Source organism: Schistocerca cancellata, chromosome 7, assembly GCF_023864275.1.
Source record: "Schistocerca cancellata isolate TAMUIC-IGC-003103 chromosome 7, iqSchCanc2.1, whole genome shotgun sequence".
NCBI lineage: Eukaryota > Metazoa > Arthropoda > Insecta > Orthoptera > Acrididae > Schistocerca > Schistocerca cancellata.
The window spans coordinates 95,719,903-95,791,991 of NC_064632.1; positions in this window are offsets into that span (position 1 = coordinate 95,719,903).

Sequence of the window (72,089 nt, forward strand, 5' to 3'; positions counted from 1 at the left end):
AACTGTTTAATTACTACTGGTGAATTTTATGGGACTGCTGTCTGCACCTGCTCGCCATTGCTGAGTGCCACTGTTGGAGCTGATCAAATACTGCTGATAAAATGCAATGAAACTGCTATTTGCACCAGTTGACCATTGCTGGGGGCTACTGTTGGAACTGTCAAGTACTCTGTGGAGTGCTGCTTGTTTATTGAACTATTTAGAAGATTTTATGTGAATATTTGTGTAAACTGATTTGTTGTGTATTTACTGTTTATGAAATGTTATGAGAGTCTTATCTGCACCTATTCGTCATTGCTGGAGCCATTGATTCAACTCTTTAACTACTCTGTGAAGTGATACTTGCGTAAACTATTATGTAAAATCATATGCATGTAAGCATTTGTATTCCTTACTGTATTTTTATATACTAGGCTATTGAACGGTCAGCCAAAATTTATTTAGTTATGTGATATTTACTTATTAATATCATCTTTTATTTTTGTCTATGTTTTTCGGACGAATTTGGTGGTATTTTCACCACCAGTGCTGACAAAAATACCATCAAATTCTAGCCCGTGGAGGAGGGGCATGTGAAAGGTGGCTACACTGAGTCACAGCGCCAGAGATTGCGCCAAAGATTATTATTCCGCCGCCTCCACTGGGCGCAGTAGTAGTTCAGAGGAAGTCGAGGGCAGTCGTTGTTCTATTGGGCGAGAGAGTAGACGATCTGACTGTTGACTGAAATGTTGTGGTGTCCGGTTGGTGTAATGTATAGATGGAAGAAGATGCAATTCTCAGAATATATTTCAGAAAGGAGATGGGCTTTTGATTTATGATGCTGGTGTAATGGAATATTTTCGTCAACATAATAATGAGGTAAAAAGGTATTACAGTTTTCTTTAATAACAATCCCTCTCGCTCACATGTCCAGTCAACAAAACATCTGGCTCGTGTTCAGTTATTAGACTTGTAATTCTGGTTTCTATGTGCAATTATAGTATTTACGGTTTTTCAATCAGTTCATTGTACATGGTGTTTAAAATATTTTGTCGTATTGAGAAAGAACCGAACCAGATACATGTACGTTGAGTCACACTGCCACACAGAGAACGGTTACACTTGTACTTTGTTGTTTCTTAGCTTTTATAGTTGCAGGGGACTTAATTAATTAATTGTGTTAATGGAAATCCTTTGTCATTCTTTATTTTTATTTTATGGAGTCAGATTGCGTGCTAATAATAGTCAGGGCCAACCGGTTACGAGACTTCGTAACCGATCACACAGCTAAAAAAAATAATAGTGCACTAAGCGAGTCGGAACAGACAAGAAACCTTCTACGGTTACGTTGAAAGCTGGACATTCATACTTCTTTGTAAAGTGGACCAATGGTTCTACTATGGTGTGCATACACAAACTCTGAGTCGGAGATATTACTACCGCGAGTAGTTGTGAGCGAACAGTCGTTGAGAGGAGTCGGAAGTGGTCGGACGCAGTCTGAGACGGTGGCAAGCCGCGCGACATGAAAGGTCGCAGCCTGCTGTGATCGTGCTAGTAGCGCCGGAGGAAACTTTGGTTTTAATTGATGGTTTTTGGTAATTTTCCTTTTTGTTGCACGTAGTTGTTGCTTGCGCACTGGAGGGATCTTGTCAGATTTGTGTATGCATACATTGAGAGGAATATTCGTACCTTTGTTGGGGCCAAAGGCGTGTTTATTGCGTATAGACATTGTGGAATAATTAAGTTCTGTGTAAAGTTTGTCACTGTTTCAATAATCTATTTCGCGAATATAGTGAATTAAAGTCTTTATTGATTACTTTAATTTTTTTATCTCTTTTAAGGCTAGTTGACCAAACCGCTCCTGATCATTCAGTTTCTCCATTAAAAAAATGGCAGTAGTTGTTGCAATTATTATGACCATGTATTGCACTCTGCATGAGTCGCAGTATAGCTTCTGAAATATTTCTAGTATGTTGCTGATCACGCAGCAGCAGCTGCGAGACGAGGTAAGTTTTCCGTTGCGTATAGGAGCATTGCAGAACAGCTGCTGGGAGCTATTAGAGGATATTTTAAAACTCGCAGTCAGGTACTTGGGAATTGGTCTGTTTATGATTTGTAGAAACAGTAACTAATCTGTGTTTCTTATTGTGCTCATGCTCAATTCTGTCACTGTCGGAGATGCTGTGTCACATATTTCCGTAAGGCTTACAGCAGGACAAATAATAATTGCAAATATACACGTGTTTAAACATTAATTACATATACATACAATTTGTAATTTGTTCCGGGAGACGCTCTTCCAAAACCCTATCGAGCAGCGGAACAGCGGAACAGCGGAAGAACAAAGGACATTCTCTTGCTGGTATCCATCGGTATAATAAATGATGAAACTGTGTTATGTAGTTAAAATGGAAGAAAACAAAGTTGTAAAAACGTAATCTGGAGTAATAGTTTTCTTATACAGAGTCAAGCTTAAAATCACTTCGGGCCTCTGAAGACACCAAGGTGGCAACGTTTTCCATCCCTGGCTGTGTGTTTGAATGAAAATTCTGTGAAGTACGTCTGTCACTTTCGCTAGTAGACCTCGTGCAACAAAAGCAAATGTCTGAAGAATTTTGCTTTAATGTATCTTATAGCTCTACACTAAACGCTTTACGAACTGTATGAACGAATTCGCGCAACGGGTAAGTCTGTTTCACTACCAAGTCCTGAAGAACATTTTTTGACATTTTTAAGTACTCTACGTGCGAGAACTATAATTTTTACTTGTCAGCTGCCTGATTTATAGCGGAAAAAACAAACGGTGGCTGCGACAGGGGAAAACGTGGCTGTCGTTCCCGCTCCTCATAAATCGGTGCCCGTGATACGGCCTGCACGTTCATTTATCTTCGCTGTTCATTATTTATTCAGAACGTGGTCTGCTGCTTCGCTCGTCAGGTCCAGCGAAACCTCAAATATTCTGCGGTGACTGCGAAAGAGGAATTCTAAAACGTAATACATAGTTTAGAGTCAACCTTAGCGTTATAGTTTACGTTAAGTTAAACTAAATATTTAATTCCTAATGAGTCTAGAAAGTCATTGCTAATCCTGCGCTGAATTCTAAAACAACGTAATTCTAAAACAACGTAACAATCAAGCTCATTTTACTTTTAGCTAACCGATGCTTCTTCTGTCTGTTAACCTCAGTCCCTTGTACTACTGAAAAAGATAGGATAAACCACGCATAAATCTGACGTAGGAACTTATTAGGTGCACCTACAGCAAGAATATAGTATCAGTCTATTATATAAAAAGAGACTAGAGACGTGAATTTTTTGAAGTACTTGAAATTAAAAAAGGAAAAATACCTATTTTTATTTTCCAGTTGATATCCTTATTTTCAAAAAGTTTAATGAAAAACGTATGAAATCCTCTGATAACGTCTAGTGATCACAAAAGGATATGAAGGAAGCAGGGAGAGAAATCAGTATAACTGTTTTGTGTGATTACGAGTTTACTTACAGGCCACACTTAGTTCACTCAGTGTGACTGTGACAGCTCACAATTGTAACCAGTGTCTACAAATGTGGAGTACTTGAAAAGCTGCTTTTTGTCAGTATCATTACTACCTACAGTTTTTATCGGCCGTCGACAATTTCCATACTATTGTTGTACTAACTATGTTTATCCAACACCACGTTGTAAGCACAGACAACGATTTTACCGTGGTGATGGTTTCCAAAGCGATACCATGTCACCTGTATAAATTGTAGAAAATAACCCTTTAAGACTCTTATTGAAGGTACACAACAATTTTCTGTCCCAGCAAAAATTGTGTGCCAGATAACATATAATAACAGTTGCAAAGTACACAGAATATGGAGAGAATACAAAAGCAACTTTGGAAAAAGTTGATTTAGTATGGACCACTGCTAAAATTCGTTCATCATCCAAGAGAACCTATATGGGTGTAGCGGCTCATTGGATTGATCGTGAAACATTTGAACAAAAAAGTTTACCTCAAGCTTGTTGTAAGTTTAAGGGAACACACATTTACGATAAAGTAGCTGAAAAAATTGTGGACACTTGCTCTAAATTTGATTTGAAGCTGACAAAAATCATGGAAAGATCACTGACAATGGATCAAACATGATCAAAGCTTTTAAAATATATGAAAAAGATTCAGATATATGAACAACTGAAAAAGATTCAGCTCGTATTCAAAATATTTAAGTTGTGCATGATAATGATGTTGTTGTTGAAGATGCTAACGCTGACGATGATTATGATTGATTATGAGTGAAGACTCGGGCGACGTCTGAAAATTTTGTAGAGTTGCAACTGCCTAGTCATGTGATGGGTGCCACACACAGACAAAGTTAATATAACAATTAATATGGAAGGGCACGATCTCAAATTAACTTAATGATGGCCCGCATCTCGTGGTCGTGCGGTAGCGTTCTCGCTTCCCACGCTCGGATTCCCGGGTTCGATTCCCGGCGGGGTCAGGGATTTTCTCTGTCTCGTGATGGCTGGGTGTTGTGTGCTGTCCTTAGGTTAGTTAGGTTTAAGTAGTTCTAAGTTCTAGGGGACTGATGACCGTAGCAGTTAAGTCCCATAGTGCTCAGAGCCATTTGAACCATTTGAACTTAATGATGTAGCCACGTCAAAATGTCAAGCATTTGGGAATCTGCATTCAAGGTCTCCTAAAGCTTGTGAAATCCATTTAGAATCAGCTTGAAAATCCCCATCCAACACGATGGAATTCACACTACAGTTCTATTCAAGATCTGTTTGAGTGTAGCGCCTTCGCATCGCTCCTGTCACTTGTTAGGACGATATCGTTATAGGCATGAGTCATCGACAGATGTCACCAGCTGACATGGACCTGAGTTACAGAGCTGCACGTAGTTGTACTAGTAGGCGGCAGAGGTCAGCAGTTGACGGACAGTGCTAGCAGTCGTAGTCAAAACAATGTTGTAAAGTTATGTTTGATTAATATTTAATGTATTTGCATAATTATAATTGTTTTATATGTGTAGTAATTAGCAGTGTGAGTGTTGTATGAGTGAAGAAGAACAGAAGTAAATGAAAATTGTTTTGTTTATTCATGAAGTACCAGTTAAACTATACTGGGGATTTACTATAATCAAATGTGCAGTCAGTTTATGGTACTAATAAATCGTGAGTAGAACACAAATTAATCAGTAATTTCAGAAGAAGTAATTTTATGTTTGACACTTTTCTAAATTTATTTATTTACCAATTGCCATAGAAAGAAATGTTTTACTATGATTGGTCATTGAAGTACATCGCGGGTTAGCGCGTGATAATACTGCAACCTGATTTGCTGTTTTTGATATTAGCCAATCAGAAAAATGCAGGCTCGCGCCAATCTATGCTGGGAACAAAGCCTTTTGTGTGATCTAGGTCAGTCGGGGATGAGGGTTCGAACTAGTGACATCTCACTGAAAGCAGCTCCGACAAAAGTACTGTAAAATCGCGGAAAAATGCTAATCACGAGTTTACGAAGTAGTACAAAGCGTATTTAAGTGAACGGTATAGTGAAAGTCGTGTGGAATTTCGGATGGAATATCAAAATTATTCCTTTTGACTATTAGTTACACCCGCGTGGCGTGTTGTGCGATCTAAGACTGGAACAGGTATTACGTGTAGAGCAGAGTGCACAACATTTGAGCGAGCATTATCATAACTAAACGATCCAGTGAACTCTATTAATTTCGGTAACGGGTGTAAATACCATAAACTGGCTACGTATGTGATTGTGGTGTGTGTGTATGTGTGAACTTTACATTGTGTTGCCACTTAGTACGGACTTGGCAGTATTAACTGTGATCTTTATCGTAAAAATACACCTGAAAATTTACATTGCCAAGTTAAAACTTTTATTTCAGTACTAGCCGTTTACCAGACAATTCTATGTATGTTCCGACCTGCAATAGACAGTAGTGGTCTAATATTTTCTACTGCAGCTTTTAGCTAGACAAATAAACATTGCCGGACATTGGCAGGGCGGTAAAAAGAAACGTGCCGCGTCGCATTTTCACAGTCAAGGATACTGTAAATGAACCTTAAAGGAATCGTGGATCAGTATCTTTTAAAGAAATTGAAAAAACAATGTCTTAATGAATAAGTAAGCTGTTCCGAACCTATTCCTGAGAGCATCAGAAGAGGATAAAATCACCTACTAAGGATGTCTATTGCCAGAACTAATGTGAATGCAAAAAATGTTAAGTAGCTTACACATTGAGAAGGAGATGTACTGTGATGTTCTGGCAGAAGTCATTTAAGGAAGTCTTAAACGTCGTTTTGAGAGATTCTATAATACGGAGGAACCAAAAGTAAGGGATGGTATATTAGCATCCATATCTTATCCTTTTTTCTAAATTAAATGGTTACCAAAGGCTATCAGAGAATACCTCAAGAAATGTTTATTTCAGAAGTGCAGAAGATGTAACAAGAAGAAAATGGTAAAAACTTGCAAAATTCTGATAAAAGACAAGCCTGAATATTATTACATGTTTGCTGAAGAATCTAATAATGCCCACATTTCACTGAAAAAACTTTTCCTTAAATAAGATACTTGTTTACCAAGTTCTGCTACAGTTGAACAACTACTTTCTTTTGCTGGAATGATAATGAGGCCACAGAGGAAAGGCATGGGAGATTTGAACAATTATTGGTATTAAAATCAGTGAAATAAATGGCACCTAATATATTCACAAACCAGAGACATTTTATTTCAATAAAATTATTTTGAAAATACATATTTTGAATTTTGTATTTAAATATTTTTATTTAAAACCATTTTGTATTTTCATTTGGAATGGAAAGCTAACCCAGTATCTACATTCTGAATTTAAAAACTGTCAATAAACGGTTTTTGACATCTCTGGAAATGAAAAATTTCTAACGAACAAGTAACACAAATTGAGAATAGAATACTATTAAAGAAATTGTGATACAAACAGCTGCTGGAGCATTGGGTGCAGAGGAAAAATAAATATTCTAAAAGGGGAGTAACGATCTGAAATGACCATATTAGAAAACTAATAAAAGATTAAAATAAGTCGTTTCTGTCACTACATAATAATAAGATATACACAGAAGATTATAAAAGTAAATCCCCTCTAATAAAGAAATAAATAGGAAAAATTAAACTGTAAAGTTGGGATCGATATATGAGTGAAATGGAGCATTATAGTCTTGGAAGACAAATTAAGCATGCAAAATTATCAACTACTTGAATAAACAAGAATGAGATACTTCGCATCCAAAGATGCGAAAAGGAATCATTAACACATTTTATACATTTATGGACTGATAATGAGGAAGAACTAGAAATAATCAACAATGTGACGCGGTAACAATTGAATACTGCAAAAAGTGACCCAAGAAACAAAAAAACAAATAGTCGTCGCGCACTGACGATATAAACATGGCGTCAATTAAGTATGTGTCTAATTAAAGCACAGAGTACTAAATTTTTCGACTGTTTGCTGGCTGAGCGAACATGTGCCAGACGAATGTAATGACGCTTTGTTATGCGCTATTTACAAGAAAAGAGATAAATTACAAAGCGCAAATTACCAAGAAACAAGTCTGCTAAAATCCTACTACAATTGTATGCTTAACTCATAACTGAGAGTTCAATACCACTATAGTGAAAACACATATGTTACAGTTACAACATGATCTTAGAAAAGGTAGATCATGTTCTGATTCTCTTTTCACTACGGCACAAGCAACTCATAAAAGATGAGAGGGCCGAATACTACAACAGCCATGTGAACGCCATCACGAGAGCATCGTGCAGCAATATTTACAGTTTCGGAACGGGTCATACCTCATAAACATACACACCTACACTCCTGGAAATTGAAATAAGAACACCGTGAATTCATTGTCCCAGGAAGGGGAAACTTTATTGACACATTCCTGGGGTCAGATACATCACATGATCACACTGACAGAACCACAGGCACATAGACACAGGCAACAGAGCATGCACAATGTCGGCACTAGTACAGTGTATATCCACCATTCGCAGCAATGCAGGCTGCTATTCTCCCATGGAGACGATCGTAGAGATGCTGGATGTAGTCCTGTGGAACGGCTTGCCATGCCATTTCCACCTGGCGCCTCAGTTGGACCAGCGTTCGTGCTGGACGTGCAGACCGCGTGAGACGACGCTTCATCCAGTCCCAAACATGCTCAATGGGGGACAGATCCGGAGATCTTGCTGGCCAGGGTAGTTGACTTACACCTTCTAGAGCACGTTGGGTGGCACGGGATACATGAGGACGTGCATTGTCCTGTTGGAACAGCAAGTTCCCTTGCCGGTCTAGGAATGGTAGAACGATGGGTTCGATGACGGTTTGTATGTACCGTGCACTATTCAGTGTCCCCTCGACGATCACCAGTGGTGTACGGCCAGTGTAGGAGATCGCTCCCCACACCATGATGCCGGGTGTTGGCCCTGTGTGCCTCGGTCGTATGCAGTCCTGATTGTGGCGCTCACCTGCACGGCGCCAAACACGCATACGACCATCACTGGCACCAAGGCAGAAGCGACTCTCATCGCTGAAGACGACACGTCTCCATTCGTCCCTCCATTCACGCCTGTCGCGACACCACTGGAGGCGGGCTGCACGATGTTGGGGCGTGAGCGGAAGACGGCCTAACGGTGTGCGGGACCGTAGCCCAGCTTCATGGAGACGGTTGCGAATGGTCCTCGCCGATACCCCAGGAGTAACAGTGTCCCTAATTTGCTGGGAAGTGGCGGTGCGGTCCCCTACGGCACTGCGTAGGATCCTACGGTCTTGGCGTGCATCCGTGCGTCGCTGCTGTCCGGTCCCAGGTCGACGGGCACGTGCACCTTCCGCCGACCACTGGCGACGACATCGATGTACTGTGGAGACCTCACGCCCCACGTGTTGAGCAATTCGGCGGTACGTCCACCCGGCCTCCCGCATGCCCACTATACGCCCTCGCTCAAAGTCCGTCAACTGCACATACGGTTCACGTCCACGCTGTCGCGGCATGCTACCAGTGTTAAAGACTGCGATGGAGCTCAGTATGCCACGGCAAACTGGCTGACACTGACGGCGGCGGTGCACAAATGCTGCGCAGCTAGCGCCATTCGACGGCCAACACCGCGGTTCCTGGTGTGTCCGCTGTGCCGTGCGTGTGATCATTGCTTGTACAGCCCTCTCGCAGTGTCCGGAGCAAGTATGGTGGGTCTGACACACCGGTGTCAATGTGTTCTTTTTTCCATTTCCAGGTGTGTATATTCTGGAAGTGTGTGACAAGGCTACTCTTATTGTACTTTATGTTTAAGTGTCTTCCGGTTCCTTTCACGGACTAAATGGAAGGAGTGACTGTACCCATCTGTGTGAGATGTCATTTGCCTCATTTCATCTGCACGGCGTCCACGGGGTCGATTCCTAGGGTGCCGTTCTGCAGGATTAAAGTGCATGGCGCCGATGAATATTTGCATTTTCTGGCCCGGAAGGCAGTTGTTGAAGTTTTCGAAGCAGGCTCCCAAGAGATGTACAGCACTTTTCTTTCACTGTAAATATGACTGGACAGTAAAATACTGAGCTGTTTTTGGGAGAGCTCAGTATTGCGACACAGTTCGCTTAGAAGCTTTCTAATTGCCTGATTCCAAAAACAGCTTGGCAGTGGGAATGGATGGGGCGGCGAAAGGGCGGCTTAGGAATGGGAAAGGGGATGGATCAGAGGGGGGCGGGCGGGGCTATGGGCGGAGCATAGCTTGGAAGGAGGGTGAAGCATTGCCACTGCCCATGCATGTAGGTAACCAGACAAAGGCTAAATTTGATCCAAAGATTACGTTGCTCTCCTTGTTGTCCAAAGTCACTATTGCCCTCCTATCCACTCTCTCGCAAATCAAGAAAATCTGTCACCATTCACACCGCCCTTCAATGCATTCGCTCTATGTCCCCTGACAGTCTGTTAGGGTATGGGTCCCACACTCTTGAACAGATTTCAGATGTAGATCGTACAAGTGTTTCATATGTAGTCTCTTTCGATGATAAATGTTTTTCCACAGATCATACAAATGAATATTTGGTTTGCCCCACTTTACATACAGGTGAGTCCTGTGGTTGGTCCACTTCAGATCTTTAGATATTGCTACTTCCAAATATTTGTGTCACTTGACTGAATCAAGTTTTGACTCAATTTTCAAACCAAAGTGCACTATACTTCCAAGTTTCGAGTACTTGTCTATATGTTAACACATAGTTACCAGTCTTTACATCAGATAGATAATTGGATACTGAAATGGGTAAATTACGACCCAAGGAATTTCTAGAAAAACACTCATATGGAAGTACTTGACCCCAAATTATTCAACTGCATTCACTGCTCAGTTTCAAACACAAATATATAAATATCGTAACCATTTAGGAAATAACAGTTTAATTAAACAATTAGTCAATTACAAGAAGGTTAATTTAAATCAACAATTACTCTAGAACTTGCTTTACCAATCCGAAAACTATGTAATGTGACTAATTAATAACATTGGATCAAGGGTCACATGTTGGCTAATTCTCAGAATAACACTATTTTTAGCCTCTTAAGCACAACTAGCTGAATAAAAAATTGCACCCTTAAAGAACATTAACTGGATATAAATTACAAGAATAATTTCAATTTTATCAATAATATTGCCTTACAGAAATAAGAGTTAGAACAAAATATAGATAAAGAAATACTAGGCTCTTTGAGTTCTTAATACAGTAACAGACCACATGCAAGAACATCAGACAGTTCACAAAGCATGTTGCAACACGAAAAAAAAATTAATTTCAGTTATTACAACTTCAGTTTCCAATTATGATGAACAATAACTTAACTTTGTCAGTTGCTTGCATGGACTAGTTGGAAAAGGCACAATATACAACCAGAGTTTCTCTGGAATGGTTATACATAAGATTTGTCACCCTATACCTAGGTGTCCCTTCCGGATTGCAGAAGTGCGGACTGGCCAGAGCGACCCTCTTGGTGACCCAAGTGTGGACGATTAATGAAAGCAGGGTAGCCCCGCACAAGCAAATACCTAAATAACTGGGATGGCAGGAAGACCTAGGACACGAAAACCGATTAATTAAAGAAATTGTGATACAAACAGCTGCTGGAGCATTGGGTGCAGAGGAAAAATAAATATTCTAAAAGGGGAGTAACGATCTGAAATGACCATATTAGAAAACTAATAAAAGATTAAAATAAGTCGTTTCTGTCACTACATAATAATAAGATATACACAGAAGATTATAAAAGTAAATCCCCTCTAATAAAGAAATAAATAGGAAAAATTAAACTGTAAAGTTGGGATCGATATATGAGTGAAATGGAGCATTATAGTCTTGGAAGACTAATTAAGCATGCAAAATTATCAACTACTTGAATAAACAAGAATGAGATACTTCGCATCCAAAGATGCGAAAAGGAATCATTAACACATTTTATACATTTATGGACTGATAATGAGGAAGAACTAGAAATAATCAACAATGTGACGCGGTAACAATTGAATACTGCAAAAAGTGACCCAAGAAACAAAAAAACAAATAGTCGTCGCGCACTGACTATATAAACATGGCGTCAATTAAGTATGTGTCTAATTAAAGCACAGAGTACTAAATTTTTCGACTGTTTGCTGGCTGAGCGAACATGTGCCAGACGAATGTAATGACGCTTTGTTATGCGCTATTTACAAGAAAAGAGATAAATTACAAAGCGCAAATTACCAAGGAACAAGTCTGCTAAAATCCTACTACAATTGTATGCTTAACTCATAACTGAGAGTTCAATACCACTATAGTGAAAACACATATGTTACAGTTACAACATGATCTTAGAAAAGGTAGATCATGTTCTGATTCTCTTTTCACTACGGCACAAGCAACTCATAAAAGATGAGAGGGCCGAATACTACAACAGCCATGTGAACGCCATCACGAGAGCATCGTGCAGCAATATTTACAGTTTCGGAACGGGTCATACCTCATAAACATACACACCTACACTCCTGGAAATTGAAATAAGAGCACCGTGAATTCATTGTCCCAGGAAGGGGAAACTTTATTGACACATTCCTGGGGTCAGATACATCACATGATCACACTGACAGAACCACAGGCACATAGACACAGGCAACAGAGCATGCACAATGTCGGCACTAGTACAGTGTATATCCACCATTCGCAGCAATGCAGGCTGCTATTCTCCCATGGAGACGATCGTAGAGATGCTGGATGTAGTCCTGTGGAACGGCTTGCCATGCCATTTCCACCTGGCGCCTCAGTTGGACCAGCGTTCGTACTGGACGTGCAGACCGCGTGAGACGACGCTTCATCCAGTCCCAAACATGCTCAATGGGGGACAGATCCGGAGATCTTGCTGGCCAGGGTAGTTGACTTACACCTTCTAGAGCACGTTGGGTGGCACGGGATACATGAGGACGTGCATTGTCCTGTTGGAACAGCAAGTTCCCTTGCCGGTCTAGGAATGGTAGAACGATGGGTTCGATGACGGTTTGGATGTACCGTGCACTATTCAGTGTCCCCTCGACGATCACCAGTGGTGTACGGCCAGTGTAGGAGATCGCTCCCCACACCATGATGCCGGGTGTTGGCCCTGTGTGCCTCGGTCGTATGCAGTCCTGATTGTGGCGCTCACCTGCAAGGCGCCAAACACGCATACGACCATCACTGGCACCAAGGCAGAAGCGACTCTCATCGCTGAAGACGACACGTCTCCATTCGTCCCTCCATTCACGCCTGTCGCGACACCACTGGAGGCGGGCTGCACGATGTTGGGGCGTGAGCGGAAGACGGCCTAACGGTGTGCGGGACCGTAGCCCAGCTTCATGGAGACGGTTGCGAATGGTCCTCGCCGATACCCCAGGAGTAACAGTGTCCCTAATTTGCTGGGAAGTGGCGGTGCGGTCCCCTACGGCACTGCGTAGGATCCTACGGTCTTGGCGTGCATCCGTGCGTCGCTGCTGTCCGGTCCCAGGTCGACGGGCACGTGCACCTTCCGCCGACCACTGGCGACGACATCGATGTACTGTGGAGACCTCACGCCCCACGTGTTGAGCAATTCGGCGGTACGTCCACCCGGCCTCCCGCATGCCCACTATACGCCCTCGCTCAAAGTCCGTCAACTGCACATACGGTTCACGTCCACGCTGTCGCGGCATGCTACCAGTGTTAAAGACTGCGATGGAGCTCAGTATGCCACGGCAAACTGGCTGACACTGACGGCGGCGGTGCACAAATGCTGCGCAGCTAGCGCCATTCGACGGCCAACACCGCGGTTCCTGGTGTGTCCGCTGTGCCGTGCGTGTGATCATTGCTTGTACAGCCCTCTCGCAGTGTCCGGAGCAAGTATGGTGGGTCTGACACACCGGTGTCAATGTGTTCTTTTTTCCATTTCCAGGTGTGTATATTCTGGAAGTGTGTGACAAGGCTACTCTTATTGTACTTTATGTTTAAGTGTCTTCCGGTTCCTTTCACGGACTAAATGGAAGGAGTGACTGTACCCATCTGTGTGAGATGTCATTTGCCTCATTTCATCTGCACGGCGTCCACGGGGTCGATTCCTAGGGTGCCGTTCTGCAGGATTAAAGTGCATGGCGCCGATGAATATTTGCATTTTCTGGCCCGGAAGGCAGTTGTTGAAGTTTTCGAAGCAGGCTCCCAAGAGATGTACAGCACTTTTCTTTCACTGTAAATATGACTGGACAGTAAAATACTGAGCTGTTTTTGGGAGAGCTCAGTATTGCGACACAGTTCGCTTAGAAGCTTTCTAATTGCCTGATTCCAAAAACAGCTTGGCAGTGGGAATGGATGGGGCGGCGAAAGGGCGGCTTAGGAATGGGAAAGGGGATGGATCAGAGGGGGGCGGGCGGGGCTATGGGCGGAGCATAGCTTGGAAGGAGGGTGAAGCATTGCCACTGCCCATGCATGTAGGTAACCAGACAAAGGCTAAATTTGATCCAAAGATTACGTTGCTCTCCTTGTTGTCCAAAGTCACTATTGCCCTCCTATCCACTCTCTCGCAAATCAAGAAAATCTGTCACCATTCACACCGCCCTTCAATGCATTCGCTCTATGTCCCCTGACAGTCTGTTAGGGTATGGGTCCCACACTCTTGAACAGATTTCAGATGTAGATCGTACAAGTGTTTCATATGTAGTCTCTTTCGATGATAAATGTTTTTCCACAGATCATACAAATGAATATTTGGTTTGCCCCACTTTACATACAGGTGAGTCCTGTGGTTGGTCCACTTCAGATCTTTAGATATTGCTACTTCCAAATATTTGTGTCACTTGACTGAATCAAGTTTTGACTCAATTTTCAAACCAAAGTGCACTATACTTCCAAGTTTCGAGTACTTGTCTATATGTTAACACATAGTTACCAGTCTTTACATCAGATAGATAATTGGATACTGAAATGGGTAAATTACGACCCAAGGAATTTCTAGAAAAGCACTCATATGGAAGTACTTGACCCCAAATTATTCAACTGCATTCACTGCTCAGTTTCAAACACAAATATATAAATATCGTAACCATTTAGGAAATAACAGTTTAATTAAACAATTAGTCAATTACAAGAAGGTTAATTTAAATCAACAATTACTCTAGAACTTGCTTTACCAATCCGAAAACTATGTAATGTGACTAATTAATAACATCGGATCAAGGGTCACATGTTGGCTAATTCTCAGAATAACACTATTTTTAGCCTCTTAAGCACAACTAGCTGAATAAAAAATTGCACCCTTAAAGAACATTAACTGGATAAAAATTACAAGAATAATTTCAATTTTATCAATAATATTGCCTTACAGAAATAAGAGTTAGAACAAAATATAGATAAAGAAATACTAGGCTCTTTGAGTTCTTAATACAGTAACAGACCACATGCAAGAACATCAGACAGTTCACAAAGCATGTTGCAACACGAAAAAAAAATTAATTTCAGTTATTACAACTTCAGTTTCCAATTATGATGAACAATAACTTAACTTTGTCAGTTGCTTGCATGGACTAGTTGGAAAAGGCACAACATACAACCAGAGTTTCTCTGGAATGGTTATACATAAGATTTGTCACCCTATGCCTAGGTGTCCCTTCCGGATTGCAGAAGTGCGGACTGGCCAGAGCGACCCTCTTGGTGACTCAAGTGTGGACGATTAATGAAAGCAGGGTAGCCCCGCACAAGCAAATACCTAAATAACTGGGATGGCAGGAAGACCTAGGACACGAAAACCGATTATTCGAGATACACGGAAAACTCGCATAAACTGCACAGAGGAGAAGACCAAATTCAATCTGCAGTATGAATATTAAATTTTATTTAGTAAAATCTTGCACCAGGCGAGCACACCTGGGTGTAACATGCTATTTGCATCCAATAATACATAGGAAGCAGCAGGGCCTTAATTACCATACACTGCTTCTGTTAAACAATGTTTATTGGCCTTCACAATTTAAATACAATAAAACAGATAAATTTCGCAACCCCACAGGAACTCAAAAATTTTTCTTGAACCTCGGATGAAATCTGCATAATAAATGCTTATAACATTAAGAAAATTTCTGTTGGTGTAAATACCTGATACAATCAAAACTTGCCAAACTCTGAACCCACAATCCATCCCTTAGTATGCCTTGACAGACAGGCCCACAGCCGTACAGGGTTCGTCGAGACAGGGCTCCAGCAGAACAATGCCGTGATACCTGCCGTAGTGCCAGCAGAACCCTGAGCAGGGGTGATGGTCTAAAGGAACACATCTACCCAGTGAAGCCATAAACCAGACATTGTGTGCACAGCCACGTGTAACAAATTTTCACCTGTTTTTGTGTTCACTGATAGTACAAGTAGGCCAATGAGCCACTTCCCTCAGCTGACCCAGTTGTGTAAGAACACTCCGGCATCTGAGAAATGTTTAGTGATAGAATCTTTATTACACCTCACAGCAAGGACTAACAAGCTACAAGGCATAGGTGATTTAGATAAAGATCTGTGAGATTGTATCTGTTCGCCTGTTACCGTGGGAAGAGGCACGACATCAGAGAGAATCACCTCTTCCCCCTAATAAAAACTTAGAAGGGCCTGTAATTGGCGGTTTCTTTTTTTTTTCAGAGATGCAGGTTTCTTAACTCTTACCCTGGTTCGGCATGAGTTCGTGCTGTCTTGTGGGAGGGGAGATTTAGCGCCTCCAGAGCCTTGTGATTGGCTCAAGGCAGGGTGAAGGCAGTGTCGTTTGTGCACTTTGCGGGAAAACGAGTTTTTTTCAGGATTAGTGCGAAGCACTGGGGTGCGGGACTATGGTCTGGTAACGGACTGCTGGTCGAAGCTCTGGCATGTGTGGTTGGTACTTGGAACCTGTCCTGAGACTGACTTCACTTGCGAGTAGTTTGGACTCGGGAGCCTGTGGTGAAGTTCTTACTGTACCCACAGTGTGATTTCAAACATCTCGGACTACTCGTTTGCCGAGGTCACAGTTATTCGTCTTTGGTTTACCAAACCATTGTTAACGTTTGGTATCCTTGTTGCGCTCTATCGTGTAAGTGAGCGAAATTTGTCCGTTGAAATCTACCGTGATTTCAGGCCTCTGGTAGAGAGTAAATTGCGATCCGCCTGCCTGATCGCTCGACCGTGACATTTTCGCATTTCTTTCATGGTCGCGATAGGTTCACAGGTGCCGCCTCCACGTCACACCTCCTCCGCCGCACACATCTCGCCAGCTGCAAGTCACGTCGCCGCTCGAAATAAACAGGGCAACGTAGTGCCGCTCTGGCATTGTCAGGGCATAGAGATCTCAATCGCCACTTTCTCTCAGCTGCACCTCTGTAGAGAAACTTCAGTAGATTTGATGACTTCTCAGTCAGATCAATTGAGCTAGCGTTATCCACATTTTAAGGGCCAGATTACTTGACTCACTGATAACCTAGTTAAACTGTCTTGTTTCGTATACTTTATGTCTCATTTGGTAAAATAAATGTTGTTAGTACACTAAATTTTGCCAACATTCTCAGTCAATTAAATAGTCCAAACAAGTTACCTTTCAGCCACTCCGCCACAGGCCGTGCATTATTACCAGGTGCTCGACCATGTTGAAAGATGCAATAGCCATCCCCGGATTGCTCTTCAATAGTGGGAAACAAGAAGGTGCTTAAAAATCAATGTGGGCTTGTGTTGTGACAGTGCAAGTAGTAGGGCAAGGTTCGTGTGGCCCCAATTTCCATTGTTGCCAAATTTATTCAAGATGGTGGCGATGACATCATCCAAGATGGTGGCATGTAAACTTGGCAACAGCACATGACGTCATCCAAGATGACGGATTTTGGCGGGAAAATAGGCCAATTGTGCTACGCCCACTAACCTAACCCTCTAGAAATAATAGCGGGAATTTTGAATTTTGGCGGGAAGATAGACCAATTGGGCTACGTCCACTAACCTAAGCCTCCAGAAGAAAAAATGGCGGGAAGTTTGAATTCCAACAGGATAATGCATGCAGAACCGTACTTGTTTTATTATTATTCATTATTATTGATTATCATTTATTAACATTCACTATCAATTATTATTATTTAAATAGACCAATTGGGCTACGCCCACTAACATAGGCCTCCAGAAAAAAATAGGCGCCAAATTCAAATTCCAACAGGATAATGCATGCAAAACCGCACTTCTCTTTTATTGTTATTTACCATTTATTATTATTATTATTCTTCGCCTGTCTCCACTAACACAGAATCAAGATGTCCGATTTCCGCGGTCAAAAAACCATTTCCCTTGCACCCACAACAAAAATCTGTCCCAACTTCAAATTCCAACACCACAATCTATCACCCGTACGAAATAGCCCACATTCTGACTCACTTATTTTTTTTTTCTTACTGCTAACCTATCAAAATCGCGTCAAATAATAATAAATTGCACTTATACTAACATAAGTCGGCTCCTGTGAATTGGCAGGAAAATAGTATGGAAGTCTTTATTTAAATAAGTACGGTCATAACTTGTTCTCCATCTCACTTAGTACACACATCTTGGAGATGGCAGCTGCACCCAGGGCGCTCACCACGACGTTCACACAAGAATTGGTTTAGTTGAAATCGTCGCCAGCAGAGGGACCTACTCCTGCCCGCCACGGTCGCCGCAGGTAAGGGAGCGACCGCATACCCCCACGTCACGGCCGGCCCAGCGTTCTCGTCAACAACAACAACATATTTTCTCGGACAGGGGAGTCTACCTCCTCCCCAAAGCAGCACGTTGAAACCTGCACATCTCTACGAAAGAAAGAAAGCCATGCCACACGTTTCCCGCCAATTTTCTTCCTGCAGGACACGTTGCACCTTGTCCATTCCTACCTCACGGCCGCCCTTGTAAAAACTTGTTTTGCTCACAGATACTGTCTACACGTCTCCCGCCAAAATTCTTTTCCCTAACAAGTTAGTACCTGCCAATATGAAGCGTTCACCATCTACCACGTGTGTTTCTCGGACAAAGAACGCACTGCCACGCTTTCCGCGCCAAAAGCTATTTCCTTAAGACTGGCCCAACTTAACTGATCACCCCATTCTCATTATCAAAACAATATCCTTCCATTACCAACACACTCCTGTATACATGAGCGATCGCACGTCCCTAGTCGAATGCCCAATCAATTCAACACAAATTGCCCATCACTACTTAATTAAATCGACTAAATAACTAACCTCTCTTGTCCGAAAATGCAAAGGCCACATCGACCTCGAATCAATTTTCGTCTACTTGGACTTGGAATGAAATACACTCCTGGAAATGGAAAAAAGAACACATTGACACCGGTGTGTCAGACCCACCATACTTGCTCCGGACACTGCGAGAGGGCTGTACAAGCAATGATCACACGCACGGCACAGCGGACACACCAGGAACCGCGGTGTTGGCCGTCGAATGGTGCTAGCTGCGCAGCATTTGTGCACCGCCGCCGTCAGTGTCAGCCAGTTTGCCGTGGCATACGGAGCTCCATCGCAGTCTTTAACACTGGTAGCATGCCGTGGACGTGAACCGTATGTGCAGTTGACGGACTTTGAGCGAGGGCGTATAGTGGGCATGCGGGAGGCCTGGTGGACGTACCGCCGAATTGCTCAACACGTGGGGCGTGAGGTCTCCACAGTACATCGATGTTGTCGCCAGTGGTCGGCGGAAGGTGCACATGCCCGTCGACCTGGGACCGGACCGCAGCGACGCACGGATGCACGCCAAGACCGTAGGATCCTACGCAGTGCCGTAGGGGACCGCACCGCCACTTCCCAGCAAATTAGGGACACTGTTGCTCCTGGGGTATCGGCGAGGACCATTCGCAACCGTCTCCATGAAGCTGGGCTACGGTCCCGCACACCGTTAGGCCGTCTTCCGCTCACGCCCCAACATCGTGCAGCCCGCCTCCAGTGGTGTCGCGACAGGCGTGAATGGAGGGACGAATGGAGACGTGTCGTCTTCAGCGATGAGAGTCGCTTCTGCCTTGGTGCCAATGATGGTCGTATGCGTGTTTGGCGCCGTGCAGGTGAGCGCCACAATCAGGACTGCATACGACCAAGGCACACAGGGCCAACACCCGGCATCATGGTGTGGGGAGCGATCTCCTACACTGGCCGTACACCACTGGTGATCGTCGAGGGGACACTGAATAGTGCACGGTACATCCAAACCGTCGTCGAACCCATTGTTCTACCATTCCTAGACAGGCAAGGGAACTTGCTGTTCCAACAGGACAATGCACGTCCGCATGTATCCCGTGCCACCCAACGTGCTCTAGAAGGTGTAAGTCAACTACCCTGGCCAGCAAGATCTCCGGATCTGTCCCCCATTGAGCATGTTTGGGACTGGATGAAGGGTCGTCTCACGCGGTCTGCACGTCCAGCACGAACGCTGGTCCAACTGAGGCGCCAGGTGGAAATGGCATGGCAAGCCGTTCCACAGGACTACATCCAGCATCTCTACGATCGTGTCCATAGGAGAATAGCAGCCTGCATTGCTGCGTAAGGTGGATATACACTGTTCTAGTGCCGACATTGTGCATGCTCTGTTGCCTATGTATATGTGCCTGTGATTCTGTCAGTGTGATCATGTGATGTATCTGACCCCAGGAATGTATCAATAAAGTTTCCCCTTCCTGGGAAAATGAATTCACAATGTTCTTATTTCAATTTCCAGGAGTGTAGTTAAACTCTCTACCGACCATTACATCCCCTTACCAATCCATGTTTATTCGCTAAGATGTAATAATGTGAACTCCACTTCTAGCAAACAAAGACCCTAACCTAAGTCACCTTTGCCTCTCTCTCTCGTGCCACGAGCTCGAGGCCGCCCACGTCACAGTCTCCACTTTTATACTCTCGTCCGACATACTACACTGTAAATATTCTAACTATGAACCGAATACGGTTGTTCAATCCACACCATCTAGAACATGGCCAGAGCACGCCTTCCAGTACCTAAGCCGACAACATAGCTTGTTCCTCATGTAGTTAACCGCGACTACTGCAATCCATCGCGCGCTCGTAGCTACTCCCTTCTGCAAGTCGATCTAACGTGAAGTTCGGAACTCAAATCCCCATCTACACAAAATAAGAACTCAACCAAATTCTATATATCTGCTCACAAATACTTATCCTTCTCTTTAGCAAGAAAAAAAAACAACTAACAATATACATCTCCAAAAACATTTCCTTCAGCGCCATTCTTAATACCGTCAACATCCAATTACACCTATATAACATACTTTTAATAATAAATCACCTATCCTAACACACTTTATTACCCCAAATCCTCAATTCACTCTCCATTATAAATACGATCAATTATTTTTCGATAATTTTATAAAATTCTCAGCTCTCCCCCATATCCTGGAAGCATCTGCGTAGTTCAGCTTTCAGCCACCAGAGTTGCCAGTGAACTCATTCACCATCCCCCCAGAATCCTCAACCCCCATTCGTTCATCCTAAGAACACGTGATACTACGTCATCACACTTATATAAGGAGTCGCCCCCCGCTCATCTTTCTCACTCATCCGTTGTCCGCCACATCGTTCGTTTTTTTTTTTTTTTCGCTGCTGAATAAGATGAAGAGAGCTACCTCTACCAGCATGGCCTCATCAGCCAAGAGGTCTAGGGTCCACGATACGCCATTACCGAGTAAGTAAATAATTTCTATTTTTTCATTATACATTTTCCTGTATATCTTATCTATTCTCCTTATTAATTATATATCTCGTTGTTATAGTGGACCTCGCACATTTTATCCTTGATTGCGAGGAACGGACTCGAGCGCTACAGTCTCCCCAGCCTTCTGTGCTCGACGGACAGCCTAACTTGCCTTGTGAGTATAATTTTAACTCTAGCCTGTTAATCGTTTATATCAATCATTTAAAAATTTGTTTTCTTATTTCGTACTTATTATTTTTTTTCTTTGTTTCTAGATCACTTAAGGCTATTCCAGCTCGAGTTAGAAGCAGAGCTTGGGGCTGTCCCACGTAGCCCCCTAGATAATTGGGTTCAGCTCCCAGCTCCAGAACACCGCCACTCACGTGAGTACACTGAAAAATAAATCTTCTTTCACTCTATCTATCCTTTTTTTTCCAAAATAACTAAAATTCTTATCTCGTTCTGTTACACGAAACCCGACTGATGATCTCATAGCCATTGATCGTGAGATCGAGGCCATTCAACGGCAAATATAACAACAACAACAATAACAACAACAGCCCACTCGCAACTTTTTTTAAAAAAATACCTATCTTTAATAATAATAATAATAATAATAATAATAATAATAATATAATTATTTCGTTTCCTCTAACAATTCTATTTATAAAATATCTTGTTTGTTTGTTCTAGATGATTATACACAATTAATGGACAGTGGGTTCGATGAGATTTTTGAGGGGGCAGTAGACTTCCCCAATGAATTGTTCACACCTCGGAGTCAGTGTCAAAAAGGTAATTAGTCTCTCTCCTTATAACCATGTGTGTGATCCTTAGAATTCACGTACGTATACAATGTACTTATTTACTTTATCTCTACAGAGATCGACTCTCAGCTTGCTGCTGCGCGCGTGCCTGTCGCGGTGGCTAAACTGGCAGCTCAGGAGCGCCCCTGGAAGAAACGTGCATCACCGGTCAAAGCGCCCCTGGTCGCCGCACGCGAAGCTGCCGCCTCTGTCAAGGCCACCGCAGCCGTGCCACGGATCCCGCCCCCGGCTGCTCACACTGGGGCACTCGGTCTGCCCCGTCACCATCGTGCGAGGTACGCCACGCCTCGCCTAGTTATACCAGTACTGTTAGTGATCATTCTGTGGCTAGTGGCAGTTCTCTAACCCGCCCTTTTAGTTAAGTAGATCAGGTCGGTGACAGCATACCGCAGTTGCAGTACTCGGCGATTGCCAACGGATTTGAGGAGCGAATCTCGGTCACTACGATCGAAAACCCGGCAGGGGGGTACCGCGATCCTGTTGGATTTTTAAACGCATGCCTCCCTGTCCTACAAACTGAGCTCCTCGAGGTAGTCGATAATCCGAGGTAACCCGCCATTAAGTGCAGTGCAGTGCTCTGCATTGAGCTATCGCACCTCCCCAAAGATCAGTCTGGTGATTGAGAGATCAGCATCCATTAACTTTGAGGGGATAATGGCGTGATAACGCGGAGCACACCAATCGCCGAGTGGTTTCGTAAATCCACCTTGAGCGTCATATTGGGCCGGTTTTCCGAGGTGGAAGTCACTGGCTCTGCTAAGGTACTCAGCTGAATTCTACGCCTGGATGTCCGTATTCATGTCCACGATCCGTTAAATGGCGGGTACAGCTATATCAATCTCCCTAAAGATATAGCTAACAAGCAGGCATGCCTTAATGTCCTAAATACAAAAGATCAGGCTTGTTTTGCATGGTCAGTCCGGGCTTGTGAGAGGAATTACGATAGAAGAGACCATCCTGCACGTCCGAGTACATACCATGTAGCTGATAATATTCATTCCCGTTATAACTTCAATGGTATTGAGTTCCCCGTCAAGATCCAGGACATGCCTAAATCCGAGGCACAAAATACCGGAATATCGGTACATGTCTGTGGCCTGGAGAAGAAAAGCAAGTCAGACGAGTAAGACAAGCATATTGTAGTCGGCCCCCTCCATTTCTCAAAATTTGCCGGTGAGCATGAGCTACATGTAAATATGCTTCTCTTTTCTGAAGGTGACAATTATCACTATGTCTGGATAAAGGACATGTCCCGACTCCTTTCCTCCCAACTGTCAGCTAAACATAATGTAAAACATATTTGTTTAAGGTGTCTCAATTATTTCTCCTCTGAACAGTTATTAGCTACGCATCTAGTAGACTGTACCTCCAAGGATGCGGTATGTGTTATTATGCCCACGGAGGAAAACAAATTCATAAAGTTTAGGAATGCTCACCACCAGGAGCGGTGACCGTTTGTTGTGAATGCCGACTTTGAATGCCTCCTCGCTCCTGTGACCCGCTGTGAAGGTGATCCTACGACCTCACACACCACCTTTACAGAAAAACACGTACCGTATGCGGCAGCGAACCAAATTGTATGGTCATAGGACACCAACCTTAACCGATACAAATGTTATGTAGGCTATAACCCTTCGGTTTGGCTGCTCTCTGAGCTTGAAAAAATTTTCACGAGAAGTTGATCTACTGTACAGCCGCAACGTTTCCATGACCAAATCGAAGGAAAATGAAGATCTGCATAATAAAGCCACTGACTGTCATATTTGTGGGCTGCCATTGGACAGAAAAGCGGATACTCCTCGTAGGGACCACTGTCATCTTACAGGGAAATTCCAAGGCGCAGCTCACAATGCGTGCAATTTGAAGTACCAATTACCTAGGCACACCAGTTTTCTTTCATAATTTAAGTGGGTATGATGCTCATTTTCTAGTTGAGCACTTGGCAGATTTCGGTTGGGAGAAAAATGAGGTCAGTGTCCTACCTGAGAACGTCGAGAAGTATATATCATTCTCCAAACGAATGACGCCAGGAATTACGCTGCGCTTCCTCGATACACTACGTTTTATGCAGGCACCACTACAGAAACTTGTTGAAACTCTACCTCTGGCGGATATGCATATCACTCGAGCTGCATTTCCCGATGAGGAAAAGTTTCAACTTGTGACTAGGAAAGGGGTTTTTTCCATACGAGTATGTGAATAGTATGGCCAAACACGACGAAACCAGGCTACCCGACATAACTGCATTCTCCAGCAACCTCACAGGCGACGCCATAACGAATGCAGAGTACGAGCATGCCGTGCATGTCTGGCGGGAATTCAATATTTCTAATTTAGGAGAGTACGCACGTCTTTACATGGACACAGACGTGCGCTTGCTTCGGACGTTTTCGAGAAGTTCTGGAGTCTATGTATGAGCGTATATTCTCTGGACCCTGCCTTTTATTACACGGCACCTAGGTTGTCTTGGGAAGCGATGCTCAAGAAAACGAAGTGCGGTATCGAATTATTGACCGATCCTGACATGCTTCTTTTCTTTGAGCGAGGGATCCGTGGGGGGCTCTGCCAATGTATTCATAGACGCGCGAAAGCAAATAACCCACGGATGGGTGACAGGTTCAACACATCCCTTGATTCAAGTTATATATTGTATCTCGATGTGAATAACTTATAGGGGCACGCTATGATGCAATGGCTGCCCACTGGCGAGTTTACGTGGCTGTCCGAAGATGAATGCAAGAGATTGTGTGTTGGCAGAACTCAGATACCATATTAGTTTGCATGACGTGCATGCCCATTAGCCGCTGTGTCCAGAGTAACTAGTTCCGCAAGGAGGTTCCACACCGAAACTGATGACAACGCTGGAGGACAAGCAGAGGTACATCATTCACTATCTTAACCTCCAGCAATGCCTCAGCTTCAGTATAGAGGTGGTTAAAATCACCCGGGCCATCTCCATCAAGCAGTCCCCCAGGTTGAAGGAGTATATTGATCTAATACAAGACAGAGAACTTCCGCGTCGTGGTACTTTGAGAAAGATTTGTATAAATTAATGAATAATTCAATTTTCGGTAAAACTATGGAGAATTTGAGGGAACGACGTGAAATTTTTATTAGAACCCGATGGAATGGGCGTTATGGCGTACGAAAATGCATTGCCAGACCAAATTTTAAACGGGTCACCATTTTCAATAAGAACTTTGTTGCTGTGGAGATGGATAGAACTGCGGTTTACTAAGCCTATCTATGTGGGGATGTGCATACTAGACCTATCCAAACTCCACATGTATCGCTTTCATTATGAGTTCGCGAAAACTCATTTCACAGATCCTAAATTACTTTATACGGATACAGATAGTTTCATCTATTGGGTGAAGAACTGCGATTCATATGAACTAATTAGGTACCATGGCAATGAATTCGACACGTCTTCTTATGCAGCCGATAATTCTTATGGTATTTTTCCACAAAACAAGAAAATTATCGGTCTCATGAAAGACGAGTCGAATGGATTGCCGATTGTGGAGTTTGTAGGTCTTCGGTGCAAGATGTATGCATATCGCACATTGGAAGGTCCCACTCAGAGACAGGCTAAGGGCGTACGATGGATGGCATCACGAGCTCTGTCCATCGAAGACTATTTGCAGTGCCTACGTGGTGGTGTTCGCGGTGCTGAGCTGCAGATGCCGCATATTGTCCGGCAAACTAGTATTCGATCGATAGCGCACGAGGTGTACACTGTGCTGCAGTTTAAAATCGGTCTGTCGCCTCTTGACAATAAAAGGGTCATCTGTGATGACGGCATTGAAACTCGCCCGTACTCACACTACTCACTTGGTGAGAGAAGGGTTGGGGGACTCTGCTTGAGCGGGAGAGAGAGAGAGAGAGAGAGAGAGAGAGAGAGAGAGATGGCGAGAGTGTCTGCAGAGTAGTAGTATGACCCCTTTATCATAGTGTAAATACTGGATGAGAGTGTTTTGTAGTGTGTATCAGCTTGCGTACTTCCGTGTATGTCTGAGTGTGTGTGAATGTATGCGAGCATGTGTTAAGTGTGCATGTGTGTAAATATTATTTATTCTGTCAAAGAAAACTAAAAAATCATTAAAAAAACAGAAAAAAACTAAAATAAAACCATTTATAAAAAAACTCTTTACATATATACTCCATTAAATTTCGGGCATGCAGCCGCGCAAATAAAATTTCTTCTACTGATATTTCGGCCGCGTATCGTCCGGCCATCTTCAGAGCGAGTCACAAGACTGATGACAAGGTGCCAAGCGCGGCCTTATATGCTCCACCGCGGCGGTACTGCGCATGCGGGTCACAGATGCTGCGCCGCCTGTGGCGAAAGCGTACGGACGTTCGATATGCTTATCGATGTTTGATCGGCGGCGATGACACGGTGACGACTTCTCTGCAATTTAATTAGTCCAAGAGCCGGATTCCATGCTTTGTCCAAATTGAAACCTTTATCTCTGTTTATTAAATTGTTGGCTAATCGAATTTCTATGGCTTCCTTGAATACAGAATCCCAAAAAGAAGAGGTGGATGTTATAATCTTCACATCACTGTAATTCATGGAATGACCCGTATCAATACAGTGTTCGGCCACAGCTGACTTGTCTGGTTGTAATAGGCGTGTGTATCTTCGGTGCTCCACACACCTTTCATGAACGGTGCGTGTTGTTTGACCTATGTATGACTGCTCACAATTTCCGCAAGGAATCTGGTACACACCCGCCTTACGAAGCAATAAATCGTCCTTTACAGAGCCGAGTAAAGCCGCAATCTTCGTGGGGGGCCGGAAGATCACCTTAACACAGTGTTTCTCTAGAATACGGCCTATCTTTGAAGAAAGAACACCCACATAAGGCAGAAACGCCCTAGATCTGAAGAAATTACTATCTTCTTCCGCATCGTATACCTTCTTTTTAGGTTTTTACATCGAATGCTCTACGAATTTGTTGCGGAGAATATCCAGGCCGCGCTTGGCACCTTGTCATCAGTCTTGTGACTCGCTCTGAAGATGGCCGGACGATACGTGGCCGAAATATCAGTAGAAGAAATTTTATTTGCGCGGCTGCATGCCCGAAATTTAATGGAGTATTCATTACGCCGCGAGAAGTTGAAAATGCACTCTTTACATATATATTTGTATTTTTTTCGCCACTATTACTAGTCAGGTGCTATATGACTGAAAACAGATAAAAATTTTACACCTCTCATAATCAAATAGAAGAAGAATAAAAGACAATTTTTGCAGTTTGTATTTGCTTTGATCTTAGTAGTTGTAAGTTTCACCTGCCACTAGCCATCCAGTCAGAACTAGTTTTTTAAGAATGTGAGTTCTACCAATTAAATTCTTTATATATATGTTCACTTGACTGTGGAAAAAAATCTTTATACCAAGAAATATGTGTTCACCTGCTTGTTGTAATGGAAGATGTCTAGAGCCACTTACTTCAATGAAATATAATTTAAATTGCTAGTGGAAAATGTTTTAGAGCCACTATCTTGAAGTAAAAATACGTTTGCCTTTAGTTAAAAAAGTGTTTCCGGTGGAACTTCACTAGCGATATTATTTACCATCTCTGCACAATGCTTATATATGTATAAATAATGTAAAAACACGTATCTGCAAAGATCAGAACTTCCATATTTTTACTTGAAGACAAGTAATGTATCTGTAAACTCATATAATGTGAAAAAAAGTTAATCATTTTACTGTAAACTGATTTATCGCAAACCATGTTAAAAAAATCTAAATATAATACTAAACTCAATCATTTTATTGTAAAAAAAATTGCCCGAATTTGTTATTGTTTCACCCTCAATCATGATCCATATACATTGCACTGGCACAGAGAGAGACCTATAAGGTTTTTACTGATTTAAAGACAGAGATGAAATCTGAATGACGCATGCTGGACTTCGTCCGCCGGTCACAAACAGACCCCGCCACTCTCTTTGTGGTCCTGTCACTTTAAACGGCGGGCATCCGGCGAAGCCGACCCTAGCACTCTCTCTATCAGGTCCTCTCACTTTCAACGGTTGACACATCGCCGCGCCGGCGAGGTGGAAGCAGGTAAACTGCCTCAGACAGCTCCAGTGGAATGTGCTTCACGCACAGTATCACCAATAAACTTACTTCTATGGAAGTAGGTGTCACAGAAAGAAAACAACAAGAATTCTTATGGAGAAAAAGTTTTTTATTTATTTGTGAGCCATTTTAAAAGTAATTTTACATTTTCAGATGCAGAAACAAAAGAATTTTTTTCTTCTTCACACATTCGCTGTCTAAGTTGGTGGATAGGTGGGCAATCGTAGTATTCCAGGTTCTGGATAGCCGCATATTTGAAGATTCGACGCAGCCAGATACTCTGCTCACCGCCTTTATTGTAGATTATTGTCTCCTTGTGATCAAATACTCTCAGCAATTGCAGCAAACGTTTATAAGAGATGCCAGGGTCATCCCACTTAATCCCATGATAGAATTTTGTTAGCCACATCGCGCTTCTGACTGTCTGTTTTCACTTGAGGTCTTTAAATTGTTTCGGCGATTCAACTCTTGATACAAATGTTCCCACTACTCCATCACTTTGCATGAATGCTATTAATGCACAGTCTTTAATTATGAAATGCCTGCACTCATCATAATGAAATCCCTGAACGTCATCCAAGATCCTCACACCTTCAGGTAACATCGTGATCTACGCTAGAGCTAGCAGAGTGTATATTAATTTATACAACTCGTTGCACTACACCAGTGAGTGGACAGTAGTTAACAAGAAGATCATGCAGAACAAGAGCATATGCCGAAGTCTTATTAGGGAAGTTTGCTGAAGATTCAAATTCAATCCGTACATCTATAGGTACTGATTTAGTTATCTCATTCTGTTTTGAACAGTCAATCACGATTATTGGCGCTAGCTTCTTGAAACTCTGTGGGCTGAGTAGGCATCCTTCATTTTCAACACCTTCGTAGTAAGATGCTCGGAATCTCGCATACATGTCAAATGCCAGACTGTATACATTGCTGTCCCACTGTAAATGTAGATTCTCATATGGGTAGTATTCTGAATTCAAGTAGACTCTGGCATTAGTTAACTGGCAGTGGTCAAATTCAGTTGAGTCTTTTGATACATTAGCACGGTTTTGAGTTTTAAATGCGAGAATGATGAATCGCGGTGCTTCCAACTGCACTGATGTTTTAATAGCCCAAGTATGTGTGGACGCTGTAAGTAGTACTGGGTATTCAAAAAGCTCCCATGATCGGAAAGTTTGTGGTCCACGTCAGCAACGGTGATGTGAGGCATTTTCCATGATATGCTATTAATCTTGGTTTGAACATTCTCTGCAGCTGTTTGAGAGAATGAATTCGCGTCACTTGCACTTCTCACTAAAATAAGTTCCTGTGTAGCGTTGATAATTGTTCGCTGCATATCCTCAAAATAACGCATAAGCATTTTTAGTGGCACGCACACGGTAAATCGGCTTTGTCCACCCTCCCCATCCACTGCATCTATGAACCAACCAGCATTTTCCTAACTGTTTGAATCAGAGGGTGAGGCTGAAATGTACGTCTTAAGGGCTGATGCCATACCAACATTGCGTGTGCGGTCTATTTCATTTCCGTTGAGCTCATAGCATATCTCTTGAAACAGGAATGCTACGGCATTTCGAGTGAGCTTCGAGAGCGCTATGGCAGCTTTCTTGATTGTGTAGTCCAGATAGAGGAAACTCCTGCTAGGCAGTGTTACCGCGTCCTGATGCTGGATAACAATCCTAATTTCATCATTTTTGTTAAATGTGCTTGAAGCGTAGGGTTTGTATGGGTGGTATTCATGACGAATAATTCGGTCATCATACTCTACTGACTGAGTTACGTTGAGCGACGTCATTCTGCGGCTTTAAACCTGCTGAAATGAGGAATTCGTAATTAAGGCATGTTATCACCTTGCCCTTCTGTGTTGCACTAACGGGTTGTGAGCCTGGTGTGCTAGCTTTATACCTTATTCCCATCTCGCCTTAGATGCAGGCGTACAATTATCTCTTCTCCTCTAAAGTTAACAAGCTGATTATTCTGATCCACAATACGCAGTTAAAGGAGTCCAGCTTCTGAACAGTCACCGGGAGATATATAGCGTTTGTGGGGGCTTGAACTATTTTGTACCCTGTGCCGACTGTAGGAAAGAATCCGTAAATTGAATGAATCAGTTTATCGTTCAGGTATGAGTTTGCAGCAATATTACACTCAACGTGGATTGTACTCACTGGGAGTATATCTACAGCATGATCTGATGGGTAAAATTTACTTCCGTCCTTCACCAAAACACGATCGTTCGTAAAACCTAGCAGTGGACCAATTGAATGTCTCTGTGTAAAGTCGATCGTAGCACTCTCTGTCCGTATTTCAGATTTAAAGGTATTAATGTTTGCCCGTAGTTCAGTACCTTTTTCTGACCGTTTTAAGAGTTCGTTTAAATCATCAATATCGTAGGCACCAGGCTGTATCTGTAGAATCTCCTTCCGGCCGTCAATTTCAAGATGTAGTTAATTGTTGCTCTGTGTAATATTTGGAACGCTGTCATACGTCGCTAGACCAATCAGTGCAATACTCCAGTCCCCTGCACTTAAATCAATCGGCGGGAAGTAATTTGCGCTTATACTGATCCTCGCTCTTATAAAGTCAGAGCGTATGACATTGCATCTAAACATCAAATGATGCTCATGTGTTCAGTGACAGCTCTTTTATATATCGCGCACATGATCTGACGATGACGAATTCTAGAGGGGGTTCGCCGTCGCTGTGATGAGGAACATAACGCAGAGATGACCACACAGATATGTGTTAAACTCCTGATATCGCCGGAAATTGTAGAAGGCGCGTCTTTTGCTAGTGAAGTATCGTTGTAATTCTTCAAGCGGCTGTAAATCGCTGAATGAATCGAAATACTGAACTGTATTTGGACTTTTCTTAACATACGCAACGTGGGTCTCTGTACCGCCAACAACATCTAAATTTACAATTCCGCAATCATTAGTCCGCCATATGGTCTTCGGTAATATACACTCCTGGAAATGGAAAAAAGAACACATTGACACCGGTGTGTCAGACCCACCATACTTGCTCCGGACACTGCGAGAGGGCTGTACAAGCAATGGTCACACGCACGGCACAGCGGACACACCAGGAACCGCGGTGTTGGCCGTCGAATGGCGCTAGCTGCGCAGCATTTGTGCACCGCCGCCGTCAGTGTCAGCCAGTTTGCCGTGGCATACGGAGCTCCATCGCAGTCTTTAACACTGGTAGCATGTCGCGACAGCGTGGACGTGAACCGTATGTGCAGTTGACGGACTTTGAGCGAGGGCGTATAGTGGGCATGCGGGAGGCCGGGTGGACGTACCGCCGAATTGCTCAACACGTGGGGCGTGAGGTCTCCACAGTACATCGATGTTGTCGCCAGTGGTCGGCGGAATGTGCACGTGCCCGTCGACCTGGGACCGGACCGCAGCGACGCACGGATGCACCCCAAGGCCGTAGGATCCTACACAGTGCTGTAGGGGACCGCACCGCCACTTCCCAGCAAATTAGGGACACTGTTGCTCCTGGGGTATCGGCGAGGACCATTCGCAACCGTCTCCATGAAGCTGGGCTACGGTCCCGCACACCGTTAGGCCGTCTTCCGCTCACGCCCCAACATCGTGCAGCCCGCCTCCAGTGGTGTCGCGACAGGCGTGAATGGAGGGACGAATGGAGACGTGTCGTCTTCAGCGATGAGAGTCGCTTCTGCCTTGGTGCCAATGATGGTCGTATGCGTGTTTGGCGCCGTGCAGGTGAGCGCCACAATCAGGACTGCATACGACCGAGGCACACAGGGCCAACACCCAGCATCATGGTGTGGGGAGCGATCTCCTACACTGGCCGTACACCACTGGTGATCGTCGAGGGGTCACTGAATAGTTCACGGTACATCCAAACCGTCATCGAACCCATCGTTCTACCATTCCTAGACCGGCAAGGGAACTTGCTGTTCCAACAGGACAATGCACGTCCGCATGTATCCCGTGCCACCCAACGTGCTCTAGAAGGTGTAAGTCAACTACCCTGGCCAGCAAGATCTCCGGATCTGTCTCCCATTGTTCATGTTTGGGACTGGATGAAGCGTCGTCTCACGCGGTCTGCACGTCCAGCACGAACGCTGGTCCAACTGAGGCGCCAGGTGGAAATGGCATGGCAAGCCATTCCACAGGACTACATCCAGCATCTCTACGATCGTCTCCATGGGAGAATAGCAGCCTGCATTGCTGCGAAAGGTGGATATACACTGTACTAGTGCCGACATTGTGCATGCTCTGTTGCCTGTGTCTATGTGCCTGTGGTTCTGTCAGTGTGATCATGTGATGTATCTGACCCCAGGAATGTGTCAATAAAGTTTCCCCTTCCTGGGACAATGAATTCATGGTGTTCTTATTTCAATTTCCAGGAGTGTATTCCGCATAAAGACGCCGCGGAATCCGCGAATGTGAAGTTTTTGTTTAATAATTTTAACTAGATCTTTATTCATGAGCGCTCGGTCGGGTAGGATAACTAACGGACTTTTTATTTATTTATGAAGAGACCTAGTCCTTTCCTGTATGGTTTCAAGTAGAGGCCTTTTCAGATAGCTGCTGCCTCCATAGCGCGATTGTGTCTTCTGGCTTCCTCTAGTTGGGCTTGTGCATTCTGTGCGTTTTTGACCCTTTTGGCGACAGCTGCGGCCCCACCTGTGAGTAAACCTACAGCGGGCAGGGCTGCAAGGGCTGGAATGAAGAACGGGATAATTCCGCTCGAAGTCTTTGGTAGTGGTAGGACCCTAGGTCGTTTAATTGAAGTTGTGTTTTTTTTCTTGTTCCCACCATTCAACACACGATTAGCTGCAGACATCGAGGTGAGAATACAGTTTTTCAAACAACCGGGTTCGTTGTTCTTCTTCGCTCGCAAAGCTGTTCGCGCTGCTTTCATAAGTCGTTTGAAATTCATCACACCCAAGCCCAACTTAATTTTTCCACGCATGGTTTTATCAACCACGAATGCAGTAACGCGTTGGCCTATTCCGAGATCTTTTCTTCGCCTTATTTGCTTGGCTTTATCTGCTAATATCCGGTCGGCGACGTGGCGTGCTGGGAGATCCGTATTTGCTGCGTATGCGAGGTCGTGCTCAAGGCAGGCTTCGTCTAGTAGGTTAACACCTTTATCGCCTCGTGCCAGGCGCTTCTGAAGCTTTCTTCCAGGCCCACAGAAGTTATATCCGGGAATGTGCAATTCAACAGGAAACAGGAAACTTGTCGAAAACACCACCTCCACCTCTTATTATGATGTGCCTCCTATCATGCATGGTACGCTACTGAGGAGATAGTGGTCTACTCTCCCTGTTATATACTAACACGTAAGCTTCGATCCAACTGTTTTCTGATGTGGAAATCCTAGCCATTTAACCAGTGCTCTATTGCCACGACGTCTTATCACGCGCTCGATGAGAAATACATCTGGTTCAGAACTCTTCTGCAATTCCTCCGTGTAAAAGCAGCCTGCAATTTCTTCGCCCTGGCCGTCCTTTAAGATATATGTCCTAGGGTTGGTTCGGTGCACTTTGGATTCTGTGAATATCTCAGCCGACCAATTTGGTAAGTACGATTTCTTGAACGCTGTCTTGTGTTTTGAAATACGTACTAAGTCGCCTATATTGAACCTCTGTTTGCGAGGGTCGAGCATTTTAATCCGGAAATATACTGTGTCCATGAGTGAATTATCGCGAACATCGATTGGTCTCTTGTTATTGTACTATGTTTGGTTCGATTATACTTTGCAATTTTCTGTGGGAGGATATCTACCCACTTGTACGAACCGCGAATATTAAACTGCATCCACATTTGGGCTTTGACTGTTCTGTTCAACCGCTCGACGATACTAGCTTTAAGGTGGGTAAACTTGGAGTAGTGGTGTATGCCATACCGCTCCATCACAGTCTTGAAATGGTCACTGTAAAACTCCCCACCGTGATCGGTTTGAAGATTGGCCGGGCATCGATTCGTTCCTGCCTGCAGCAGACGCTCAAACACCACAGCAACATCTCTACCGGTTTTCATTTTCACAGGTAATGCCCATGCGAATTTAGAGTATGTATCAATAACCATTAAAATGTATTTGAATCCATTATTATGAGGTGAATATCGATTCATATCTACAAGATCAGCTTGCCGCAGGTCATCCAGCCCTTTAATCATGACATGCCTACGAGGGTATGTTTTGCGCGCTGGCTTGTGTAGTTCTCGAACCACGGTCTCCATACTTATTCGATGATACCTCTCTCTCGAAGTTCGGAGATTATGGATACAACCTCAGTCTAATGAGCTGTATTGCCTGCAGCAGCCGAAGCCACCAACAGTCCAAGTCTGTCGATTAGTTCATCTGCGTCATCGTAATATATATACTGCGGGACTTGATTGCTCACTCCTTTATGCTGAAAATCTACACCCTAACCGATGCTTTTAGTTTGCTCATTGAGTAAAGGCTGTATAATGGTAGTGTATTTAGAGTTTTCAGGCTTTTTCAGTGTTCCGTCGGGATTTTTATACAGTCCAGTCAAGTTAAGTATTTCCCGATGGACTTTGCGATCATCGGCAGAGTATTTTAAGTTTTTTGATGGCCTTAGGAAGATTAGGTTCATTAAGCCAGGTATTCTTTTGAACTCTGTATCCCCGATGCCTAGTGTGCTTTCGGATAAAGTTATAGTTTGAGAGCCTAGCATGTACGGTCTCGCCCTGCTGACACCAAATGTTCTATCTATCTTAACGGCCGGATACTGATTGGTGAATTCTGCGATTGGGTCATTATTATGCAAAGCTATCTTGGCGATAGATTCGGTAACATGTTTACGAGTTCCGTTTAGTGTTTGCTCGCGATCTATATGTCCCAACTTCAGCAAACGTAATTTCTCTCGAAGTGCTTTGCGCGCCTGAATGACTTTATGCTATGTCGACATCTCGAAGGATTCTAATCAGAGCTCTGAATATCACTTGGTTTTATATATGCTTTGTTGTACTTCTTCTTCTCCTTTTTTCCTACGCCACCTTCTTCAATAACAACGGCCTCGGCTTCTATCCTGCCCGCAATTGGGCTAATTCTGTTCTCTATCCGGTTTTGGTTAATGGCAAGAGGTTTCTGGGTGTCCTTTAATTCCCTTGCAACTTTAACTAGTCTGGATTCAAGATTTTTAAATTTTATATCGGTGTACAGTCGGGCATTCTGTCTTTGCACACCTATGGTCAAGTGTTAACTGATGGGATAAGGTATTTTCGTATGTTTATATATGGAGAAAGTCTTGGAAGTTCCGGCTATACCCACCGTCATTCAGTTTATGGGTTTTATTAATAACGAGAAAGCCGTATTGTGAGTGGTTCCAGCAATCAGCACATATCTTTACAAATTCATTGTATGACATGTCCGTCCCTACGTGAGCATGGTAAATGTGCTTTAAATTGAGGTTGTCTTGTTTGAAAGCTATAATGAGATTTGCGTTGTCCCTCACCAGCGGTTTTGGAATCCTGGAATACGTCTGACTCAGATAAAATACATCAACACCCATATGACAGCCAAAACAGAGATATTTACGGATTTGATCTTGCTTTTCAACAGCGACATCGTCAAATCTGAAGGCAGTGTTAGGCTTTACCTCTTCAGGTGGGGGGACGTCGTCGCTTTCACTGAAGGCTCTGTAAGTTACACTGTCTACTCCTTCTAATATTTTCTTCAGTAACTGATACTTGGGCAGAAAGAGTGTTTTGGAGAAGACGAATAGGTGCTCGAAGCGGACTCCGTCTATGTGCGTTAACAGAGCCATGAGGACATTTGTCTTACCACAGCTGGATGGACCTACAATTATAGCTCGTATGCTGTGAGGAAGGAGTAGTCCATTCTTGTTGGTCTTCTGGCCTTGGTCATTATCACAGGACCAGTCACCTACAACAAAGCCCTTGAGGTGAGGGTGTTTCACCCAGCCCGCCATGATACCTACTGTGGTAGGTCAAGGTGTGGAATATACTTTTATATGATTAAAAAAATGTGTTTGTGTGTAGTCACTATAGCGCAGTCACCTTACCAACTGAGCTACAACGACTACACAATAGAATGAACTCCAGGTGGTATATTTAAAGGGAAGGCTGTCATATAGATTAATGTGGGTGACATTTTGTCTTGACAAATAAAAAACACGCAATCACAAATTTAATATTATAAAATAATATATTTATTTATTAAAATATTTACAAATATGATCAGCATGAGAAAAAATCAGTACATTCTTTTGTAAGCGGTGCAGCAGAAGTACAGTATTTGGAAAATAGCTGCTTCTTGTATGCTTGAAATTCAGCACGTATATCTCGTAATGTTATGGGTGAATTATAATAGTCCGGTATTCCGTCAGTAAATCTGAGTTCGACATTTTCAACACTTATTCGAGGAATAGCACAAGACTTGGGCACTGGTGTTATACACATACTAAAACAATGTTTTATATCATCTATGTGGATGCTACATGTGTGAAGCCAGTTAATGATGTCAGTGTATACTGCCTGAACATATGCGCACAATCTATTTAGTCTCTCTATCGTACTAGTTAGAGCCATGTCTAAATTGAACAACTTATCAACAGTGGGGTGATGCATGAAAGTACTATAACCATCAGCACTTTTAATTTTTAGTGTAGCATCATCATACATTGCTAGAATGCTCACAGTTAGACTCCCACAGTACAAGTCCTGGTAGTAGTGGGATGGATAATATTCGGTAGTCATATGATTCTTGATGTGTGTTTTTAAACGACACAGTTCATCCCACTCATAGTCAGAAAATTTCACTTTCATATCTTTGAGCACATTTTCTAGCACTAACACAGCTGAGAGGCTACTGTATTGTGAAACCTCAAGTCCTACATGGATACGTTTTGAACCACTAACTGTTAACAAATAGTTTGAGGCGAATAGTAAATGTTGAGGTGAAGCAGCGGTCGGTATCTTCTCATCCACGACATCCACACCAGCGCATTAACCTGCTGTTCTTGCACTGATGGTGGGATGTCCCTTGTGAGATTATGATCAGTGGACGGCGCGTATGAAGGAGCCCAGTACTGTGAAGCCCCGTCAAGCGCAGCCTCCGGCATCGACATTAACACCTGGCTATCCTGCTCCAGCATGCTGAGAAGCTGAGCTACAGGATCCTGTGTGGACGAGTCCGAGGCCTTCATGTGCATGGACTGTGACATGCTGGGACCTGGGCGGAGCTGCTGGAGGACCAAGACGAATATTCATAAGAAATGATGTGATGTTGGTAGAGAAAGAATAATAATAATAGCAATAATATTAATAATAATCATTTGGGGACTTACTTTTCTGATGCTGCTTGCTCCTCCTCCTATTCTGCTGTGGTGGTGAGCGACGCTTCGTCTTGACTGACTGGAACAGAGATGGAGGAGCTGCTGAGTGCTCCTGATATAGAAGCCAACTACGTCATCATGATGCTGTGCTGCTATTGATTGAATGAGGTGAACACGTGACCTATCGAAGTGCCCTCTAGCGGAGAACTCGTGAACTACACCACTTCGTTGTTCTGCTGGATCAGAGGCAATCGTCTCTTGTGGGCTGGGAGCTTATATGTGGGCTTTAGAAAAGGTAGACAGTTCCAACAGTAGCAGATGTTTCCATGAGATGGGTAATGCATTTTTAAAGCATTTCGTTTGAGGGAATTTATTTGCAGGACTGTGTTCTTGTTCTTATTCATATGTTCCAGGATTAATGCACATTTCCATTCAGCATGTAGGAGTCTATGGGGGCAGTCCTCGGCTGTAAGCTACTCTGCTGTTAAACTCATAGCGGTCAAGCATCAATAACTCATCGACTGAACACATTCTGCAGGATGGTCTTTAATTGTATGTATGTTGTATACTTATATGCTTACGCCGAAGCAAATTGGTGTCAACTGAACGTCTCTTGCGTTTTGGAAGAGTGAATGTTTGATGGTAAATAAGCCTGCAGTTTGCACATGGGCATGAGCATATGCTGGTTACGGGATGCATCCTGGATCCATCCCTCTGCATTGCCGAAATCTGCTGAACAGAATTCTTGTACTTATTGCTCCAACACTCGTCCATTACCATACGCTTCCACACCTCATGTAGTGAACTGTGGCTACAGTCCTCCCTCAAATGTCTACATGAAATGCAGTTATTGAAGGCTGCTGTGTCACCCACATTCATCTCTATGACCGAACACATGCCAACGACAGCTCAGCAAAGACTGAATGTGCAGGAGAACAGTAATGGTAGTTCAGTGGAGGTAGCACAATTGGCTTTCTTCCCGCCAAAATCAACCATCTTGAATGACATCACGGTGGTGCGCACTGGTGTCAGGGGTATGAACTAACACAGTTGGACTGCATACACACGTGCATGATATAAATAATAATAAATGATAATGAATCTTAATAAATCATAATCAATAATAATGAATAATAATAAAGACAAGAATGGTTTTGCATGGATTATCCTGTTGGAATTCAGACTTCCCTCCATTTTTTTCTTCTGGAGGCTTAGATTAGTGGACGTAGCCCAATCGGTCTATTTTCATGCCAAAATTCAAAATTCCCGCCATTTTTTCTAGAGGGTTAGGTTAGTGGACATAGCACAAGTGGCCTATTTTCCCGCCAAAATCCGCCATCTTGAATGACGTCATGCGCTGATGCCAAGTCTACATGCCGCCATCTAGGAAGATGTCATCGCCGCCATCTTGAATAAATTGGGCAACAATGGAAAGTGGGGCCGCCGTCTTGAATAAATTTGGAAACAATGGAAAGTGGAGCCACATGAACCTTGCCCTACTACTAGAGCCACGCAAAACAACAAGGGGTGCAAGCCCCTCCATGAAAAACACAACTACACCATAACACCACCAGCTCCGAATTTTACTGTTGGCACTACACACGCTAGCAGATGACGTTCACTGGGCATTTGCCATACCCACACTCTTCCATCGTCACTGCACATAACTTTTTTCCACTGTTCAATCATGCAATGCTTACGCTTCTTACACCAAGCGAGGCGTCGTTTGTTGTTTACCGGCGTGATGTGTGCCTCAACGACAGCCACTCGACGACGAAATTCAAGTTCTCTCACGTCCCGCCTAAGTGTCATAGTACTTGCAGTTTGGAAGTTCTCTCACGTGCCGCCTGACTGTCATAGTAATTGCAGTTTGGAATTCCTGTGTGAGGGTCTGAATAGATGTCTGCCTATTACACATTATGACCCTCTTCAACTGTCGGTGGTCTCTGTCAGTTAATAGACGAGGTCGGCCTGTATGCTTTTGTGATGGACGCATTCCTTCACGGTTCCACTCCACTATCACACATAAAACAGTGGACGTATTACACAAATGACACCCATTCACCCGACCACGTTCGAAGTCCGTGAGTTCCAGAGAGCACCCCATTCTGCTCTCTCACGATATCTAATGATTACTGAGGTCGCTGATATGGAGGAACTGACGGTAGGTGGCAGCACAATGCATCTAACGTGAAAAACTTATGTTTTTGATGGTGTCCGGATACTTTTGATCACATAGCGTACGCTAATGCGTTAATGCGGAACTCCGGTCTTTCTCCTTCTGGGCAGCATACCTGATCACAAGTCATACAGACTCTTTTTTCGTGTATTTGATATGTGAGCGTGCGGGCTTTCAAATAAAATGATGTGATGTGTGGCCCTCAGCTACGTACCCTGTAACCTCCCCGCAAAATTCTTTCTTTCACATCTGTAACCTCGCTACAGAAGTTCATTCACATTTGACCTCCACACAAAATTTATTTCCCATTTAATGTACCCACAAAATTCTTTTCTCATTTAGTGTAAGCTCGAAACAGAAAAATTCCTAAACCTGGTAATAAAAAATAATATTAGTAACCTGGTAATAAAACCATGTAACTAACCTCTCAATTAAATTGTCGCTCACTTATGACTTTTCAATAATTCACTGTGAACTTAACCTGGTAAATTTTGGACGTCAGCAGTGCTGCGTCATGGCACTGTAAGATCATTCTGAAAAAAAAAAGCAAAAATTCTTACCTCAATTAAACTTGCCGAATATATCTGCTCTTACAATAAATTTTTCCAGCACAGCTCTGTGCAGTGCTGGCCGATAGATTTGTCATTTATGAAAGGAAGCAACTGATTTTTCTTTTGCAACAATCGGAATGATCATGGATTGGCGAAATTAGTAAATTCTTTAAATTGAAATGAATGTTTGTTAAAAAATTACTTTATATGACAAAGATTATTATTAGGACATTTTTAAAACATTTACATGGGAGTTCAGTTAACATTACTACATATGCGCGAGGCTGCTTTTTACCTTATACAATAATACTCAGGCTCCGACATCGCTGCACCGCGACCGGCCAGCCAACACGATACACTACACCAGACCAGAGCAGACTGCAGACTAGCCACTAGAAACAACTTACTGCTACAGCTACACAGTTCCTACTGCAGTTAACACTGCTCTCTGGTCAGCGATTCTGTTATACCTTGCATATCGCAGGCACCGCATGAGCAATGCATCGAAATTACATCTGCTCGGACCTCTTACATAACCCTCCACTTGGGGGGGGGGCAAAAATTTGGCAGCGATGGTGAGTCAATTGGACTTGCCATGAGCAACAAAATTTTCTTAATTACCTAAATTTACAGTCACAGAGTATATACATATATATAAGCGCAGAACATAAAATGAAATAGAGTGCACATGCACTGAGTACAGAACATATCAAGAAATTACAAAATGTATACGCAATGAGTACAAAACATATTAACAAATGACATAAAGTGCACACGCACTGTATATATTTCTACCATTTTACAAGAACTAGTATACGCAATGAGTACAAAACATATTAACAAATGACATAAAGTGCACACGCACTGTATATATTTTTACCATTTTACAAGATCTAGGATAGGAAAGGGAAGGATTGCATCATAGTTGTAGCACAGTAGGTTGCACGTAGCTGCACTGAAAGTCCATATCTTTCTACAGAAGCACATCACCTAGTGAGACAATCTTAAGTTCTCTTCTCTGAAGTATTAATCAGTGTAGCCAAGACACTGAAATGTGGTATTAATATCCAATGTTATCATTTTGGTAGTACATTAGGTACACCAAACAGTGGGACCATAATAACATCTCCATCGTTCAAGGTGGTGGACAGCATCATGTGTCAACACCACACCCTTTCACCAACGTAGAATTAGTGCAAAAACCAAATATGGTGCTCCATGATCATAAGGATGGACAGGACAAACGGATATTGCAGTAATTTCTGGTAATTAGATCAGAAGGTGAAGGACATTAAGTCTTATGCTAGTCATCATTGAGAATTACACTAGTCTATCAACCGATTTGAGTAATTGGTGGCACTCATTGCCTAGTTACTAAACATTTCTGTACTATGTATTAAGTATTACAGAATATTATTCATAAGTCATCTGATTACAGTGAAAATTGGCACTCATTGGCCAGATACAAACGATTCTTATGAATTATTCAAAAGTGATCATTGAAAGCAAGAGTTAATTAATGGCATACCATTTACATAATTCATCTAGTTATAGTAATCATTGGCACTCATTGGCCAGTTACAAACCATCAGGAGTAATTCAAAACAGGAGCTAATGAGTGTAGCATCAAGCTACTGGTATTCATATATAATAGCATGTAAGTGACATAAATTTAAAATATAAGAAACAGTGGCATTCATTGGCCAGTTACTAAACATATAGCAAGTATTGAATAATACAAAACATTTTTCATCATTCAAGTGACATAGGACATATTTAAAATGTAACACACTGTAACTATTACTCAAGGTCTGTGGTTAGAAAACATCATTCAGTATTACTCAGAACTCTCTTAAACTGGTAGCATTATTTGGGACTGGTAATACATTTTTTTTGGTGCTAGCAATGCATTGCGTTGGGATAGATTATTAATTGCTGGGGCATGAAAATATTTTCTTTTGACTTATTGCTGCAAATAAGGATTAGTAACGTCATTCGTCATGAGTCAGCTGTAGCAAGGTTATGAAACAAGTAGAGTATATGTGATCACATTCATGAATTACACACACAAATGGGTAAAAAAAAAATGCAAGTACTAGAACATGTTTAATGACTAACTGCTTGTAGCACATTAATTTCATGAATACCTTCTCCTGGAAAAAAAAATACAAATTGGATTATTCAGCTGAAAGAGGAAACGCATATTATGCTAAAAGTAGTGAACTTCGAATTAACAGGTAATGAAACGTGTACTCAATATGTATGTACTCTAGCTGTCCTTTCCAAAACATTCAGTCATTATACCATGCGACATAAGACATACTGTCAAAACGAACTGCAACAAATACTTAAATAACTACATGGCATTTCTTAACTAACAGTAAATATATAAACTTCATCATTATTCTCATCTGCAAAGAAAAACTTAAAAGTGGTGCGTTAAGTGGCCATATAAAATTCATCACTATCATCACCCGCAAAGAAAAACTTCATTATTCATATTAGCATATTCTTCATATAACTATTCATCACCATTCATTATCATCTGCAAAAAAGACACATCATTATTCATATTACCATTTACTTCATACAACTATTCATAGAATAGAGTTTCTTATTTCTAGCATATTTCATCACTAAAACTAAGATGTGTAGTTCTGTCTGACAGCCTGCATCAATCGCCTCGTATTCTGAAAGAAAAAATTAGTTAAGACTGCTATCATACGATGTGTATAGTATATTCTTGTTAATGCTTGTTAATTCTGATCCATTTACTCTTCATGACGAGGTATTGCATCTTCTTTCGTTCATTCCGAAGGTGAAATTCCCCTTTCATAGTAATCCACTGTGGTTTGTTTAATTTATTTCTTTTACACGTTATTGCTTTCTGAAAATGATGAATAAAGATTAATATCTTGCATTTAAAGCATATACCCATTAAATAAAAACTTGTTTCTAGTGATATAATTAAGCGTATAGCATAGCACGACAGAAAACGTATTATGTCAAAAACATAGAGTGTGTTCAGGTGCAAAAAAAAAATTACACAGATTATCATAATTTAGTAGCAAAAAATGTAAAATAGTCAAGCTGTTGAGATATCATAAGGCAAAATGTCGAAGTCAACTGGTGTTTCTTATATCTTAAAGATTTCGTAGTGCTTACAAACAAAACAGGAAAACAATCATATATACACGAAAAAGGGAAAATGTGCACGGTCTGATATATAACGACAAGAAATGACTTTCTTTGTGTTCAGCTTGTATGTTGTGTAGTCGATAGAGGCGAGAGTTGAAGACTTTAATGGAGAAAGAATTTGATAAAATTAATATGTCACTAGATTGAATTGCATAATTGGTCATAAAATATGAAACTTTATCTTAAAAAATGTGCACGGTCTGATGTGTAACGACAAGAAAAGCGACCTGCTAACCTTATTTTGCCGGGCACTTGCCAAGAAAAAATATGATAATCATCAGTAAGTAGTTTCATAAATATAATTGCATCATTGGTCATATAAAAATAGGAAAACGGCATTACAGTGTGATAAAACATAACGTATGTTCATTCAATAAAGGGTTTAATGTTGGAGACATGGTGGTCGCCTTTACTTTAGCTGGTTCTCAGAGTTTCGACGTGTACTACATTGGGGTGAGGAATGCTGCGAATTCTGTATGGACCTGCGTATAGAAGCTCAAATTTACTGCATCTATTCTTTCCTCTGTTGCATAAATAATGTGTGCGTACTAATATCTTCTGTCCAAGGTGAAAGTCACGGCGTGTACAAACCTGTTTTTGCTGTCTTCTCCGGCACTCTGCGGCACGTTTGATGTTGTTCAGCGCAATGTCAATTATTTCATGGTGACGTCGTCGACTAGGGTTCGAAGAAGCGTGATACCAGGATATATAGATCGGAAAAATGTTTCTAGCTCATAACACACGTGTCCATATAGCAGATCGAAACTGTCATCCATTGTCGGAAATTAGTTTCAATACATGCCCTACATGAAATAAAAAATGTTTTACAAATGGATTTGAAATTGATTTAGCAGTAGCTTTGCGTAACGGAGTGAAGGTAACAAATTTTGAAGTGAGTTCAACAGCGACAAAGATGTAGCAAAAACCTCTATTAGTTCTGAGAATCGGACCAAAAATGTCTACAGCGGCCATGTGTCTCAATTTAACAGGTACAATGGGATGTAATGGAGGAATATGTGAAGTCGTATCTGACGTAGCTTTCTGGCAGATTTTACATGACGCTAAAACTCGTCGAATACGTTTCTCCATATTGGCAAAATAACAGTTCTGTCTCAGTTTAAGAAAACATTTTCTGGCCCCATAATGTGCGTAAATTAAGTGAGTATACCAAATTAATTTGTTAACAAGTTCGTCAGGAATGCATAGTAACCAATTGTTGCTGTCAGGGTGAGAGCAGCGAAACAGAATATTATTGCGTGCAGTGTAATGATTTCTAATGGTAACATTATTCCTATCTACCCAAAGGTGTTTTATTTCTTTCCATACGTTGTCTTTACCCTGCTCTTGTGCTATGTCTCGTAATGACGACGAAATGAAATTTTCAAATGCAACTTGTTGAATGTACATGATGCTGAAATTTGCTATGCAGAAGTTGGTTGCGATGTCTTGCTGATTGTTGCTGAGAGAACGGGATAATGCGTCTGCTACAATATTTTGTGTACCGGGAATGTGAACATTATAAAATTAAATTCCTGTAAATAAAGTTTGCATCTGCTTAACCTGTCGTGTGTAAATTTTACGGAAAGTAAAAACTTTATAGCTCTATGATCTGTGTAAACGGTAGTGTGTCTTCCATAAAGAAAATGCCTAAATCTCGTAAATGCCCATACAACACATAATGTTTCAAGTTATCTAACAGAATAATTGCGTTCAGCAGGTGACAGAATGCGACTCGCAAAGGCGATGTTTTTAATTACTGTACAACCATCTCCTTCAATTTCTTGAAAAATGTGTACGCCTAAAGCGGTGTTAGAACTGTCTGTGGCAGTGGAAAAATTTCTAGTAAGATCTGGATGTGACAAAAGTTGTGCATTCAACAAAGCTTGTTTCAAATTAACAAACTCAGAATGTGCTTGGCTATCCCAGGACCAAATAGTGTTTTTACCCGGCAATTGACATAATCTAGGGGTGTCTAAAGCAGAGTAATGAATAAATTTACGGAAAAAGTTAATTAATCCCAGAAAGCTGCGTAATTGTTTCTTCGTCGTAGGTACAGTATTGTCACGTAAAGCTTGAAGTTTTTCCGGGTCAGGTGCATTGCCTTCTGCTGAAATTACATGTCCAAGAAATTTTATAGAAGTTTTGCCAATGTGCGATTTACTGAGATTAACTGTGAATCCTTGTGCACGAAAAGTTCGTAACAGTTGTTCAAGAATCAAATTGTGTTCAGACCAGTCAGCTTCTGCAATAAAAATGTCGTCTACATACGTTGTGATTCTGTCTTTTAATTATGTCTGAATTATAGTATTCAAACCACGAATATATGCTGCTGAAGAAATAGTTAAACCGAACGGTAATTTACAAAATTGATAACAGTCACTAAAACAGAGAAAAGACGTGTACTTTCTGCAGTCCGGATGGAGCTGAATTTGCCAAAATCCCGATTTCAAATCTAATGTGGAATAAATAGCAGTACCATGAAATTTCTGTACAAGTTCTTCTAGTGTTTGAGGGCGATCTGTTTCATTAATAATAATGTCATTGGTGTGGTGCGAATCAAGTTCGAGACGAAGTGATCCATCCTTTTTCTTAACAATATGGAGCGGCTTTATGTACGGACTAACTGCCGGTTCAATAATTCCTTGGTCAAACATAGCTTGCAATTCTTTCTTAACTTGATATCTGTGGATATAAGGAATGGGATAATGTTTGGCTTTAAACGTGTCGTGCTGTTTAACTTGAAATTCATACATAAAACCGGACATAGTACCAGGGACGTTGTCAAAAATTGGAGCTTGCTGTAAAAGAATTTTGTGTAGTTGAGTACGTTCGTCGTCTGTATTTGCACTGCTCTGTTTGACTTTATCAGAAATCATCTGTATAACGTCATAGTCGGCTTCGTCTGGAGTATTATAGTTGTGTACGTACGTATCTGTGAACAATGTAAAATGACAGTCTATGTTACGTGATGCAGAAATAACCTCTGTACGATTAATTGTTTGTTCTTCTGCAGATAAAGAGTGCTGAAATTCTAATGCCAGTTGTACATTTTCATCCTTTAACATTAAATAGGAATTTTGAAAGTCAATAATTGCGTCGTGTTGTACCAGAAAATTCGTACCTAAAATAACGTGTTGTCAATAACGGAACAATCCAAAAATTTGAGTGAAACGTATGACCTGCAATACAAAATGATAAGTGTGTCTGTAACTTTACATCTACTCCTTTACCTGATACTGCTCCTTTTACTTTAGTTTTGTCTAATGGTAACGTAGGATAGGTATTCTCTGTGTTACATTCGTTGAAAGTTTCCTCATATATAACTGACATAGGTGATCCAGAATCTATTACTGCTGAAAATTTGGATGATCCAATCTTTACTTCAGTGACAGGGTGGGAAATGGTTTTTTGAATAACTGGTTTTTCCTGCAAAAGAGTGTCTCGGATGTCGTCAAAAGTAATAACATTTTCGTGAACAAGATTCTGTGTGTCAAAAGTATTGCTTGCGTTGCTGGAAGATGCAACCTGTACTGTATCTAGTCAAATTCTTTCTGACGTGCTGTTATTTGCGGGAGGATGCTGTGGCATTTCAACTATTTGTACTGTTCTGTTATTCCTTCCTGACGTATTAGGTTCGGGATGATATCTACTGTCTGGTTCATTCATGATAATCTGTTGTTGCGGATGATTCTGCTGCTGGTAAGACCGAGTGTTACACTGTAAACTGTGCTCATTACTTTTACGTCTGTCATGATAATCATTGCTATACGGCGCGTTGCGATAGGAATTGAAATGCTGTGACTTCTGTACGTAGTGATATCCTTGTCGCTATGCGCTACTATTTGGCGGAGCCGACGCTATACGTGTAGGCGGCGAAACATTAACCTTGCAGACTACATTGTTGGTTAGGTATGCTAACCGGCTGGTTTTGTTGCTGTTGTAGGTAAAAGCCTCTATTGTTACCAAAATGTGGTTGCTGATAATTTTGACGATTGCTCAAAATGTTGTACATACTGATGATTACAATTTTGTCTGTTATTAAAATTACGCCGGTAGTTGTCATTTCGGGAGTGTCTAAAGAAAACTGTCGCTTTCAGGTAAAACTTGTCATATCAGGTTTCCTTTACTCATTCTTAATCCTAGATAGATCGATAGTTGAAGAGTTGTTTTGATAGATATAATGGATAGTAAAAGAGAAGGCAGCAGTACAGAAAACTAAAGATGAAATAGCACTACTACGGCTCGGGGCCCTGTGCACGCTACGGCACATATTCATCGAAGCGTAATGAATCCCCTGAGGTCTTTTACGCTCTGCAAATAAATTTTAGTTTCTGCGTTACAGGCAATGCCGGTGAAAATTCAATAACAAATGGTCGTATCCAGTCCAATTCTAGTTTCTGCATTACAGGCCAAGCTGGTAAAAATACGACAGCAAATTGTCGTATCCAGTCCAAAGCGTGAATCTGTGTTCTGTCATTATTAAATACTTTAAATTTTCTCACGGATAGAAAGTGCTTGTAATCAAAATTATCGTCTCTGTATGTCTGATCAGGTTCAGGATTGTATGAGAATCTATTTGTCTGTGACTGTTCGGAATCTAACTCACATATTCTCTGTAAATTACCTAAATTATACTGGCTGTGTGAGTCTGACAAATGTTCGCAAAGTGGCGTATTCTGTGATGTATTAAAGGCAGAAACATTTTCCATCTCTGTCACTTCTTGCTGTAAAGTTGACAATTTTCTACGTAATGTATTATTGGACGAACCTATCTCACTGATCGTCTGCTGTAAATTTTGGAATTCGGGTGTTTGATTAACCGAAAATGGTGACGTATCGTCTGATTTGGTGTCATTATTACTTTCGATAACGTTAATACGACTGGCCAATACATCATATTTTTCAGTCAGTATTTTTACCTGATCATCGTTTTTAGTATCACAAGCATTAATTTGTTTTTGTATTTTACGTGTGGTTTTATTCAATTCTTTAACGTCTGCTTTGATGGCATCGGGATCCTGTATTAGTTCCAACTTTTCAAGTCTGTTGGTCATTGTCTGAAAGTCTAATGTGTGTGTATCTGTTTTTGTTTTAAGATCGGAGATTTGATCATGCAATTCGGTGTTCAACTGTTTGATTTCGTCCGATATTGTAGTACCCTCAGACTCGGAGTTGAAATGGTCAAATTTTAAACACATTGTAAATCACGCATTGGACAAGTATGTGCCGAAAAAGTGGGTTACGGACGGAAAAGACCCACCGTGGTTCAACACCGCAATTCGGAGAATGCTCAGGAAGCAAACACAGTTGCACTCGCGGTACACGAAAGATCGGGAGAATGAGGAGAGATTCGTGCTGCTGTAAAAAGAACGATGCGCGAAGCATTCAACCACTACCACCGCCATACCTTAGCAAAAGATCTTGCTGAAAACCCAAGGAAATTCTGGTCTTACGTAAAATCGGTAAGCGGGTCGAAGGCATCCATCCTGTCACTCACTGATCAGTTTGGCCTGGCAACGGAAGACAGCAAAGCGAAAGCTGAAATTTTAAATTTAGCATTTGAGAAATATTTCACGCAGGAGGATCTACAAACATACCGCCGTTTGAGTCTCGTACAGATTCCCGTATGGAGGACATAGTGATAGACATCCCTGGGGTTGTGAAGCAGCTGAATGGGTTGAAAATAAATAAATCGCCAAGTCCTGATGGGATTACAATTCGGTTTTAGAGAAGAGTACTCTATTGCATTGGCTCCTTACTTATCTTGCGTTTATCGCAAATCTCTTGCCCAACGTAAAGTCCCGAGCCTGTATATAAGAAGGGTAGAAGGACGGATCCTCAAAATTACAGACTAATATCCTTCGGTTTGTTGCAGGATTCTCGAACATATTCTCAGTTCGAATATAATGAATTTCCTTGAGACAGGGAAGTTGCTGTCCATGCATCAGCACGTCTTTAGAAAGAATCGCTCCTGCGAAACGCAACTCGTCCTTTTTTCACATTATATATTGAGAACCATTGATGAAGAGTCTCAGACGGATGCCATATTCCTTGACTTCCGGAAAGCGTTTGACTCGGTGCCCCACTGCAGATTCCTAACTAAGGTACGAGCATATGGGATTAGTTCCCAAGTATGTGTGTGGCTCGAAGACTTCTTAAGTAATAGAACCCAGTACGTTGTCCTCGATGGTGTGTGTTCATCGGAGGTGAGGATATCATCTGGAGTGCCCCAGGGATGTGTGGTAGGTCCACTGTTGTTTTCTATCTACATAAATGATCTTTTGGATAGGATGGATAGCAATGTGCGGCTGTTTGCTGATGATGGTGTGGTGTACGGGAAGGTGTCGTCGTTGAGTGACTGTAGGAGGAAACAAGATGACATGGACAGGATTGGTGTAAAGAATGGCAGCTAACTCTAAATATAGATAAATGTAAATTAATGCAGATGAATAAGAAAAAGAATCCTGTAATGTTTGAATACTCCATTATTAGTGTAGCGCTTGACACAGTCACGTCGATTAAATATTTGGGCGTAACATTGCAGAGCGATATGAAGTGGGACAAGCATGTAATGGCAGTTGTGGGGAAGGCGGATGGTCGTTTTCGGTTCATTGGCAGAATTTTGGGAAGATGTGGTTCATCTGTAAAGAAGACGGCTTATAGAACGCTGGTGTGACCTATTCTTGAGTACTGCTCGAGCGTCTGGGATCCCTATCAGGTCGGATTGAGGGAGGACATAGAAGCAATTCAGAGGCGGGCTGTTAGATTTGTTACTGGTAGGTTTCATCATCACGCGAGTGTTGCGGAAATGCTTCATGAACTCGGGTGGGAGTCTCTAGAGGAAAGGAGGCGTTCTTTTCGTGAATCGCTACTGAGGAAATTTAGAGAACCATCATTTGAGGCTGACTGCAGTACAATTTTACTGCCGCCAACTTACATTTCGCGGAAAGACCACAAAGATAAGAGAGATTGGGGCTCGTACAGAGGCATATAGGCAGTCATTTTTCCCTCGTTCTGTTTGGGAGTGGGACAGGGAGAGAAGATGCTAGTTGTGGTACGAGGTACCCTCCGCCACGCACCGTATGATGGATTGCGGAGTATGTATGTAGATGTAGATGTAGAAATATTAAAAGTTTTGGCTGGTTTCGTTTTCTAGGGGCTGAGATACGTAGTTGCTGCATTACAAGCTAAAGACTGCTGAGTCTACAGTATACAATATGAATATACACATGAATCGAATGGTCGAAGGTTCCTGTCACTCGGCAATTGCGAATTTTGAATGTTAGATAGAAATTTATAAATGAAAGATTGAAATAAAATAAAATATGAAGGTACTGTTTTTAACGACTTTAAATGATGAGTACAATAGCAGAAATACCTTTAAGAGTGCCGTTTATTACTGTAAAACACTTATTGGTGTCGATGGTCCAGCAGTAAAACAAAATGTAAGTTGAATAACAGGGAAACAATAGATTCCTACTTCACACACACACACACACATATATATATATATATATATATATATATATATATATATATATATATTCACTTCTAAAGGCATACTATGTCTTCACTGCAGAAGCCATGGAAATATCACAAGTACACAAGTCGACACTTCGAAATATTTCTATCTCCCGCGACAACGTGCAAACTGCTCCACTCCCCAAGTCTTTCCCGCGACTGTACATCGCTGCTTCCCATCCAGCTCCTACTTGTGTCCTGTCCAGCACTCCTCGTCCAGTCTCGCATTAACGAGCGCTGTGATTGGCTAGAGCGCTCCTGCCATGTCTTCGAGCCAGCACACACTCACAAACATATTAAAACACATACAAAATATTGGATTTACATTTTAATAACTTGCAATTAAATAAATATTCCTACGGTTGGACCATAGACAAGCACTAACACACATTATTAAATATATAAACAAATCAAATGAACATACATCTAACGAACAGAAACAAAAGATTTGCCAGTAGCCTAATCTCTCTTTCACTTTCTAAAATACAGTGAATATTTGACCAATTTCCTCATGGATAGTATATATCGGATATAAACAAAGACATAGACGAATAAAGATATTTATAAGCATTCTGCTACCACGTTTTCATGTCACTGTGGAGTACTTATGGCCTGACACGATCAATAGTAATCAGCCACTTTGACCTCCAACAACTCATGTACATGCCTGCAGATCATACCAATTTAGGTTTACACTAACTGCTTTCTAAAGACACGTCGATTGACAAAGTCAGATGAACCGTTTGGATTTTGGAAATTCGTTGCAGGGTGTTACTTATATAATTTACAGTCAGATATTAAACTTTAAAGTAATAAATATATTGAAAATCTGTTTACACCATCAGTATCGTCATGCAAATAATGGTAATGTAAATGTCTCTTTTTAAAGTATCATGAGTCCTCTGGCTATTATTAATTTCTACAGGAGTATATGTCTGACATACGATGACGAGAAGATAGAAGTGGACAGTGTTAAATTCTTGGGATTACAGCTTGATAATAAATTCAACTGGGAGGAGCACACCACAAAAATGCTGAAGCGTCTTAGCAAATCTCTGTTTGCAATGCGAATTTTGTCAGACATAGGGGATATAAAAATGAAAAAGCTGGCATACTATGCTTACTTTCATTCCATAATGTCATATGGGATTATTTTTTGGGGTAATTCATCAAGCTAAGCTAACGTTTTCCGGGCACAAAAACGTGCTGTAAGAGTTATATGTGGTGTGAACTCAAGAACATCCTGCAGAAGCCTGTTTAGGGAACTAGGGATACTAACTACTGCTTCCCAATATATTTATTCCTTAATGAAATTTGTCATTAAAAATATATCACTTTTTCAAACCAACAGCTCAATTCATGGAATCAATACTAGAAATAAGAATAAACTTCACAAGGATTTAAAGTCACTTAGTCTTGTACAAAAAGGTGTGCATTATTCAGGAATACATATTTTCAATAACTTGCCAGCAGCCATAAAAAGCTTAACAACCGATGAAATTCAGTTTGAGAGAAGCCTAAAGGATTTATTGATGGCCAACTCCTTCTACTCCATTGATGAATTTCTCAGTAAAACCAACTAATATATATATATATATATATATATATATATATATATATATATATATATATATATATGCAGTTGTCCAGTGATATAAAAGCCACAGCAATAGCAGCAGTTAAATGTCTCTGCTGCCTGCAAGTACTGATAAAAGCTGTGCGCTACGTCACTAATAAGCGGATGTGGCTACTGATAAGACTGGGCGCGGCAGGAAGTCGGGCGCTCCCAGAGCGTAATGGCGGCGCTGATAAGGAATTTTCGTGCGGATCGCTCTTAGTTAAAGCTAAAGAGCGATCTGCTGTGGCCTGGTGGCGCCGAGCGGGAGTTCGTTCAAGGTCACCCGCCTTTAAGGCGGCGCACACAGCCATGAATACCCACCCACCTCCCTGAGAGTTGTAACTCCCGCACCCATCAGTACATATGTTTAGTGTTTTTATTTTTAAAAAAAATCTTTGTATACCAGAACAGGAGGAGAGTTAACACTAATGAGAGACTTAATATTTGGTGTAAAATTGATGGTGTATTGTCTAAATATATTGATGTACAAGGTGATGTAACTGTATACTATCATCCATGATAAACTAACCATCCTTATCTATCCCGTGAGATTTTTTTTAATAAAAACACTAAACATATGTACTGATGGGTGCGGGAGTTACGACTCCTTGGGAGTTGGGTGGGTATTCATGGCTGTGTGCGCCGCCTTAAAGGCGGGTGACCTTGAACGAATTTCCGCTCGGCGCCACCAGGCAGCAGCAGAACGCTCTTTAGCTTTAACTAAGAGCGATCCGCATGAAAATTCCTTATCAGTGCAATTTCAGTGCAGTAATGTGTTCATTGTAAATAAGTATTATAGTAGTTGTATTACATGTTTATTACCTTATAAATAAATAAATAACTTTTTTATTTTGAATTCAGTGCATTAGTATTTGCAAAATGACTTTCATATAGTGTTCATTAAAAAATGACGATCATTCCACTTGGGACCTGTGGAATGGTACATTAGCTTATTTGTTTTAGTTGTAAATATTTGTCATGTATTGTTGTTTTTCTGACATGTTCCACATCCTGGAGGACCTCCTCACTACGGATCAATTGGAATGAAAGTGAAACTAATCTAATCTAATCTCTGAAAAGTCTGCCCTTATGGTTTCACAAAGTCCGCAATCTTTGGCATTCCCGGCATACACATCTCCTTCATCAGGACAAAGCACAGTCCTCGTCACAGTGTCAACACAGAATTCCCAGCCATGTGGCCCGCCGAGAGGCCACCTTGTGGCTACACCTACTCCGAACATTGAATATTTTTAGGACGCCACAACTCGCCCATTACCCCACAAGCGTTCGAATAGGAATTTTCAACATAATGGTGAGACTGCAGCGAGCTGCGGGAATATTTACAATGTTGACATGAGTGTTGGAATTATTAAACTCGTGCCCATGTCATGTTGTATTTTGCATCTGAAGTTGCCACGGATAATTTTCTGCCTATGTTCTCGCTTTCGATGTCATAATATCAGGTGGTAATCAGTTTTGAGTTAATCTGCAAATTCAGATGACTAACAAGCAGCTTTCCTCATACGCAATGTTGTTTTTCAAAGATTTGTAAATTTATTTATATGATCAAGATTGTATTTATGCATCTTTATGCTCTTATTTTCAAAGAAAGTGTTAAATGATCTGCGCTTCAGTCTGGAACCACGTGACCGCTACGGTCGGAGGTTCGAATCCTGCCTCGGGCATGGATGTGTGTGATGTCCTTAGGTTAGTTAGCTGTACGTTGTTCTAAGTTCTAGGGGACTAATGACCCCAGATGTTAAGTCCCATAGTGCTCAGAGCCATTTTGTTAAATGCTCTAATCCGACGTTTGACTTTTTTCAAAATTGACATTGTAAACCTGATTTATTCATACATTATATATTCGTCGTCATAAATTTATTATCTTACACCTTTCCTTTGTTCAAATATTCCGGCACATGTACCTTATCACCATATGTGAAAACACGAGATTTGCTTCCAACAAACCCTCCTCCATTCAGTAATATTAAAATTTACTTGTGGTTTACGATACATACGTTAACAGCTCTTTCATTTATTTTTCGTAAGAACTTTTCATCTATTCAGGTAAGCTGTTGCAAATGTAGCTCTTAAAGATACACGGTAGTAGAGACTACAGTATTTTTATTTATTTATTTATTTTTATTTTGCGTATGGCAATACAGCGACAATATTTTATATAAGTACAACAATATGTAAACCAAATGTATAAAACAAAACAATGTGTAAATAGTACATGTGTAAAAAACAAGCAATAGCACAAAAGGATAAAGTACAAACACTCAAAAAAAAATAACTACACGTTAAAAGCTTGGCAAGCCTGACTAGAAACTCATTCATATATTTAAAGCTCAATATCTAGATTGCACAGCCAATCCAAAGCAGAGGGTTTCACATATACATGGTGAGTCACCTAACGTTACCGCTGGATATATTTCGTAAACCACATCAAATACTGACGAATCGATTCCACAGACCGAACGTGAGGAGAGGGGCTAGTGTAATTGGTTAATACAAACCATACAAAAATGCACGGAAGTATGTTTTTAACACAAACCTACGTTTTTTTAAATGGAACCCCGTTAGTTTTGTTAGCACATCTGAACATATAAACAAATACGTAATCAGTACCGTTTGTTGCATTGTAAAATGTTAATTACATCCGGAGATATTGTAACCTAAAGTTGACGCTTGAGTACCACTCCTCCGCTGTTCGATCGTGTGTACCGGAGAGCACCGAATTACGTAGGGATCCAAAGGGAACGGTGATGGACCTTAGGTACAGAAGAGACTGGAACAGCACATTACGTCCACATGCTAACACTTTTTTATTGGTCTTTTTCACTGACGCACATGTACATTACCATGAGGAGTGAGGTACACGTACACTCGTGGTTTCCGTTTTCAATTGCGGATTGGAATAGAGTGTGTCCCGACATGTCAGGCCAATAGATGTTCAATGTGGTGGCCATCATTTGCTGCACACAATTGCAATCTCTGGCGTAATGAATGTCGTACACGCCGCAGTACATCTGGTGTAATGTCGCCGCAGGCTGCCACAATACGTTGTTTCATATCCTCTGGGGTTGTAGGCACATCACGGTACACATTCTCCTTTAACGTACCCCACAGAAAGAAGTCCACAGGTGTAAGGTCAGGAGAACGGGCTGGCCAATTTATGCGTCCTCCACGTCCTATGAAACGCCCGTCGAACATCCTGTCAAGTGTCAGCCTTGTGTTAATTGCGGAATGTGCAGGTGCACCATCATGCTGATACCACATACGTCGACGCGTTTCCAGTGGGACATTTTCGAGCAACGTTGGCAGATCATTCTGTATAAACGCGATGTATGTTGTAGCTGTTTGTTACAACACGCAACTGAACGTCGGAGGTTTCAAGCGTTAACTTCAGGTTACAATATCTCCGGATGTAATTAACATTTTACAATGCAACAAACGGCAATGACTACGTATTTGTTTATATGTTCAGATGTGCTAACAACACTAACGTGGTTCCATTTAAAAAAACGTAGGTTTGTGTTAAAAAACATACTTCCGTGCATTTTTTATGGTTTGTATTAACCAATTACACTATCCCCTCTCCTCACGTTCGGTCTGTGGAATCGATTCGTCAGTATTTGATGTGGTTTACGAAATATATCCAGCGGTAATGTTAGGTGACTCAGAGACAGGTCCGGCGTGTCTTTTTAAGGGGCATTCCTGAATAATACGGCGGAAGTTCTGTTCTCGTGCTCCAGTCATAGGCTAGTGAGTCTCATAGACCCCACTTGTACTTATAAGCATTGCATCTTGCATGGCCCGTTCTGATACTGTTTTAATTTAGTCCAGGTATATCTCTTCAGGTCAAAGCCCGGTAATTCCAGAGTAGGATCTTGGATACCTTGTTTATTAATTCCAGAATCATTCCAAAAGTGCCGCCATTGCTCCTTGATATCAGGTTGATTTTCTTCTGTATTAACCCATATAGGCGTTAAAACATCATGAATTGGTAGATTCTGTGGGTAATCTGAGTCATGAATTTTTGACCACTCTCTTGCTGCTGCTTCTTGCCTTCTCAATTGTGGAGGTGGGATATTGCTTAGAGTATCCAGCCAAGGGACTGGCGTGGATTTAATAGTACCCGTTATTATCCTCATACACTCGTTCAACTGGACGTCGATTTTCTTAATGTGAGTGCCCGAATATGCCAGACAGCAGAGCAATATTCGGCAACAGGATATACCAGGGTTATTGCGGCAGTACGTAAGGTGGATGCTTGAGCTCGCCCAGTCGAGACAGCCAATTTTCTCAGGATGTTGTTGCGACTCTTTAGCCTTTGGCTTACGTTTTCTAGATGTTTTTTTGTAAGCCAGGGTGCGGTCTAGTCTTATGCCAAGGTATTTGGGGTTGAAGTTGTGTTTGACTCTTTGTTCACAGAAGTTGGGGTGCGACTTGTAGACAACCTCCAAGATGGTGTACCCCGGGCAACGGACTGCGATAGCAGGACGGCAGAGAGTCTACACAAATGGCGGCCGAAGTAGATCATTGATCTCTCACGGCCGCACACAGCGACAAAACAAGAAATAGAAGAATGCTATCATCGAGAAAGGCCCTTCTGAGAGCCAACAGACTAAAGATACTGGACCCATCGTCAATGTTCTACAAATTAATGTAGAAGGCCTGACAAGGGATAAGCAAGCTGGCTAACGATCATAAAATCGACATCCAAGAAACTCATCAAGTACAGGAGCGCATAACAGCATGCACCGTTCCAGGCTACAGGATGGTCGCAGCACTGCCATCGCACATTCATGGATCAGCTCTGTATCTTGGTACCAACATCGTTGGGTAGAAAGACGTCATATGCCAAGAAATTAATGACTACAGTATTGAATACCATTGTCTCCACTACACAAGCACTCCATCAAAAAAAAAAAAAAAAAATGGTTCAAGTGGCTCTGAGCACTACGGGACTTAACTGCTGAGGTCATCAGTCCCCTACAACTTAGAACTACTTAAACCTAACTAACCTAAGGACATCACACACATCCATGCCCGAGGCAGTATTCGAACCTGCGACCGTAGCGAGCACTCCATCGTCAGGTTATTAGCTGGTGAAGGCAGCCGATGAAAAACATATTTGTTCTGCACAAACTGAACCCGCAAGCCCCAAATTTAATATACATTGAGGCAGTAGAGTATCAGGTTTGCAGCCAATGTTTGAGCTCAAAACTCAGTTGTTTTACTGCCAAGTAGCACCCTCTCTCGTTGCGCTTTGTGTAATTTTTGTCATCTCCGAAACTTAAACACTGAAGTAAGATTGCGCTATTAATCGGTCGTATTGAGTGTCTTAGAGGTATATATCACCGCAGAAACCGGAATTAGTATCTCGTATAAACATTCAGGTACAATTTGAAAAAATAGCTGCAGGGTTACAGTCTTTATTCATAGACAAAACGTAAACAATTTGAAAACTCCTTCTACGTTACTATTCCACAGCTTTGATGTAACACCATCATCTCCATACACCTTTCGTATCTTAATACTCCGGATGACTTAACTCACTTCATTGGCGAGTACTTCCCTACAAAGCAATGTTCGCAGGTTTAGACAATTTTCTCTCTATAACTAGTTACTGTGCTGCACACGAACCGTAATTACACTGTAAAGACCTCTGATCTCTGTGGACAAGATGTGTGCCCTAATGACGTGTGTCCTTCTTGGTCAACATCGGTGAAGTTATGGATTACTTTCCACTATAAGATTAAACGTAACTTTGTAACTCAACAGTGAAAAAAAGTAAACAACAGTTGCCCAGGTCCTATGCATATCTGGCTGTTATTCCGTACTACATGCAGCAAAACGTTTCCGCTAGCACATTCCATTCCAGGAATGAAATGTTGTCACGAAAGAGGAACGCAATATTTAGGGATTTATTGCGGGTCGTGTTATTAACTGCATTTGTATTCTCTCCTCGCAACTCAGGACTGACGGAGAGAACTGATTTTCGTTCGGCTGCTGAACAACGGAGAACCTCATACGGCTACGACCGGGTGGTGGGGTTCCGAAACGTGTACAGCGGCGCATGCGCACAACGGTGCTCTTGGCCCCAGCTGCAATCTGTCTTCTTCTGGAAGGCCTTTGTTAGTCCGCACGCACAAAGCTGCAATTTAGGCAACAGGCGTCTCCGCTGAATACAAAGCATTGTTGTACTACTGGGAAAATCACAGGAGGTATTTATGCGCTCGTTCGCGATTTCCAGTTGGAAGTTCGCAATTACGCAGGGCGAGACAGTCGGTTTAACATGTCACAGAAGAACGAAAACTCGCACTCTCGACATCGCCAATTAATTTCTTGCCCTATGGGCGTCCTCAGTTGGAGAAGGATGAAGCAAACCGATGGAACTCTGTGGTGCCTGAAAGCGAAAGTACATCAAAATCGGATATTTTCAACATTATGTATATAATATTTAATGACAATTACTTCTGCTAATAGATATCAAAATACACTAATGGTCATTAAAACTGCTGCGCCACGAAGATGACGTGCTACAGACGCGAAATTTAACCGACGGGAAGAAGATGCTGTGATATGCAAATGATTAGTTTTTCAGAGCATTCACACACCTACAACAAGTAGACATGAGGAAAGTTTCCAACCGATTTGTCATACACAAACCGCAGTTGACCGGCGTTGCCTGGTGAAACGTTGTTGTGACGCCTCGTGTAAAGAGGAGAAATGCGTACCATCACGATTCCGACTTTGATAAAGGTCGGATTGTAGCCTACCGCGATTGCTGTTTATCGTATAGCGACATTGCTGCTCGTGTTGGTCGAGATCCAATGACTGTTAGCAGAATATGGAATCGGTGGGTTCAGGAGGGTAATACGGAACGCCGTGATGGACCTCAACGGCCTCGTATCACTAGCAGTCGAGATGACATGCATATTATCCCCATGACTGTAACGGATCGTGCAGCCACGTCTCGATCCCTGAGTCAACAGATGGGGACGTTTGCTAGGCAACAACCATCTGCACGAACAGTTCGACGACGTTTGTAGCAGCATGGACTATCAGCTCGGAGACCACGGTTGTGGTTACCTTTGACGCTGCATCACAGAGAGGAGCGCCTGCGATGGTGTACTCAACGACGAACCTGGGTGCACGAATGGCAACACGTAATTTTTTTCGGATGAATCAAGGTTCTATTTACAGCATCATAATGGTCGCGTCCGTATTTGGCGACATCGCGGTGTACGCACATTGGATGCGTGTATTCGTCGTCGCCTTACTGGCGTATCACCCGGCGTGATGGTATGAGTTGCAATTGGTTACACGTCTCGGTCACCTCTTGTTTGCATTGACGGCACTTTGAACAGTGGACGTTACATTTCATATGTGTTACAACCCGTGGGTCTACCCTTCATTCGATCCCTGCGAAACCCTACATTTCAGCAGGATAATGTACGACCGCATGTTGCAGGTCCTGTACGGGCCTATCTGGATACAGAAAATGTTCGACTGCTGCCCTGGCCAGATCTCTCACCAACTGAAAACGTCTAGTCAATGGTGGCCGAGCAAATGGCTCATCACAATACGTCAGTCACTACCTTTATTGAACTGTGGTGTCGTGTTGAAGCTGCAAGGGCACGCCATCCAAGCTGTGTTTGACTCAATGCCCAGGCGTATCAAGGCCATTATTACGGCCAGAGGTGGTTGTTCTGGGTACTGATTTCTCAGGATCTGTGCATCCAAATTGCGTGAAAATGTAATCACTTATCAGTTCTAGTATAATATATTTGTCCAATATATACCCGTTCATCATCTGCATTTCTTCTTGGTGTAGGAATTTTAATGGCCAGTAGTGTATTTTAATTGATTCATTTCAGACTTCAACTGTCATTATTAAAGATCAGAAAGCATAACGTATATAACGGTTGGTTATAATTAAAGTGTAACCACTCCCGGAGTTCGTGTGTGGGCTGTGATTATCGTTAAACTTGGTGAATTTGCTAATGCGTTAATGTGTTCATTTACGCTGGAAAATAAATTAGCTCCAAATTTGGGCAGCCGGTGCAAATCTTGCGTTGAGAATGCAAGAAAGACGCATAGAAATGTTTCCATAGGTAGTGAATTAGGAACGGGACGTGACAAGAAAATTTTTAATAAGTGAGAAAAGCATAACATTAATTTTATTATTAACCATCGCTTATACAGTTTGTTCAGTATGAGCACCGGAGACGTCGACAAGAAGCTGCATCCGTGAAACGACGTGATCAGCAGCTGCTCAGAGCAGTTCCGGTGCAACCTGAGTAGCGTGTTCCTGCTTATTCGTATTCAGGTCAGGTAGAGACCGAACGTGTTCCTCGTAAACGAGTTCTATTAGATTCGCCCCGATCCAAAAGTCGTATGGATTCAGATCAGGTGATCTTGCAGGCCATGCATCTGGAAAACCTCTGGTGATAGGACGGTAGTAAAAAATTTCATTAAGCAGATCTTTCACTAGGAGAGCGACATGAGGTGTTTCCCCGACTTGCACGAAAACAGTGACCACATGCTGCACAAGGGGGAATCTACGGGTGTAACCTCAACACGTCACGGGTCTCCTTGACAGGTCCTCTGGGCGTATTCTCTTCTAAGAAGATCGGGCGGTGAGTAAAGGTGCTTGTCAATCCACGCCACTCAGTCACATACGTCGAGTACAATGGCTGTCCGCGCACAAAACGTGCTATAACAGTACCCCAGATTCGGTAGATGTGTGTATCCACTTCACCCCGTAGCGTAAAATGTGCCTCGTCACTCGATAGAATATTGCCGGCCACATGTCATCAACTTCGACCCCTGCCAGAAACCGAAGAGCAAATTCAGAATGTTGCTGCGTATCACGAGGCTTTCAGCTGCTGCATCATTTGGAACCTCTACGGGTACCGGCGTAAAACAGGCCTCAAAACTTTCAGTGCTGTTGACCGTGGGATGGAAAATTCTCGTGACACTGCACGAGCAATAGTGTCATTGTGATGAAGCTAGCATCTTTTCGAGTGGCAAGAGTTTGCGTTAATAATATTGTCTGAAGTTATGTGTTTTCGGTATATGTCAAATTTGTGCTCATTGTTGTTATTTTTGATTTTCAGTTCCAAAACATTTATAGTTTTATTAATTTCAAGTTCCAACGTGAATTTGATTTTTGCGTGTAGTTCATTCAGCGGTTAATGTAACTGTCGTATGTCAGTGTTGGATCCGTCTATTAACAGCAGAGTATCACGAACGTTCCGGAGACAGTATACTATTTTCTTTGTTAGTGGATTAGTCTGAGTGAAGAACTTTGCCTCTAAAGTGTTTAGGAAGATGTCGGCTATGGTTCCTGTAATGCTACATCGCATTGCAACAACATCTTCATGAGTGTATATACGACTGTTAAATTCACAGTAAGTTTGAGTATCGGTTTTAGTAGGTTCATGATTTCTTGTTCTCCTGTCGTATGTAGCTTCCTGTATTTTTTGAATTGTTTCCATCAATATGTCCCAAATATTTTTTCCACTTTAGATCTAATTCCACAGGGCCCATCGGGGACGGATATTTTTCAGAGATAAATCTTCATGCAGAATTGAATATACTGTGCGCTCTTCGACATCGATTATCTACTAATGTCGCAGATGATTTATTGTACTAAAAAGGTATTCCCCCACGCACTAAGTGAGGAAGACAGCTTGTTACATCACATTCCACTGCTCTCCACGTTTCTGTCAAATAAAAATGCAAATGTCATGTGACTAGCGCCTCTACATCTACATCTACATTCATACTCCGCAAGCCACCTAACGGTGTGTGGCGGAGGGTACCTTCAGTACCTCTATCGGTTCTCCCTTCTATTCCAGTCTCGTATTGTTCGTGGAAAGAAGGATTGTCGGTATGCCTCTGTGTGGGCTCTAATCTCTCTGATTTTATCCTCATGGTCTCTTCGCGAGATATACGTAGGAGGGAGCAATATACTGCTTGACTCTTCGGTGAAGGTATGTTCTCGAAACTTTGACAAAAGCCCGTACCGAGCTACTGAGCGTCTCTCCTGCAGAGTCTTCCACTGGAGTTTCTCTATCATCTCCGTAACGCTTTCGCGATTACTAAATGATCCTGTAACGAAGCGCGCTGCTCACCGTTGGATCTTCTCTATGTCTTGTATCAACCCTATCTGGTACGGATCCCACACTGCTGAGCAGTATTCAAGCAGTGGGCGAACAAGCGTACTGTAACCTACTTCCTTTGTTTTCGGATTGCATTTCCTTAGGACTCTTCCAATGAATCTCAGTCTGGCATCTGCTTTACCGACAATCAACATTATATGATCATTCCATTTTAAATCACTCCTAATGCGTACTCCCAGATAGTTTATGGTATTAACTGCTTCGCCCGCATCTCGTGGTCCTGCGGTAGCGTTCTCGCTTCCCACGCCCGGGTTCCCGGGTTCGATTCCCGGCGGGGTCAGGGATTTTCTCTGCCTCGTGATGGCTGGGTGTTGTGTGCTGTCCTTAGGTTAGTTAGGTTTAAGTAGTTCTAAGTTCTAGGGGACTTATGACCACAGCAGTTGGGTCCCATAGTGCTCAGAGCCATTTTATTAACTGCTTCCAGTTGCTGACCTGCTATTTTGTAGCTAAATGATAAAGGATCTATCTTTCTGTGTATTCGCAGCACATTACACTTGTCTACATTGAGATTCAGTTGCCATTCCCTGCACCATGCGTCAATTCGCTGCAGATCCTCCTGCATTTCAGTACAATTTTCCATTGTTACAACCTCTCGATACAACACAGCATCATCTGCAAAAAGCCTCAGTGAACTTCCGATGTCATCTACCAGGTCATTTATGTATATTGTGAATAGCAACGGTCCTATGACACTCCCCTGCGGCACATCTGAAATTACTCTTACTTCGGAAGACTTCTCTCCATTGAGAATAACATGCTGCGTCCTGTTATCTAGGAACTCCTCAATCCAATCACACAATTGGTCTGATAGTCCATATGCTCTTACTTTGTTCAATAAACGACTGTGGGGAACTGTATCGAACGCCTTGCGGAAGTCAAGAAACACGGCATCTACCTGTGAACCCGTGTCTATGGCCCTCTGAGTCTCGTGGACGAATAGCGCGAGCTGGGTTTCACATGACCGTCTTTTTCGAAACCCATGCTGATTCCTACAGAGTAGATTTCTAGTCTCCAGAAAAGTCATTATACTCGAACACAATACGTGTTCCAAAATTCTACAACTGATCGACGTTAGAGATATAGGTCTATAGTTCTGCACATCTGTTCGACGTCCCTTCTTGAAAACGGGGATGACCTGTCTCCTTTTCCAATCCTTTGGAACGCTACGCTCTTCTAGAGACCTACGGTACACCGCTGCAAGAAGGGGGGCAAGTTCCTTCGCGTACTCTGTGTAAAATTGAACTGGTATCCCATCAGGTCCAGAGGCCTTTCCTCTTTTGAGCGATTTTAATCTCGTCTGGTAGACCGTTCGCCGGGTGCAAGTCTTTCGATTTGACGTCACTTCGGCGACTTGCGCGTCAAATGGCTCTGAGCACCATGGGACTTAACATCTGAGGTCATCAGTGCCCTAGAAATTAGGACTACTTAAATCTAACCAACCTAAGGACATCTCACACATCCATGCCCGAGGCCGGACTCGAACCTGCGACCGTAGCGGTCGCGCGGTTCCAGACTGAGGCGCCTAGAACCGCTCGGCCACACCGGCCGGCACTTGCGCTTCGATGAGCATGAAATGATGCTGATTAGGACAACACAACACCCAGTCCCTGAGCGGGGAAAATCTCCGACACAGCTGTGAAGCTAACCCGGGCTCTTAAGATTGACATTCTGTCGCGCTGACTACTGAGCTACCGGGCTCGGACTGCTGTCAAATTGTTCTATAGATCACGATTTGTTTTATACCACTACCCATTTCTGTTAGGGGTCAAGAAATGTTTGACGAATTCTACTGTGGCAGTACACTTTACCTGCCTACCGGGACCTGTAGCAAGTGGAACTCAAAGAAAGAGGTTTCACTCCATCTTACCTCTAAAACATTGTACTTGAGACCACTTACTGCGCGAATCGAGCAAGAAGTTACTATGCTGATTAATCAACGATAAAACACTTGACAATGTTAAAAGAAAGAGGATTATAACGGAAAGCTGTCGATATCCCAGCAAATTTGTAAGTGTGTACTTGAGCCTTCTTACAGCGTAAAAAAAAGCAGTAAGTTACTAGAACGATTAATCAACGATAAAACATTTGACTGGACTGTAATGGAAAGTGGTGGGTCTCTTAGCAAATTTGTAAAGGTCATAAGAAGCCTACAGAAATAATAAACGTTTATAAAAATGCAAATGAAATAAGAACAGAAGAAGTTTTAATAGATCAAGGAGTACAACAAAGGTGCCAGTATCACACACACTTCTTAATATTTACGTTAATGGCATCCAGAATTGGAGACAACATATACAAAAAGATATTACAATATCAGAGGACGCTATGCTAAATGTTTTACTTAGTGTGGAAGATGGTCAACTCCTCGCCGCAGTGGCAACACCGGTTCCCGTGAGATCGCCAAAATGAAGCGCTGTTGGGCTGGGCTACCAATTGGATGGGTGACCATCCGGTCTACCGAGCGCTGCTGGCAAGCGGGATGCACTCAGTCCCAGTGTGGCAAACTGAGGAGCTACTTGAATGAGAGGTAGCGGCTCTCTTAAGGGGCTCCGGAACGCCCTATACTTGCAATGTTAAAATAACGCTTGTGAATTACATCTTTCCTCACAAAGTATTTGAGGTAGGAAGTTGAACTTTTTACAGATTATTTATTGGAATATGGGCTACAACTTAACACAGGGATTCTACAATATTCTAGTTCAGTTATTAAAGAAGATTTTTTTTCAATTGTAATGAAAATTAACATTTTTTTTGCAATTTTTTATTTATATATTCAAAAATATACCGTTTTTGAAAAAAGGCTGTGTTAAATTATGCAGAAGGTACTGTGTAACATTTACTGAAAGTTTGAAACAAATATGTTTGGAAGATCCTTAGAAAACATGTAATTAGTATGAGAAAATAGAAGTTTTGGGAATCGAGCGACAAAGATTGGATTAACTTTTTAGTGCATTCCAGGTCCATAGGATGGATTATCTTCATCCTCTGCAAACTACTCCTCAAGCTTCCTGTTGTTCCTCCTCCTGTTTACTCTTGCTTGTATTTCTAGACTCTTTACAGCCCTGTCTGCAGCCCGAAGGCGTTCCTTGTCTAAAGCAAGCATCGCTCGTACCATGTTAGAACCTATCTTCATTCCCATATTTCTAAATACCTTGCACCTTACAATGTTGCCATTATTGAATGTCGCAACAGCGTCATACACACCAAAATGAAGTGTTTCTATTCCAACAAATACAGTCTTGGGGATTCTCGACCGTATAACACTATTTACACTTTCACTGGGGTTTTGAGTTTTTCCGTGAATACAATTTTTCAACAGTTCGGTTATTATTATTATTATTATTATTAATTATTATTAATAATTGGTTAATAATAACACCATTTGACAGCAGTTTAACAGCGCCACAGTGGGTCACGCCCATGTAGAACACATTTCAAAAAAAATTTAAAAATAGTTGTAGTCTTCGGAATTGAATAAATTATATATCTATTAAAAGCTAATAGTCTGCAGATTCAGAAAACGCAAAAAAGTAAAAATTGAACTTTTCATGATTTTGAGCCTTTCCGGAGCCCCTTAAACAGACATATCGCTGGGAGAGCGGTGTGGTGGCTACACGCCCCTCCATATCCGCAACCAGTGACGCCTGTGGGCTCAGGATGACACGGCGGCTGGTCGGTACCGTTGGCCTGTTCGGTCGGAGTTCAGTTTCGTTTTTCTTAATACTGATGATGTCTTGATATTGTAAGAAAAAAAGACGACACGTGCACAGAATCACCTGAATTCCCGTTATCAACAATAAAATGTCGAGATTTCTAAAACCACGACTAAAGTGACGGCTTTCTGGGACAAAGATGCAATTCGTTCCAAGCTCATTGTGGATAATGTGGTTTTAGAACAAGTGACATCCATGATGGGTATTTTATAGCAGAGCTTAGAGCTTTGAACAACACAGTGGGAAATGCGCGTCGACTGTAGGCACTCACCGACCCGCATACTGAGCACCCAGAAAAAATCACTGCTCCCGCATCATCAGGCTGCTGTGTGTCAATGACCTGGGGCCACATCGGTTTGACTGTTGAACGTGACATCAGCTGCTTCGGTTATTGCCCCTGCAGTAGCAAATTTCCACGTGACACATACACACGCAGACACTTCTGCAAAGTCATCCAGGAGCGTAGAATGAAGGCTTTCACGACCGGTTTTCGGAAGGCAACACATACGGACAGATATTTACATAAAAATTCTAATCATCATCCTCAACAAAAAAGAGGTGTCATAAAAAGTCTCGTCGATCGAGCGGAACGGATATGTACACCTGAACATTTGGATGCTGAAGTGAAACATCTGAAGCAGGCTTTTGAAAAAAAACGGCTACTCAAGAAAAGAGATAGATAGAATTTTGCGTCCAAGGAACAGAAACCCAAAAGATAAGAATGAACCACAACAACAGAAAAATACAGTAGTTCTCCCTTTTATTAAAGAAGTAACAGATCGGATCGGTAAGATTTTACGAAAACATGACATAAAACCGATCTTTAAACCAACTAAGGAAATAAGTCAAGTACTACGATCTGTGAAGGATAAACGCCCTCCCCTGTCGACATATGGTGTGTATAAAATTCCATGTACCTGTGGTAAAGTTTACATTGATACTACCAAAAGAAGCGTAAACACGTGACTGAAAGAGCATAAAAGTCTTTGTCGACTTGGAAAAATAGAAAAGTCAGCTGTAGCGGAACATGCTCTTCAACCAGGCAACCACCAAGTGAAGTTTTCGGATACCGAAGTTTTATCTACAACGTTAAATTACTATCCACGGCTTTATAGAGAAGCTATCGAAATTTATAAACATAACGATAATTTTAATAGGAAAGAGGAGGCTATGAAACTTAGCGATATATGGACAGTGGCTCTACAAAACTGCTAACAATTTTTATCTTTGACAAGGTGGTAACCGATAGACAACCTTATCTTTGCTATGGATTATCACTGCTCATCACGTGTCAACTGAACCACGCCCCCCTTTCTCACAATATATAAGTCGCTCTCAGACACCCGACCAGTCAGTCGGCAAGACTCAGCGGAGCAGCGCCTCTGAGGAAGTCCAGCGCAGTCCTGGACGAAACGTAAGGAGCAGAAAAGTTCTTGGACCACGACCTCACATCCCGGAAAGTATATCAACAGTCATCCAGGAGCAACTGAATTTTAACCCCTCCCGAACCAGCCATTACTATCGAAAAGCTGGGTAGCAATCAATCTGTGTTATTCAATGTTGTATTGGTAACACGGCTATCCCTCCCGATGTCAGGCTTCGAACTTCTGTTTGTCCGTGAGAACGTAGGTGAACAGACAGCTCAAAATTCAACCGTCTTCATCGAACTATGATGACTGGGATCCAGCCTTCCACGCCGTGGCCACGGTATCAATGGAGGATTCCATACCCTGTATCACTGGAAATGTTGCAACTTGATTTAGGCCTATTCACAACGGAGTTGTTACACTGGGATTGTACGGCACTGCCCAAAAAATGCTAGCCTTTCCTTCAGGCAGCAGTTCAACTTCAAAATCCAGTGATTGTAAACAAAGAAGTATTTGTATGTACAAACTGTCTTCTCTTGCTCCTGCGTTCATCTCTGGCACTGACTCCCCCCCCCCCCCCCACCCACACACACACACACACACACACACAGCCATCTCCGAAACCCCATTTTGGAATTTCCACTCATACGGGATATCACATAGTTCTAGACAGGAATAAAGTTCTAGATGTAAAATTGGCTACGTTTAGAAATATATGTGGCAACATTCATAATGTATTTAAAAATAAGACCAGACAAGAAACGAGAGTAACATTTCGTGAAACTATTGCTCTTCGAGCACGTCTTCATGAGTGTGAATACTGGGGACCTACAAAAATAATATTGGATAAATACGAAGTGTAGCAATTAAATGGCACAGAAGAATGAAAGACTACTCCACAACAGACTACATAAAGAAAGAAACAGTAAGGGAAGAGCTAAAAGTAAAACCTACTCAAAGAAGAAAAACCAAACAGCCGGCCGTTCTGGCCGAGCGGTTCTAGGCGCTTCAGTCTGGAACCGCTCTGCTGCTATGGTCGCAGGTTCGAATCCTGCCTCGAGCATGGATGGGTGTGATGTCCTTAGGTTAGTTAGGTTTAAGTAGGTCTAAGTGTAGGGGACTGATGACAGATGTTAAGTCCAATAGTGCTTAGAGCCATTTCAATCATTTGAATAACCACGACATCTGGTACGAATATCTGCAAAGAAAGGACAGTAAATGACTTCTCAAACTAGCGTTAGAATATAAACCAGTGAGAGGAAGAAATGGTGGAAGATCTAAGAAGACATGGACAATTTGTGAAAACAGAATAAGCTCAATACCTAATTCATGAATTGTAGAAGAAGTAGAAGAATCAAGGATAATCACTGGGGTGTGGGTGAACATGGAAAGAGGTAACACTATCATAAGGTAGAGAAGAGCAAAAATTAACTCGATAATTGAAATACATTTATCACCAAAGATATATATCTACTTAATCAAATAAAAATTTTGCAGTGAAATCGGAGAAAGATAATTGTGGTGTGTGTATTGTAAGACCTTCAGTACACACACCATTAGATTATTTGACTTGTCGCTCTAACAAAGTAGGCGAGTGTCAGTAATATGTCTCGTGGTCTTATCGTGGCGTGTTTATCTTTTGCCATTAGGTCAGACGATAGAAATGCCACTTGCACGCTTAGAGTAGCATATTGATGGTGACCAGCTTTAAACGAACTTGATTAATTTGCACACACATTTATTAAAATAATAACAAGCATAAAAATTACTTAACTTGGTTCTGGATGCTATTTGCAATTGACAATCTGAAGTTCCTTTGGTATTGACATGTAAATCTTATTCTCACATATATCTCTTATACTTGACAAAAGTGTCTATACATTTATCTTCATGGCTATGTACAAGAATATGGTAATCTTATTAGGCGCAGACTGAAACTTGACTATAGACTGGTGCAGACAAATGCAGACTGACTAATCGGAGGTCTGAACACCCATTATAATACCTTGCGCGTTCATATATCACTACGCGAGTGTGATCCGTGAGAAGAAAAGGTTCTACGTTAGCAGCAATCTCATTGGCTAAGTTACATATTAATTTGCGGATCGGCGGAAGCAGAATTTGGTCCGTCTCTATGGCAGCGCCATCTCGTAGTGGGGAGATGGACGAGTGCTGTGCCTGCGCTGTTGTGCTTAGCGGGGCGCGCTCTAGTGGGAAAGTTGTTTACGCGCTGAGTACGCAGAACTATGTACACAACAAGAATTCACTAATATTGATAATCACGTATTACTGTTTAATGAAGGTATCAGTCTAGAAAGTGTTACAATGTAAATATCTACGTATATTTAAAAGATACTGAGGGCTTGAGACTAGAAGTAGAGAGAACTGCAGACAAAGACAAGTGACAATGAACATGTTAGTTAGCCAGCAGGCGGCAGCATCTCGATCTGTATCTACAAGCTATGTGCTGGCGGATGATCTTCCTTACAAATGATAAACGTCACGATATGTGCACTGCTGGACGAAAAAACTGAAACACTCAAATGGGAAGAAGGGAACAGAAAGACAAGTCAGGGTTGTGAGAGCATGTGATGTTATTTCAGCGATTACAATATCGAGTCAAAATTCCAAAAGAGTTGTAAATATGAGCTCACTGATCAATACACCATTGTGTCCACTCTCGCCTGGACGCATGCACTGATTCATTTGAGAAGGGTGTCATAATGCCGTTATATTCTCTCATGAAGCGAGACGACCCGCAACTGTTGTAAATGGTACTTGACATCCTGGCTACTGCCACCAGCCCAAAGATGACTTCTGAGCTGGTCGGTCCCACACACGTTCTGTCGGGGACAGATCTGAGGTCCTGCTAGTCGTTTGAGGACCTCAAAATCATGCAGACAGGGTATAAACGCCTGCCATCTGTGGATGAACATTGTCTTGTTGAAAAATGGCACAATGATACTGCATTCTCTGGTCTGACTACATAAAGAAATGGTAAATTAATTTGTAACTGTTTACTATTATTTGCTTTATATATATCACTTGATTTTGGTTATTAAAACTTTTTATATGTTATATCGCTACACTTGAAAAATATGCAGCTGATTTCTTTGGCACAATAAAATTGTTTTTGCCGATCTGCTCTTAGAATTTTGCTTTTGCTTTTGCCTTTATCCTGCGCTTTCACAGGGTCAGCAAGGTTAGGTACAGACTTGGCAATGTTAATGTTAAGGGGTAGCCAGATTCCCTTCCTGCCGTCACCCCGTATCCCCTGGGATGGAATTAGGGTACCCCCCCAGCTGTCTGCGTCTAGTGTAATCCATAGAAGAGTGTGAATATGTGCAGATGTCTGCGAGTTGTGTAACGGAGGCAGGACGTGGGGACCAGCCCAATATTCACATAGAGGGTTGTGGAAAACCGCCTAAAAACCACATCCAGGTTAGCTGGCACACCAGCCCTCATCGTTAATCCGCCAGGCGGATTCGATCCGCGGCCAGCGCGCCGACCCGAGTCCAGGAAGTAGCACATTAGCACTCTCAGCTAACCCAGCAGGCGCAATCTGCTCTTAGAATACGTGACACAAAAGGTAATTCTTTGAATTTTTTATAGTCAAATCAGACCTAAACACCAGGAATCTTACTAAAATTAATTATTTGCTTTGAAATTTTACGTGGAATTCAGAGTGCAGCCTTTGCTCATCTTTCGCAGTGTGTAGCTCAAAATTCACAATGAAATAAAATATTCTCCTCCTCGTCTGCTAATTTTGCTGAAAGAGAAATGGATTAACGTTATTTCCTCCCCCGCTGTAGGCGGGCTGCTGAAATATTTAATTTCTGTGCTCGTAGCGGCAGCAGCTTCCGCCAGCAGTCGTTCCGCTTCGCGTCAAATAAAATCTAAATTTGCTGAAAAATTAGGTATTATAGCTGGGCACGTTTTCTACAGGATTAATAGCACACTTTGTCATATATGATTACATTCTAAAACATAACATTTTTACGATACACACCTTTTTACAGAATCTTGCCCCTAATGGCGGCTAAACATTCCAACAGATAAAACACGACTACTATACGTAAAGATACAGCGCTACGTGCGTCTGCACTCGTCGGCTAGTCAAGAAGAAGAGAGAAATTATTACCATTAATTCGGTCATGTACATAAAACACAATGAAATTTTATCATCTTAGCTTCAGCGCGCCTGTTAATTGCCTGTAGCAATTTCTTTCCCTGCCGGCCGCTGCGATCACTTTTCCATCTTTGCCTTTACGTTTCACAA